This window comes from Pagrus major, chromosome 17 (assembly GCF_040436345.1).
Source record: "Pagrus major chromosome 17, Pma_NU_1.0".
NCBI lineage: Eukaryota > Metazoa > Chordata > Actinopteri > Spariformes > Sparidae > Pagrus > Pagrus major.
The window spans coordinates 117,128-182,918 of NC_133231.1; the positions used below are offsets into that span (position 1 = coordinate 117,128).

The 65,791-nt window shown below is 42.7% G+C and overlaps 1 protein-coding gene across 1 annotated transcript; it reads left to right on the top strand.

Annotated features, from left to right (window-relative positions):
* Positions 1 to 34,221: 34,221 nt before the first annotated feature.
* sacm1lb (SAC1 like phosphatidylinositide phosphatase b) lies at positions 34,222 to 59,253 on the top strand. The gene is made up of 20 exons (XM_073485216.1): positions 34,222 to 34,281; positions 36,564 to 36,661; positions 37,646 to 37,720; positions 40,126 to 40,253; positions 42,089 to 42,238; positions 42,476 to 42,535; positions 43,845 to 43,878; positions 44,347 to 44,448; positions 44,814 to 44,899; positions 47,173 to 47,259; positions 47,353 to 47,421; positions 47,646 to 47,725; positions 47,815 to 47,913; positions 48,000 to 48,138; positions 48,519 to 48,588; positions 48,712 to 48,784; positions 51,805 to 51,898; positions 54,681 to 54,773; positions 57,453 to 57,510; positions 57,688 to 59,253. Exons 1-20 carry the CDS (start codon positions 34,253 to 34,255, stop codon positions 57,822 to 57,824), a joined length of 1,761 nt encoding a protein of 586 aa, XP_073341317.1. The 5' UTR covers positions 34,222 to 34,252; the 3' UTR covers positions 57,825 to 59,253.
* Positions 59,254 to 65,791: the final 6,538 nt, after the last annotated feature.

Below are 65,791 nucleotides of genomic sequence, written 5' to 3' on the forward strand. Positions count from 1 at the left end.
GTGTGACATGTGATTATGTTGTAATGTTGCAGCCAGTGTTGAAGATCTGATGATAATCTTCAGTCACTTCACACTGAACATAACTGAACTACAGCAAAGCTGCTCAGGGGACAAAATGTAGTTCGGCTGAATAAAATACTTGGAGAAAGTAAAAGTAGATCATAGTAAGTCATAGTCATAGTAAGATCAAAATGATGATGAATGATAGAACACACAGAAATGATGTGACAGCAAATAAATACCACAATGGTCAAACATAACCCAAAGTCCAGGTGGGGCTTTTGCACCAGACAGGATCACTTTGGCTGGTTTACTTTCAAAACAGCATGCAACTACTTCTCCAAACATTTGTTAATAATTTGTGCAATAATCAATATTTATGACTGACACAAGATGTCCTCTCCTTTTTCGTCTGGAAACTGTGTAATTTCAGTAGTTAACTGCTCAAATAATGGCAAAAAATAATGGTTACGGAACTACTTCAGTCACTATGCACATGCTAATGCAGCTGAACCACCAGCAAGCAACTGTAAAATGTAGTTAAACTGCTAGTTTAATTATAAGTAGTTCACTGCTCCTCAACATGGCATGTTTCATCTCTGCATCCATCACAGTGAAGCTGCTGTAACCCCCCACTCTGTTTGTATTTAAGTCAGAAACATTTGGAAGACTGCAGAGAACACTTTGGGTCTTCTCTCCATGCTGCATGTATTAAAGAGCTCTGATTCACCACGCTGAGTCTAAAATTCTTCGGAGAATTAGAAACTCTCTACCTCACAAAGGAGAATTTCAACTACATTTGGCGACGAGGATGGGATGGACGCTCTGCTGATTGGTGCCTGAGCCTGGACTGAAGGTTGAACTGTCGGCAGGAGTCTCAAGGAGACTCAGGGAAAGTTCCGCTCCGACAAACGGAGGACTGGATCCCACCTGAAGTCGGGCACAGGTGACGGACAGTGGACGCTTCATCTAATAAGTGGGTACAGTGTTTTAAATCATTTGCTCTATTTTGAAACCTAGGCTGCTCACGTAATTCCTGTGTGGTAGTAAGTTCACATGTGTAAGGGTCTCTGGGGGTCGCCTTTTTGCCATGTAAGTCCCTGGGGGTATTGGCTATTTTTAGTGTTTTTTTTCCATGTAGGTCCCTGGGGGTATTGGACTTTGTGTAGAAAAAGAGAAAATCGTAGGGTGAAAGAAAAAAAAAGAAACTAAAGTATACCTAACAACACAGCAAGAGGCTGTTGTAACCTAACAAGTAAAGCTTGCAAAAGAACTGATTATTTTATATATACATTGTGATTTCAAGAGGCTGAAGGAGGCTGAAGAAATTGAATAGTGGAGTGTTTGGTGCAAACCTGGTAACAGGTAATATAATAATATAATATAATAATGATATGATCCTATATGAGATACTGTAATATAATGATATGATACAGTATTATATGATATGATGGGCCCCACTACAATAAAAAGGGCATATGAGTGAAAATATATGTGAAATAAGTATAAAGAATGAACTCTGTGGTAACATTCAGTGACTAGTATACAAGCCTGTATGCTACAAGGATGCGTTGCTCAGAACGAATGTGTCGTACAAACCACCTGGCTGAATGAGTTACCCAAAGTTAGTGTCTACTTGATGAGATCCAACCATACACTTGTATGGGGAGATCAGTGTGATTGTGAAGTTTGTGTGAATGATAAGCCCATTGGAAGTTTAAGCACATCTGTCCCAGTGAGTCAATTGAAAACAGGATCAACTACTGGGAAATCAAAAGCTCTAGCTGGCTCTAACAGGCCCTGCTGAAATAAGGGCAGACAAATAGGGAAATAATGTGGTTGAGGATGTTTAACTTTGGCACTATGTCACCCATGGGTTGTTTCCAGTGAAAGGCAAATTAAGCACAGAATGTTTAAGATGGTGTAGAGTATGTTAGAAGAAAAGGTAAAAGGAAAGTAGGGAAGAAAAAGATAGACTGATGATTTTTTTGCAAAATCAATAGCGGGATAACGGGAAAGTTTGAGTAAGAGGAAGAAGGAGAAACAAGAATGTAGGGCCAGAATTAGGAATGGACCTCCTCCGTATACTGTCTCCACACCTAGAGCCCTTCCTTCAACGACACCTTCTCCACATGAGGTCAAGCACCCCAGCAAGACTCTGCAAGAGAGGGGGTAGGGGAACCAATACACCCTGACCTGTCAGCCCTCTCCCTATCTTCTAAAGAGACACAAATTAACCCTTCTTCTCCAAGAAAGCCTTTTTCTCCACTAGCAGCTTCTGTTGACTACTGGTTGCGGAGTCAAGATCACAGAGGGGATGATGTTCCCTATGTCAGCCGAACAAATTCAAGGAGGTTGCAGGGAACTACCTGACACCCAAAAGACTGGAGATGGGTGGGCCACAGAGTCCCGGACAAAGATGGCAGTCTCAACAGAAACAGCAAGAGTAGAAGGAGACTGGGTTCACATCCAATGCGTCAAGGAGAGTGCAACAGAACTGACAAAAAGACCGATGCTGCAGATGGGAAGGCTATGGGCATACATCACATGATCGTGCTACCCCAGAGCTTAATTAGCAAGAGGGACAGGATCCAGAAGACTCTTGGCCACATGCACCACCTAAAGGTGTCTGTTCATTCTTCAGGATTCCCTTTGACACAGCCAAAGGAGACAGTGGAGGAAGGTCAGAGCATTGAGCAACACATAGAAAAGAACAATTAGACACAAATAATGATGAGACACACACACACACACACAGACAGAGAGACAGAGAGAAACACTGATTGACTGCTAAAGACTAAGCATTGCTTCTAACAGTATCTGATAGCTTGAGGGCTCTAAGCAAGTTTGATTTTTGCTGGTGAACTAATTGATAATTATAAAGAGAAAAATAGTTGGTACTCCTTTATCAGGTGGATGAAGTCTAGAATGTACAGTGCCAACATGACTGTTTTAGCCATTCAGAGTCCTCCAGCAAATTGGCATTCTCTTTTTCAACTTGAGGTGAGACAGTGTCCTTGCTTATGTAAGCAATGTACTGTAAAGACCATATCAGGATGTGAGAGGAGGAGGGGAGAATCCCCTTTTGGGGTGAGGGTCAGGAAGTCAGATGAAGGGCAATTATCTCTAGCCCCTTTTAGTTAGAAAATGCGCCACATTTGCAGCCAGGTAAAGGCTGCAATCTGCCGCCTTGTCTAAGTGAAACGGAGGTGTAATATTCCTCCTTTTCAAAAAAGCCGCCACTGGGGTAGGCGTAAATATGTGACGTGACGTGAAGCACAAAGTTGGGCGTGAACAGTGACGAGTGATCTGGTTATTGGCAATTCTCTCGGCTGTGATGGTTAGCATCTCCTGGATCTCAGCAGCTTTCCAGTTGCTCATCTTGACGTCTGCGGATTAAGTGATGAACTGACTGCTGTGATCAGCTGTTTCCTGCTTTTAAAACTCCCTGCTGTGGTTCAAACAACAGTGCACATCATCGACACCTCCGCCCATGTCACGCAATTGCCGGGACATCGACGACTTGGATTTACATAGCAATGGAGGTCACAAAAAGTGTACCCTCTTGGGCGTCATATTGGCAGACCAAAACAGACCCCCAATATACCGGTCCGTCTAAATTCGCAGACCTAGGGACAAAAAGGACAGCCAAATTGGCGGTTTGCTGTCCAGTATAAAAACGCTTTCTGTCTGAGGTGTTTACAGGAAGGTAGATGGTAGGATGACATTTACATTCTAATAAAGCATCAAAGGGTCACTGTCCTGGGAAAGAGATGATCAACCAAACATCAGGGGGTCATTGTTTTGGGAAGAAATGTTGTAACCCCCCACTCTGTTTGTATTTAAGTCAGAAACATTTGGAAAACTGCAGAGAACAATTCAGGTCTTCTCTCCATGCTGCATGCATTAAAGAGATCTGATTCGTCACGCTAAAATTCAGTCTAAAATTCTTAGCAACTTTCTACCTCACAAAGGAGAATTTCCACTACAGTGACTTTGTCTTTCTTTCTTCAATTATGTTTCAAATGTCCATTTGTGTCTTTCTAAATATAGGAATAGGTTTCACATTTACTGACTTTATACTAAACACTAGGTGATGAGTATGTATGGTACTTACCTCGTCTTCATTCAGTATTTGGAAAATATTTAGGCTGAAATATTTCATTCAAATTGTTTTCCAGGCAGGCTACACAGGCCGTAATTAGTTAGTGCTTAAGTTGGTTTTACCAAGCTCCTCTTTCTGTTGACACTACTCATATGTTTCAGAGAAACACTTTACAGGCAGTGGAAAGGTAATAATGGGTTCATTATTGTGACAGTTAAAACATGACACCACACAACTTGGTAGCCTTTTACTTGCTAACAACCTCTCTTTATACATATGGGATACAAATGCTGAATACTCAGTAACAACCAAACCTCTTTGTTATAGCCAGCAGCCCTTTTCACACAGAGACTCTGCATTATCGCCACAGCGAAGGCTCGCCTTTATGCCGCCTTTGTTTGTTCACACAGAACCAAGAGCAGCAACATAAAGCCGCTCCAGTGTGTCAATTCATACAGCAAGCTGGTGCTGTGGATCCAAAAGAGGCGTGGCGGTACACGTCATGATGATGACGTCTGTGTGTTTTTTTCAACGTGTTTCCTCCGGTGTCCTAATCTAACCATGTACCGCTGACTGTTTATAATCACATGGATGCTGTTATAATGTGTTGTGATTGAGATCCTGACCCACCATGCAACCTCAAAAGTGACAAAGTTATGTTTTTCCCTCTAAATTACATAATTACATAATCACCATCAGTAAACAGCGGACACTGGAAGGTGATAAAGACATGATGAGTTTTTTGCTCTAAATCTTGTCAGATAATCACCTCCAGTAACCAGCAGGGGCTGCCTGGCTTTCTCTGCTGGGGACAGACACTGTTTTTCGGGCAGAAATGTCGGTAGGACAGACAGGAGGACAGACAGGAGGACAGACAGGGGGACAGACAGGATGACAGAGGCTGTTCCACGTATAAATGTGGTATTTTTTCCTCATGTACATTGCCAAAGACATGACCAGTTACCACATTACTGTTGTTTGGTCCTGTAACATTGCTTTGTGGGACATTTCTCTTGATTTTGTTGAGTGAAGGATCTGTTTAGTTGTCAGACTGTGAACACCATCAGACCGACACACTCCTGATTTGCGCCTCGGGCTTTTCCATTCACACAGACGCCGGCTCTCCTCTACTGCAGCTCTGATTCTACCTCTGGAGGAGGATCAGAGCCGCAGCAAAACTGTCCCCTCTCTCCGCCTCTGTAACTTTCACACAGACGGCGAGGCGGAGTATTGATGCATGATTCCCGCACTGAAAGGACAGTGTGAACGGAGCGGTATGAACGGGGCTGGTGATTTTACTTTACAGTCATTCTCAGCAATTCTACAACTTGTCATTCTACAGATTTAACAGATTTTTATTTTGAAAAAAATGTTGGCAAAACGTTACTACCTAATTAACAGCTTGTAAATGAAAGGATTACCTTTAAAGATAAAATAAAATGAAAGCATTTGGGCTAAAATAAAATTCGGTATGCATGTTGAGAAAGTGGCCACACACAGTAGCAGCAGAATACTGTATGTTCATATCACAGAGAGAATCAGCAGAACAACATTAAAGTGCTAATTAGCTTCTTAAAATCTGCATTTTCTTTACAATTTCTTTCTTCCCATTTTTAAAATCATTTTAAGTCTAAATTGATTTATCAGATCCATTTCATGTATGACAAAAACTTTATTTTTTATGACTTTTCAATCATTTGTTCAGAGACTTTTCTTTTAATTTCTTTTGTGCAAAAAGCAGACCTTAGCTTTGACTCGAATTTGTAATATTTATTTTGAAGATATTTCTCTTAAATGTGTGCATTCATTTCATTTCACAGTAGTTTATCAAGCCATTCTTATGTTAAATGATATTTTATTCTTTAATATTATATTTATCATTAGCCTAGGTGAGATTATATTACCAATATTTCCACATAGCTAAGCTTTCTACATGTGTGGGCCTGTTAATACCAGAGCCTGTAGGTTTAAAGGCTTCTGACAGTCATATCCACAGAAAACACAGCAGACTTTCAAGTGCTTAAATCTCTCTGGACATGGGTTGTGTGTCACTTCTGTCAGTCTTTGTGAGACTTTGTGAGTCGTAAGGATGTTAAAAATCCTCATTAGAAGAGTTGGGGTTAGGGTTAGGGTTAGGGTTGAAGAGAAATCACCAACCCTTTTTTTGTGAACAAATATTTATTTATTTAATATATTTAAGCAAAATTCAAACATAAAGAAGACTGTAGATCACCTATAAGTAGCTGCAATCTCATACAAGTAATTACAGATTCCTAACAAACATAAAAAACATCAAAGACAACAGCAAAGAGAGAGAAAAAAATGACAAAAACATAAAGAACTGCTACGCAATTATATGTGAACAATGGACATATCCTGATCAGAGATATACAACTGGCTAATACACACAAATAAAATATAGATATTATAGACAGAATTCATGGCACTGGGGGACTTCCGGTAATGGCAGCAGAGTGATCACGCGCCTGGCGTTTGCTCCCTGACCATTTGTAACTTTAACATATCTATACTCTAACTTTTTGAATTATATTCTTTTCGGCATAACATTTTTGGAGCTGAAATGAGTAAATCCTACGGGAACCACGGCAAAAGCCAGCCTCAGCTGACTCAACACTTCAGCCTGCACGATAAAGACGCTAGCAAGGCAGACGCTAGCAGTGTAACAACAGGTGGAGCCCAACCGCTAACACTGGACATGCTCATCGGTGAACTCGAGAAACTCGTAAAAGATGTAACAGGTAAACTCACCTCCCTGAATACTGCTATGGCTCCTATCCCAGCATCTCTCCAAAAGATCGCTGATACCATCTCCGCAATGGAAAGAACCCTCACTTCCCACTCAGATGACCTGACGACTCTGCAGCGCGAAGTGGCCACACTAAAATCCAAGGTGGAGACCACCACTCAGATGAACAAAAAACTGCAGCTGGCTGTCGAGGACTTGGTTTCACGATCCAAACGGCAGAATGTCCGTGTGATTGGCATCCCTGAGGGAGCGGAGGGGACCGATGCTCGACTCTTCATGACTACGCTGTTCAGGGAGGTGACCGGAGACGCTTTTCTGGATGCTAGCTTTGAACTGGACCGAGCTCACCGTAGTCTGGGGCCGAAGCCAGCACAGGGTTCCCGGCCCATTCTTGTACGCTTTCACAGGTACACCCAGGAAAGAGCGAGTGCAGAAAACACGGAGCATCTCATACCAGGGTTATCCCATAAGGATCTTTGAGGATTTCAATGCCTCACTCGCCAAGAAACGGGCATCATTTAACAAAGTCTCTCCTTTATAAGGATGGGATACGCTTCGGGCTGATCTACCCGGCGCGGTTACGGGTCACTGTTAACGGACAGTCTCACATATTTGACTCCGCGGATGAAGCGGAGTGTTTCTACTGTGATCTCAGCAGTAAGTGAAAACATGACGTCTCTTTACACATCTCCTCTAACTTTTTGGTGCTCTATGAAAACTGGACTGAAGTTATAGGCAGACCGGTCTGCCTGGTAGGCCTACGGCGTCTCACTGTAATTTACCCTTGTAGAGAACGCAGCTGATTTTTGTTAAAGAGATGTCTGTGTGAAGTCAAATGATCATTAAAGGTACACAGGCCCGAAGACTCAGCCCCGTTCTTTCTGCTGAGATTACCTACAAACTTACAACTAAGCTCCTAATATCCTAATCTAATAAGATTCAATTATTATTATTACAGATTTGACTGCGCTGTTAAACATTAGTCCAAAGATTTCCTATGAAGAGCACAATTGTTTTTTGTTAAGTATGGAAAACTGGTACACTAAGGTTTTTACGCTGTCAAATGGTAAATATCAGAGGTGTACACATTTTCACAGTCGAAAAGGAAGCAAACTCCTATCAACTCAATCGGTTGCGTTAAGTAGTAGTTCCTGCATGCTCATTGGTGTTAAAGATTGTCACACCGCGGTGAGGGGTGTCTCGTCTTGGGAATTTTTTGTCTTGTGAATTTCATGTTTTATTTTGAAAAGTAACTCTCCTCTCGTTTCAGGTCACTTGCCCTTCCTCTTGTGTCACCGGTCTGACGTCTCCCCTGATCCCTGATTGTTTCCACCTGGTTCCCATTATCCTCTTGTGCTTATAGTCTGCGTCTTCCCGTTGTCTTGTGCCAGAGTATCTCGTTTGTTCGTGTGTCTCCAGCCCCATGGTCAAAGTTCATGTCTCGTTCTCGTCTGCAGTGTCTAAGTTGGTATTCTTGTTTTTCTTATCTACTCTTAAGTAGAGTGATTTTGAGTTGTAATTTTTCCAGAGCAGTGTTAAAGCTAGCCTTGATTTATAGCCTTTTGTTTCCCTCTGTTGGAGTGGTTTTTTGTTCATAGTTTTTTTTTTTTCTAGAAATAGTGTAGCCTAATTTTATAATCCTTGAACCTCCCTTTGAGTGGAGTGCCTTTTGTTATTAAATTTTCATAGCTAAGAATCCTCGTCAGAGTAGATCAGTTTTCAGCCCTTTTTGTTTCCTCCCTTTGGAGTGATTTTCTGTTGCTTTTTATTTATTTTTCTCCCTGTCCCTTTCCAGAAAAGCTTAGAGTTGATAGCCTATTTGTTTATCACTCTATCTTAAGAGCCGAAAAGTAAAAATCACAGAAATAAAGCCTGCTTGATCTGCGAATTCCTCTGCATCTGAGTCCTCCTTTTAGTCCAGGCCTGACAGTATACTCTGGCCAGTATGGACTCAGCAGAGGCAGAACAGCTGACAGGGATTTTGCAAGCTCAGGAAGCCCGCATCTCACGACAGGAAGAGTTCCAGACGGCGATGGCTGCGCATATGGGTCAACTCACTTCCCAACTACAGGAGTTGATTGCGCAGCTTCCTCGACCCACCACCCCGGCTCCCATAACCGCTCCGCCCACGCCCTATGCCGGAGCAGGAAGTAAGTTGGCTCCACCAGCACAGTATTCAGGTGAACCAGGACTATGTAAAACATTTCTCATAGACTGCTCAATTCATTTCGAATTAACCCCCCATGCTTTCCCTACTGATCGATCGAAGATCGCATTCATGATCTCGCACCCGACTGGGCGAGCCAAAGCCTGGGCGTCGGCAGAGTGGGGCAGACGTTCACCGATCTGCAGTTCCCTCACAGATTTCCAGGCGGCGTTAAAACGGACCTTTGATCCTGTGACGGACGACCGGGAGAAAGCACAGGAGCTGAGTGGGCTGAAACAAGGCAGCGACTCTGTGTGTGACTACGCCATCCGTTTCCGCACACTATCGGCAGAAAGCGGGTGGAACTCCACGGCTCTCTATGATGTGTTTTTAAAGGGACTGGCAGCCCCGATTCAAGATCTCCTTGTCCCTCTAGATTTACCCGCGGGCTTGGACGATCTTATCGCTCTCGCCATCCTGACGGACAACCGACTCGGACAGCTCAGACGACACCGGGGCGACAGGACTGTGATGACCGGAGGAGCTCCGCGCTCGCAAACACAGAGCTGGCCAGCTCTCCACCGCTCCCCGCCGGAGCTGCGTAATCACCCACCTGCGGAGGGAGAGGGGGACCCCATGCAGCTGGGCAGAGCAAGACTGACACAGGAGGAACGACGGAGACAACAGCTGGAAGGAAGGTGCTTCTACTGCGGAGAGGCTGGTCACCTCGTCATAACCTGTCCAGCCAAGCGATCTAAGACGGTGAGTCAAATCATGGCTTCAGGCCCCGTCACACGCACTCTCACCAAAGTCAAGTTATTGCACCACACTGTCACCAATCTTGGGGAACTCATAGACTCAGGAGCCGATGAGAGTTTGATGGACTGTGGTTTAGCAGAGGAATTGGACATAAAGTCTGAACTTTTAGCTAAGCCCATCAGGGCCCGAGCTCTAGATGGGAAAGAACTGTTTTGCATCACCCATATCACTGAACCACTCCACATGCAGATTAAGGACCACAAGGAGCGCATTCACTTCTATTTATTCACAGCATCCACTCACACTCTGATATTGGGACAACCATGGCTTTTTCGCCACAACCCCCAGGTAGACTGGAGATCTGGAGAAATCCAAGAATGGGGGGAAGATTGTATCAAAGACTGTCTTTTCAATCCAACCCAGAGCAGTGATGTAGCAGAAGTTAACCTGTTTTCTATCAGCCCTGCCACAGAATCTGAGTATCCAGACCTGAACTCGGTGCCTTCCTGCTACCACCAGCTCCGTGAGGTGTTTAATAAAACCAAGGCCATGTCTCTTCCCCCACACCGCCCATACGACTGCGCCATTGACCTCCTTCCAGGTTCCACCATACCTAAGGGCCGCCTGTACTCTGTCTCCGGACCGGAGAGAGAGGCTATGAGAGAGTATCTCACCACATCTATAAAAGCGGGTCTAATCCGTCCCTCGTCGTCGCCAGCAGGTACTGGGTTCTTTTTTGTGGACAAAAAGGATGGGTCCCTAAGACCGTGCATAGACTATAGTCCTCTAAATGACATCACAATAAAGAACCGTTACCCTCTCCCTCTCATGTCCTCTGTTTTTGACCAACTCCAGCAGGCCAAGGTGTTCACCAAGTTAGATCTTCGCAACACCTATCACCTGATTCGCATAAGAGAGGGGGACGAGTGGAAGACTGGATTTAACACCCCTAGTGGTCACTATGAGTATCTGGTCATGCCATTTGGACTCACCAACGCCCCCGCCGTTTTCCAAGCCATGATTAACGATGTATTGAGAGATTTCCTTGACCTTTTTGTCTATGTGTATTTAGACGACATTTTAATTTACTCCCCAGACATTGACACACACCAAGACCACGTGACCAGGGTTCTGAAAAGACTGTTAGAGAACCACCTGTATGTCAAAGCAGAGAAAAGTGTGTTTCATGCCGACACCGTCTCCTTCCTGGGCTTCATTGTAGCCCCTGGAAGAGTACAGATGGACCCGGCTAAAATTAGCGCTGTAGTTGAGTGGCCTACACCAGATAGCCGCAAGAAGGTTCAGCAGTTCTTGGGATTTGCTAACTTTTACAGGCGGTTTATCAGAGGCTTTAGCGCAATAGCTGCTCCCCTCCATGCTCTTACCTCCACTCAGGTGCAGTTCCGCTGGTCTCCAGAGGCGGAGAGGGCATTCCAGGATCTCAAGAAGCTTTTCACTTCTGCTCCCATCCTCACCATGCCAGATCCACAACGCCAGTTTGTGGTAGAAGTGGACGCCTCCAATGAAGGGGTCGGAGCCATCCTCTCTCAACGCTCGGAACAGGATGGTAAAATGCACCCCTGCGCTTTCCTGTCACGACGACTGTCCAAGGCTGAAAGGAACTATGATGTCGGTAATCGGGAGCTGTTGGCGGTTAAACTCGCCTTAGAGGAGTGGAGACATTGGCTGGAGGGGGCCAACCATCCATTCATAGTCTGGACTGACCATAAGAACCTAGAGTATATCAGAAAAGCTAAGAGGCTCAATTCTCGCCAGGCCAGGTGGGCGCTATTCTTTAACCGCTTTTCCTTTTCTCTCTCTTACAGGCCGGGGTCCCGGAACGTCAAGCCAGACATCCTCTCTCGACTATTCGACCCCGAGCCTGTTGCCAAGGAACCTGAGACCATCCTCCCACTAACCCGTGTGGTTGGAGCGGTAACTTGGCAGATAGAAGATGAGGTGAAGCAGGCTAATGGTGGAGACCCGTCACCTAGTGGGTGCCCAGATAATCGCTTGTTTGTCCCCGTTGAGTTGCGCCCACAGGTGATCCACTGGGCTCACACCTCGCTGCTTTCATGCCATCCGGGAGTTCGGAGGACGATGTTCGCCATCTCTCGGCGGTTCTGGTGGCCATCCATGGAGCCGGAGGTTCGGGAGTACGTGGAGGCATGTTCGGTCTGTGCTCGTAACAAGACGTCCTCCGGGTCCCGCATAGGCCTACTGCAGCCACTCCCTATCCCCTCCAGACCGTGGTCCGACATATCCATGGACTTCGTCACGGGGCTCCCGGTATCCCAAGGTAATACCACTGTCCTCACAGTGGTGGACCGGTTTTCCAAGAAGGTTAGATTCATTGCTCTGCCTAAGCTGCCCTCCACCAAGGAGATGGCAGAAATCATGATGACCAGTGTTTTCAGGGTTCACGGCTTCCCTAAGGACATCGTCTCTGACCGGGGGCCCCAGTTCGTGTCCCGGTTCTGGAGGGAGTTTTGCGGGCTCATCGGAGCTAAGGCCAGCATGACCTCGGGGTACCACCCGGAGGCCAACGGCCAGACCGAACGCCTAAACCAACAACTAGAAACCGGCCTCCGGTGCCTGGTCTCCCAGAACCCCTCAACATGGAGCAAACACCTGGTCTGGGTTGAGTATGCGCATAATTCATTGCCAACATCTGCCACAGGTTTCTCTCCCTTTAAGTGTGCTTATGGTTTTCAACCCCCAGTCTTTCCAGACAATGAGTTGGAGGTATCGGTCCCCTCTGCCCATGCCATGGTCCGACGTTGCCGCCGCATCTGGGCAGCGGCCCGCCAGGTGCTGATCCGACAGGGAGATCGGGTCAAGAAGGCGGCAGACCGAAAGAGACGGCCGGCTCCCGCATATCAGCTCGGACAGAGGGTGTGGCTCTCGGCCAAGGACTTGCACCTTAAAGTTCCCTCCAAGAAGCTGGCACCACGGTTCGTGGGTCCGTTTCCTGTCACCAGAGTCATCGGCCCCGCAGCAGTACGGCTCCGTCTGCCTCGGTCCCTCCGCGTACACCCATCTTTCCATGTCAGCCAGGTGAAACCATTCAAAGAGAGTCCTATGGTTCCATGGTTTTTGTCTTGTGAATTTCATGTTTTATTTTGAAAAGTAACTCTCCTCTCGTTTCAGGTCACTTGCCCTTCCTCTTGTGTCACCGGTCTGACGTCTCCCCTGATCCCTGATTGTTTCCACCTGGTTCCCATTATCCTCTTGTGCTTATAGTCTGCGTCTTCCCGTTGTCTTGTGCCAGAGTATCTCGTTTGTTCGTGTGTCTCCAGCCCCATGGTCAAAGTTCATGTCTCGTTCTCGTCTGCAGTGTCTAAGTTGGTATTCTTGTTTTTCTTATCTACTCTTAAGTAGAGTGATTTTGAGTTGTAATTTTTCCAGAGCAGTGTTAAAGCTAGCCTTGATTTATAGCCTTTTGTTTCCCTCTGTTGGAGTGGTTTTTTGTTCATAGTTTTTTTTTTTTTTCTAGAAAAAGTGTAGCCTAATTTTATAATCCTTGAACCTCCCTTTGAGTGGAGCGCCTTTTGTTATTAAATTTTCATAGCTAAGAATCCTCGTCAGAGTAGATCAGTTTTCAGCCCTTTTTGTTTCCTCCCTTTGGAGTGATTTTCTGTTGCTTTTTATTTATTTTTCTCCCTGTCCCTTTCCAGAAAAGTTTAGAGTTGATAGCCTATTTGTTTATCACTCTATCTTAAGAGCCGAAAAGTAAAAATCACATAAATAAAGCCTGCTTGATCTGCGAATTTCTCTGCATCTGAGTCCTCCTTTTAGTCCAGGCCTGACAAAGATGAGGTTAGGACAAATATGTAAGTATCTTTTGAACTTGAAGGTGTCTCTAAGGACATCTGCTGTTGTTGTGTTTGGAACTTTTTCTCTTTTTTTGTATATCTTTGGAGGAGTGTTCTTTTTTTCCTTAGACTCTCACGATGGCACTGTATATGTTGTTGCTACTTTGCTTTCTAGTACTAAGATGACCCTGCTAAGGCACCATATCTTCAGTGCACTTAGAGGATTGATATTTTGGCACTGATTCTATGACTGACATAAGCCAGAAAGACATGCTACAAACCATCAGGCTCACGAGCTGGAACGTCGGGGGACTTGGTGGACCTATTAAAAGGACAAAAGTACTTTCACACCTTAAGAGTGTGAAGACAGACATTGTGTCTTCGTCTATGCAACCACACCAGACTGTGAAAACCCTGGGTTGGACAGGTTTTCCACTCCAACTTCAATAGTCGCTCAAGAGGCACAGCTATTTTACTGCACAAGCGAGTACAGTTCTCATCAGAACAGGTCATATCTGATCCCAATGGCCGTTATATTATTGTCGTTGGTGTGCTGTTCCAAACTCCTGTTATTATGGTTTGTGTTTATGCCCCCAACTGGGACTGCCCTAATTGTATGACTTCCCTATTCTCATCCATTCCGTGCCTAGATACACATCACCTCATCTTTGGAGGGGATCTTAACTTATCTGTCAATCCCACACTTGACAGATCATGTTCAAGAAAATTAACTCAATCCAAGGCAGCTAAATGTGTGTCTGTATTCACAGATCAAATTGGCAATGTGGATGTGTGGCGTTTTTTCCACCCGACAGCAAAAGAGTTTTCATTTTATTCCCAGGTTCATCAAACATACTCTCAAATAGACTACTTTTTTCTTTATAAGATTTTATTACCCTCAGTGAAACAATGTGAATCCTCATCGATAGTTATTTCAGACCATGCCCCCCTCTTATTAGATTTGGAACTAGTCCCTAAAACCAAAAGCCACTCAACCTGGAGATTAAACACTAGGCTATTATCATCCGACAAATTTTGTGGATTTATCTCTGACAGGATTTCACGCTTTCTCGAAAATAACAAATCTGACTCTACATCACCTTCTCTCCTGTGGGAAACCTTCAGAGCGATAATACGTGGAGAGATTATCTCATATACCGCCAGGATACGAAAGGGTGAAAAACAAAGACAACTTGAACTAATGGAAGCAATTCTTCAAATTGACAGACAACACTCCACTTCAGCCAATCCCACTCTCCAGATGGAGAGACTTAAATTACAGACTGAATTTGACCTAATTTCCACAAACAAAGCGGAGTTTCTTTTAAAGGTGACATATTATGCTCATTTCTGCTTGTTGACATGGTTCCTTGATGTCTAAATGGAATGATAGTAACATGCTTTGGTCGAAAAAACCGAAGGATTGAGCACAGCAGGGGTGTTTACACACCAGTTTCACAGCCCTGTTTTAAGCGGCTGGTTTGAGTGCCTTTCCCTTTTATGCTAATGAGCTACTGCGTGCGCCGCCCACCTCTTCCTGCCGGGCGGAAGACGTGAGGACGGCATCGCGTGACCATGGCAACAAGCTATACACATTTGCGAAGCAACTTTTCTGTGTCCATGCCTGCATATAACTGATAGTAGCACAACAGACATGTAGCAGCTAACCCCTGTCTCCGGCTCCAAAACAAAGTAGTGATTGCTTTACTGCAGGTAACGTGCAGGTCACTGTCCTTTAGCATAACATGCTAATGAATTGTAGCTCACCGTCCGCGAACAACCGAGACATTTCACCCCGTCTCCTCTGCGTGTTCACGGAGGAACAGTAGCTCACCGTCTGCTAACAACCGAGACATTTCACCCCGTCTCCTCTGCTTGTTCACGACCGAGCAGTGGTTCACCGGCCGGTTAGAAGCGATAAAATCTCTATCCTAATTCATTTTCTCAATTCACTGTCATGTTTTAAAAGAGTGCTGATATGACAAATCGTGAATACTACGGCCAGTAAGCCCAACGTCGATAACTTCGCGTTAGTTCAGCCTCATATTTACATCGACGGTTAGCATTAGCGTTAGCATTAGCGTTAGCGTTAGCTCATGTGCTAAACGGCCAAAGTAACACAAACTACACTGTTTTTTAAATACTTACAGTTCCATCATTGACAGTGGGTATGGATCCATCTTTTAAGGGACAATCTTGTTGCCAGTCCAGCGTCCAGTCCTGACCCTGGTTGCTGAAGCAGTCCGACGTGAAGTGACTGGCACAGACGTAACACTTTTACTCACTGAAGCTGGGACGTTTCCCTGATAAATAAAATGTAGCCGCTTCGCTCTGATATCCTCTTTGGTAGGGAGGCCATGTAGCGAAACAGGAGGATCCGTGCATCCGACGACAGAGCAGCAGTGCTCGGCTTTCGGGTTGTACATGGTAGCGGTCAGGCTGTCACATACAAGTTAAGCGAGAACGAGAAAAATGGCGGATCCTCGTCCAGGTAGCTGGCCAAGTGTGGGAGGAGATACCCAGCGCCAGGACTGGAGTATGCAAAAGACCGGATTGTGACGTCACAATCCGGTCGAAATCCAAACGGCTCGTTTAGAGACCCAATCCCTGACTCCAGTAGTTTACGAAATATTGACTTAGTTGTCGAAAAATCATGCTTAAGGGGTGGGGAGGCACTCCGGATACGCAAATATACATACTAAAGCAAGGAAAAAGTGAGTTTTGCATAATATGTCCCCTTTAAGGCATACAAAGGGCACTTATTATGAATATGGAAACAAGGCTAGCCAGATAACTTAGTCTTCCCTTCAGCTGATACTAATTCCAGAAATACTCTAGATGCTCCTCTCAGCTTGGAAGAGGTGAAAGCCAGCCTTAAATTAATGCAAAACGGCAAGGCACCAGGCCCAGACGGCTTCCCATCTGAATTTTACCAGAAATTTTCTGATCAACTCACTCCCCTGTTATTGGATATATTTAATGACTCCTTTGAACTTGGCACCCTTCCTCTGTCCTCTCTCTCAAGGGTCAATATCACTCATCCCAAAGAAAAATAAAGACCTTGAAGATTGCAGCAGCTGGCGACCTGTCAGTTTGCTCAACAGTGACATTAAGCTGTTGGCTAAGACCCTTGCCGGCCGCCTCGACGCCTGCCTACTAAACATCATCTCTAAAGACCAGACTGGTTTTATAAGGGGCAGACAGCTATCCTTAAATATACGCCGTCTGCTCAACATAATACTGTCCAAACCAGAATCACAAGACCCTGAAATGGTAATTACTATGGATGCAGAAAAGGCTTTTGATAGAGTGGAGTGGAATAATATATTTTTAGTTCTAAATAGGTTTAGTTTTGATCAAGATTTTATCTCGTGGATTAAATTGCTATACAATGCCCCAACTGCTAGTGTAAGGACTAACTCAACACAGTCCAATTTTTTTCCTTTAACACGCAGCTGCCGCCAAGGTTGTCCGCTATCACCATTGCTGTTCGCTGTTGTGATTGAACTGCTCTCCATTGCCCTTAGGAGTTCACCGCTTTTTACCAGTGTCTATAGGAATGGGACTGAGCACAGAGCATCACTTAATGCAGATGACCGCTTACTCTATGTCTCAAGCCCCACTGTCTGCATTGACAAGATTCTGGACATCTTACACACATTTGGCTCCTTTTCTGGTTATAAATTAATAAAAGTGAATGCTTCCCTCTTAATAAGGCAGCAAAACAGATCCCGGCTGAAACACCACCGTTCCGCTTAGCCTCTTCTAGTTTTCAATATTTAGGCATTAATATCTTGAATAGTCTCCCTTTACTGTATAAACATAACATTATGGAACTGGTCAGAAAGGTTAAATCAGATCTACTGCGCTGGAATGCTCTCTCATTGTTGCTTCTAGGTAGAATCAATTCTATCAAAATGAATGTCCTACCAAAATTTTTATTTCTTTTTCAGTGTCTACTGATATACCTGCCCAAAACTTTTTTCAAAGAATTGGATAAGATTATTTCACATTTCATTTGGGTGGGAAAGACTCCAAGGGCAAATACTCAATTTTGCAAAGAACCAAGGATGAGGGTGGCCTTGCTCTGCCGGATTTCAGGGCATACTATTGGGCAGCCAATATTCAAAAAATCTATACCTGGTACAACTCCCCCAGCACAGACTGGTGTCAGATGGAAGCCTACTCATGTAACTCCACCTCTTTATCAGCTTTAATATGTGCCCCTCTAAATGCACACCCTACTAAAGTCACCTCCAACCCAATTGTCTTGACTACTCATTTATTTAGAAATTTTCAAGCCAGAGATTTTGTTCATTGTAATTTCCCCAACTCCCCCCACAAACCACTTTGTACTCTCATTGATGTAATTCTTTCTCTCCCTGCGGTCTGTGGATTCATTTCAATTGTGGTGAAATTAATCTTGTCATCATTGTCATCCCTACTGGCAACTAGGAATTCATGGGAAAAGGAGCTAGGTCGTACCTTGTCAGACGAATGGTGGCAAAGGGCCCTTGACAGGGTTAACTCCACCTCATCTTGTGACATTTTTCCAAAGCTAAACTTAAAAAAACTTTTTAATACAAGTGATACATGTGACAGATGCTCTCTGTCATCAGCCAGTCATACATACATGTTTTTTTCCTGTCCGAGATTAAGCTCATTCTGGTCCTCTTTCTACAATACTCTTTCAAAAGCTCTAAACAAACCGGTGCTTTGGAGTCCTTTAACCTCAATCTTTGGTGTTGTTACCAGCCAGCACTGCCTGTCTCTTTAAGACGGTTGCTTGGGCTCGGGGTGCGTGCGTGTGTGACGTACAGTGAGAGCGAGAGGTAAACGGTGCGTGAGAGAAGACTGTGTGAGTGTGACTATAAGCTGTGAAAGTAACAGACGAGACGAGATAGCACAAGTTATTAGCCAGCAGCAGTGTCCAGTCAGAGTTCACCAGGCCCGGTGTTGTATTCTGCTTCTGAAAGAGGAAATAAAACTGTGCGGTTATGCATGACTGGCCGACTTCGTCTTCATCCCTTCTCTAAGCTAACTTCGGACTCCTAGACGCTAGTTACCAGCAACGAGCCAAAACACAGAGAAAACCAGCTCCCAACTACGGTTCGGAGTGACAAGGTTGAGGAAGGTAACACTGGGGGCTCGCCCGGGATACTACTGAAATGCTGGAGCGCCTCAGCCAAGTGTTCACCAGACTACGTGAGGCCAACCTCAAGCTCAAGCCTTCCAAGTGCTGTCTTTTCCGGGAGCAAGTGGCTTATCTTGGGCACATCGTCTCTGCCAGAGGTGTCGCCACCGACCCCCAAAAGATCCAGCAAGTGGTTGAGTGGCCCACACCCCGAAACATCTCAGAGGTACGTCAGTTTGTCGGCTTGGCCTCATATTACAGACGTTTTGTGCAGGATTTTGCCACACTCGCCAGGCCGCTCCATGAGCTCACAAAGAAATACGCTCACTTCAACTGGACAGGTGAATGCCAGGAGGCGTTTGAGGCACTGAAAAGCCAGCTGACGTCTGCACCTGTGCTAGGCTACCCCCTTGACAGCGGAGAGCTCTTCCTCGACACCGACGCCAGTGACTGGGGAATTGGGGCAGTCCTCTCCCAAATACAAGGGGGCGAGGAGAGGGTTCTAGCCTATGGGAGCAGGCGGCTGTCAGCCACAGAGCAAAACTACTGCACCACCCGACGTGAGCTCCTGGCAGCTGTGGAGTTTACCTCCCACTTCAGGCAATATCTGCTAGGAAGGCCATTTACCCTGCGCACCGACCACAGCAGCCTGTGCTGGTTGACCAGACTGAGAGAGCTGGAGGGCCAGCTCGCCCGCTGGCTAGAGAAACTGGCAGAGTATGATTTCCATGTGGTTCATCGCCCTGGGAGACACCACCAAAATGCAGACGCACTCTCCAGGAGGCCGTGCCGTGAGTCATGCCCATGTACAGTGCCCGAGCCTTATGTCAGTGTGCAGTGTCAGCATAAAGCGGTGCAGTGCAGCCTGGACGACTTCACAACTGAAGAAGCCACCATGGAAACCCCTGCAGAGCAACCTCTAGTTGGGGGGTAGTGGAGCCTGATGACCGTGGTGCGGGGTGTGTAACATCGAAGCCAGAGTTTCCTCCAGTGGGGGTAGATCACACCTCCAGTGACGACAGCTGTGGCTATGCCCCCACCCATCCAAGCATCCACAGGGTGAGTGAGCCACTTCACAACAACCTGTTCTGCGGCTGGACCCAGGAACAGTTGAAAAATGCCCAACTAACTGACCCCGACATAGCGCCGGTGAGACAGTGGATGGACGCAGGAGACCGACCATCATGGGCCGATGTAGCACCATGCAGCCCAGCTACCAAAACTTACTGGGCGCAATGGAAACGACTTTATCAAAAGGATGGAGTCTTGCTGAGGAAATTCTACTGCAATGAAGGTCGAGTGTTCTACCCCCAGATTCTGCTGCCCCGCCTGTACCGCTCCTCTGTAATGGAACAAATGCATGAGGGCCCTGTGGGTGGTCACTTTGGTGCGGAAAGAACCCTCGCACGGCTAAAGACCAGGTTCTCCTGGTATAATATGAAAGAAGACGTCACACTGTGGTGCCGCACCTGCACCAGCTGTGCTGCAAAGGCCCGCCCGAGGAAAACCCCCCAGGCTGCTATGGGAACGGTGCGCGTCGGTGCCCCCATGGAGAGGGTCGCAGTTGATGTGATGGGGCCCCTAAATGAAACAGAGAGACACAACCGCTACATACTGGTGGTACAAGATTATTTCAGCAAGTGGGTGGAGGCTTACCCCGTCCCCAATGAGCAAGCAGAGACAGTGGCTGAAAAGATTGCCTCCGAGTGGGCGTGCAGATATGGAGCCCCACGGTGCCTGCACAGCAACCAGGGCACCAACTTTGAATCAGCTGTGTTCCAGGGGATGTGTGAACTGTTGGGGATTGACAAGACACGAACAACACCGTTTCATCCACAGTCTGACGGGCAGGTGGAGCGCTTTAATGCCACCCTGCAGAAAATACTGGCCACCACTGCTGAGCGTTGCCACTGGGACTGGGATGTCATGATCCCATATGCAGTGATGGCTTATCGGGCGACAAAACACAGCTCCACCGGCCTGACACCGAACATGATGCTTTTTGGAAGAGAGGTAACTGAGCCGATCGACCTGGTTGCGGGTCTGCCTCCGGATACTGACAACTCCATCACACATCCACAGTATGTTCAGCAGCTCAGGGAACGACTGGAGCTCTCACACCAGCTGGCACGTGAGGTGCTGGGGAAATCTGTGGAACGAGCGAAACTACAGTACGACAAAAACATCAGTCAGGTCCAGCACAAAGTCAGCGATGCAGTTTGGTACTTGATAAAGGGCACCAAGAGAGTAAAGAACAGAGTACGGAAGTTCTTACCTGCCTATGAGGGCCCCTACTTCGTCATGGGAGTACTGGATGACTTGGTTTACCGTATCAAAAAGAGCGCGAGAGCAAAGACCAAAGTAGTCCACCACGACAGGCTCAAGCCCTATCACTCCAGAGCCCCGCTTGACACTAGCTGGGTCCTCCAAGATGCGGACTCCTGGACACCAGTGGAGGTGTCGCCACCTTCACCAGACTCCAGCTCTCTTACTCCTGACGTCGACACCCATGACCTGGTCAACACTTCGTCAGACGCCGAGGATGCAGCTCTGGAGGCCCTTCAGGGTCTCTACTCCTCACCTCCAGACCAGCCTAGTGGCAGCCGACTTCCTGTTCCTCCTGCTCAGCCTCAACCAGCTGGGGATCAGACTCAGTCTCCTGCTGGGGGACAGGGTCGTCCTCCTCCTTTGGACTTCATGCCTCTTCAAAGACCCCAGAGGGGTCGCAGACCACCGGACAAGTTTGGTGACTGGGTCAGTCACTGACCCCCGTTTGAAGCTGCCCTGAGGTAGGGTGTAGGCGGATCGCTGCCCTCCTCAGAGAAAAAAAAAAAAAAAAAAAAAAAAGTTCCAGAAATGTTTGAAGCTGTAAATGTTCTGTAAAGTTTGTATATTTTTGTACTTATATGGGCCTATCTAGTTAGTTAGAGTAATTTGGACACTGCTTAGCTGCATATTTTGGTTTAACGTACTATACCTTTAAGTCAACTTGAGAATTCAAGAGGAATGTATGCACATCCTAAAGAGAATGTGATTTGTTTACATATATGTAACAGCGGCGTTGCTTTTATTTACTTCTCTTATGTGTAAGTGTTATGTCACAGAAGACTCAACTCAAGTAGTGTTATGGACAGCGTCACTCCCTTCGACTATGTATGGACTGTGAAATGTTATTTTGCTGTTTGGTTACATCCCAAAGAGGAAGATATGCTGTGTGCTTCCATGAACATTATATTAGCATTGTCCTTCACCTGAAATTGTTTGGCCACAAGAGGGAGCCTCATTCAAAGACTGTGGGGAACAAGGGTTGCTATGGAAAATGTTTAATTTATAATGTGTCATGTTGTCTTTACTTAGATGTAACATGCTGGAGGGATGTTAAGGGTTTAATCATCATCCAGAGTGGGGGTAGTGTTACCAGCCAGCACTGCCTGTCTCTTTAAGACGGTTGCTTGGGCTCGGGGTGTGTGCGTGTGTGACGTACAGTGAGAGCAAGAGGTAAACGGTGCGTGAGAGAAGACCGTGTGAGTGTGACTATAAGCTGTGAATGTAACAGACGAGACGAGATAGCACGAGTTATTAGCCAGCAGCAGTGTCCAGTCAGAGTTCACCAGGCCCGGTGTTGTGTTCTGCTTCTGAAAGAGGAAATAAAACTGTGCAGTTATGCACGACTGGCCGACTTCGTCTTCATCCCTTCTCTAAGCTAACTTCGGTCCGGACTCCTAGACGCTAGTTACCAGCAACGAGCCAAAACACAGAGAAAACAAGCTCCCAACTACGGTTCGGAGTGACAAGGTTGAGGAAGGTAACAGTGTGCCTGAAGAATTCACACACTTCCCCAACAGGGAAAGCAACTCTATCGCTGTCGCATCTCTGGTAGCCCGCAGACGTATTTTACTTCATTGGAAGGACAAGAATCCTCCCTCCCCTAACTCTTGGCTAAAGGATCTAATGTCATTTCTACACTTAGAAAAAATCAAGTACAGTATTAGGGGGTGCTCTGACAAATTTTATAAAACTTGGAATCCCATTCTTTCCTTAATCAATTCCATTCCCTCCTTAGATGATTAAGATAGATGGTTCTAATTCTAATGGTCTGTTGATGTTCTAAAAGGGGGAAAAATGGGTGAAATGTATCCTTACTGATTGAACATACATTAGCCGTGTCCAAATTCAGGGGCTGCATCCTTCGAAGGGCGCATTCGAGGGCCAATTATGTCACAACGCTACGTGAAGGCCGTCCAAATTCGAAGGCTCCTCCAAATGCAGCCCACAAATGCGGCCTTCTCTTCCCTCTTTTTGGAGGACGCACCGCTACTATACTTTGCGGCCTCCCATATCCCAAGATCCTTTGCGCGCCGCTGCTCAGTCCCGAAAAAGAAGAGGGAAAATTGAACAATGGCGACATCAAGGGCGCGGACATGACATATAAATGTAAGTATTGGGTTTATACTCGGTTTTTACTCATTTGAACATCCAACGCCAGATATGTTAAACTTCAGGGGACTTGGAAAACCTCCAAATTTTAACTTTCAGTTAAAATACGTGACGCTGGTAATGCATTATACGGCATAAATTAGCATTATGCCGTTGGAAGTAAAGCCTTAAAAGCCTTCACTTTCAAAATGTTAGACGTTCAGAGGTTGACTTATATCTTATTGTGACGAGACTATTTTTACTTCATGTACATAAATGGACCAAGATGAACAAATTTAGAATAGGCTGTGATCCCTGCTTTATTTCCAGACTGTATAACTGTAAAGTCTAGTTAAACGTTTGGATTGAATGAAGAGCTAAGTTTAGGATTATCGTCATCATCATCATCATTATTATTATTATTGTTGTTATTATTAATATATGTTTGCTATATCAGAACCCTTTTGTCTGTTGACATAACACAACACGTGTTTTACATTTCATTTTGTTTTAGGGAGCAAGGAGCAGACGGAGAAATTCATTGCCCTGAGAGGTCAGAACGACCACCTTTTTACAGGGGCAAAGCACATGGTGGCTGTTGGGTGGAGGCAATAATAAATAGCCCATTTGTCAGTGTCCTGATGTCACTTTTTGTAAATCTTTGCATCCCTGTGTTAATGTGATCCTGTGTTGACCTTTTCTCTTGCTTCTCTCTGTGTTTAGAACAATTATAGAAATAATGGGCCTGCAGGGCAAGGTCGAGCCCCTGCAGGCAAAAAAAAAATGGGACAACTTAAAGAAAAAATACAAGGTATGTGCAGGTGTGAATAATGATGTGGAAACTACATTTTATTTGTTTTACCCATACAATTTAATAAATACTTTGCTAGAAATTGCTGACGTGATTGATTTCCACTGCCTTAGGATTGCAAATATCCAGCTACTGGAGAGGGGGTCGGCGGGTGCCACTTGGCCCTGGTTTGTCCTCATGGACGAGGTATTAGGACAGAGGCCGTCCATTGCCCCCCCTGTCCTGATTGCCTCAATGCCTGAGGACACACCAGGGCCAAGTGCGGCGGTTGACCAGGAGGAGAACGAGGAGGAGGAGGAGGAGAGTCAGCCTGGGCGAAGCAGAAAGAGGAGGAGGGAGGATGACCTCGTTGACCTTATAAGAGAGGACATGAGGCTGCAGAGGGAGGCAGAGGAGAGGAGGGAGCGAGAGACGAGGGCCAGGATGGACAGATTGTTCTCTCTCCTCGAGCGGATGGTGGAGCGTTAATTTTCTTTTGTTTGCTGTTCATGTATTTTTGTTCATTTGTTAGTTAGTTCCAATTAATTCTATTTGTTGAGTTATATTTGTTCACTGTAATCATTGTTTATATGTTATTTATGTCATAAATTAAATATGTTCACTTTTCACATGTTGTCTATTCCATTTAGTATTCACAATGTTTTTAAAACATCAAACCTTTCTTCTTTCACTTTCTGTCCCATATTGCACCTTCAACATACTAAATATAGTTATTATTCACCAATGGGTCAATGTTTATTTTGTAATGTTGATACACAAATGAATGTACACCTTTGATAGATTTGAAACAAAATAGACTTTAATGTAGTTGTCGTGAACACTGTTCTGCTCAGACAGAGATTGTAGAAAGCAGCAGTAGGCGAGAACAAAACAATCTACAGACAAGTAAACACAAGCTGTATAGTAAAGCTAAAATGGGCACACCACAGCTGATCATAAAACAATGCTGATACGCTGCAGGGGCCGCAAACTTTGTTTACACTGGAACCTTCGACTACCATCAGAGACAATAACCTACTAGCAGATGTCTGAACTGAAATATCTGTAGCAGTGCTTGAGGTTGAACAATTGTTTGCCGACTGAGAAAGAAAAAAAAGGATGACAATTTAAAAAGTTCAATTAAAAATCTCCACTGAGCAGGAGTCCCTGGCAGTCCTGCTGGGCTGGATGGGATGCCACAATAAACCTTGGTGTCAGTGGGACATCATCTGGGGTGGTATTCAGGGTGTTTGGGGGTGTAGTCTCCACTGTCCACCACATCGTCCATCAACAGGGTTTGCAGGGCTGAGCGGATCGATGGCTGCCATGTCACTAAGAATTGTTTAAGAAAGAAGCAAGAATTATAATTTCATAATATAATAATAATAATAATAATAATAATAATAAATAATTACAACAAACAAAACTATCTACCAAACACTTTAAATGGGAATAATGCCTTTAAGATTATTTTACTTGCCAACTAAAGATAGTCGTGGTCGGGGATCACCTCCTCCAGGGCAGACACCTCCGCAGACAGCTGGTCCCGCCATGGAACACCACTGGCTGCCTCCAACATCCCCTCCCCCTCATCCTCTGGCATGACGTCCTGCAGCTCGTCCTCTGGGGGCATGATGTCACCTGCCCCCAGGCAGATGTTGTGCAGGACGGCACAAGCTGTTATGACCTGAAATGAAAAAAAATATTCATTAATTTTCATTTACTCTGCTTCAGTACTCAAAGAAACAAAAAATGAATCCTGTTGAGTTATAACGTATATGAGGCACAAAGGTGTGGTGCACCTCCAGCGCTTGCAGGAAGATGGACCTGAACCTGGTCTTCATCATTCCAAAGGCACGCTCAATGATAGAGCGTGCCCTGGAATGATGGACATTAAAGTGCTGGGGTCCCACATCTTGCACAGGCCGCTTGTAGGGAGTGATGAGGGGGAGGGGATGTTGGAGGCATGGGTACCCGCCGTCTGCGAGTTTGAAGTGCCCTGGAGGAGGGTAGATAGCCTGCCTGTACAGCGGGCTGTGCCGGAGTACTCTGGAGTCGTGCACCGACCCCGGCCAGCCCACGTACGTGTCTTCGAAGCGGCCCTGATGGTCACATACTGCCTGCAGTATGATGGAGGAGAACAATTTTCTGTTCTTGTAGCAGTGACCATCAGGGCCGCTTGGTGGCTTGATCCTCACATGGCAGCCATGGATCGCTCCAGCAGCTTTTAAAAAAGCTCTATGTCTTGCCAGCCCTGCAAACCCCTGAGTTACTGCAGCCAGGTCTTCAGCGGTCTTTGGGAGGTGGATGACCTTGTGGCGAATGGCCACCATGTCCCCAGTAACTCGGTGGACGATCCAGTGGACGGTGGAGCGAGGCATCCCAAACACCCTTGAGACCACCCTGTATGACGCCCCACTCGCCAGCCAGAAAAGGAACACCAAGGTCTCTATTGTGGCACCCCATCCGTGTCTCCAATCTTGTTTGAGAAGGTTCAGCAGCACTGCCAGGGACTCTCTGCTCAGCCGGAAATCCTGCCTGGTGTCCCCGTCCTCGAAAAACCCTTTCGAGGACGGGAACAGCCAGGTTGACCCTGCAGTACAGGGGTCTGGTCTGGATTGGGAAGGGAGAGGCAGAACAGGAGAAGATAAATGGTTAATTAGACAATAGCTACATAATTTTAGTTAATAAGATAATTCTAGTTCATTTTAGAGCTTTGGTAGATAATGCTAAATCTGTTTATCAATCCACTTATCAGTCTATCTGGGCTTCTCAATCTGGTTTTGATGATTCATGACAAAATATTTTAATATTAAATTAAGGTCAGGGTTCTTTAACTATTAATCAATTGTCAAGGTTATATGGCATTATGGCACCCGTTCTAAAGTTTATATGTCTAGCATTAACGTAATGTATTGGTATGTTAATGACCCCTAACTGTTAGCTAGCTAATAATGATAATAATGATAACATTACTGTGGGTTCAAATAACAGGTTTACCTCTCCACGTTCCTCTCTCAACCGGAGATACACCAGCCGCTGGCGGCGCCGACGGAGCTGCATCTCCTCTTCCTCCAAAATGAGGAAGATTAAAAAGAAAATCAAAACCTGTATTATGTCAGACATAACTGAAGAACTGAAGAAGCAGAAGTCTTTCTTCTTAAGTTTCGCGGTCCTGGGCGGCAGAAATCGTAACGTAAGGGTAAGGGCGGAACATCTGGTGACTCAAACAGGAAATACTCCGAAGGCTAGACCGTCCAATTTAACAACAGTTGACGCGGCCGTCGAAGGACTCTCCGAAGGACCCGGCCTTCGGAGTCCACAAAGGCTGGGTCCTTCGAAGGATGCAGCCCCTGAATTTGGACACAGCTATTGTGTCTCAATAACCCAATAAATATATGTATGTATGAAAAAAAAAAGAATTCATGGCACTGGAGATACAATGATACTACAGAAATAATGGTTGGTACATAATAAAATTCCTCCCCACAGCCATCTTAAATAACAATCCATAACAATCCAGTATATGCATAAAAAAAGAAAAACGTGAGTAAATAAATAAATGTGCTCTACTTTGAGAACTCCTGAATTAAACCAATAGCTTTGGACCAGTTAAGTACAGTATCAGCTCTAGCGTTGTTGATTCTGGCTGTTGACCTTTCAAGAAGGGAGACGTCGAGAAAAAAAAAGTAAGCCAGGTTCTCCTCATATCCACTACAGATTCAAACCAATTTTTAATGATAGTTTTTTTCGCAGCAGTAGAAGCTGCCAGTATGATTCGCTTCTGCTGAAATAACAGTGATATGCTTGGATTGTATCCAATAAGATATAAAACAGGACAAGTTGGAAGAGCTTTATCAATAATAATGCTAACAATGTTAATTTTATAAACCCAAAGAGGTGTAACAGCAGACCAGAACCAAAACATATGTAAAAAATCCCCTATTTAGTACACAAGTTACTGTCAATCATTTTTAATTTGCATCTACGTTCTGGAGTAAAGTAAAACTTATGTATAAACTTATAACGATTAATTTGATGACCCAGGTTTTTTGATGAAGAAAATACTGTGTTCCAAATGACTGACCAATTCCACTCTAACTTAGAAGCTTTAAAATCATTTTCCCAACTACTAGTTATTGGAAGCGTTTTGTAGTTATGTGAGGAGAGTTTACCATAAATTGAGGCTATCAATTTAGTACTGTTAGATAGAACTGCTACCAAGGGGTGATGAGGGAGAGGTGTATTCCAGGGAACACCATAGGTTTTAAGTGCTGTGCGAAGCTTAAGATAAAAAAAACAAGAAGAGCCTGGAAAAGAATAAGAATCCTTTAGATCTTAAAAGGAACGAAGGCCTTGATGATTAAAAACATCAACCAACACATGAATACCTTGTCTGGACCACTGCGCAAAACTAAAGGGTAATGATCCAGATAGCAGGGCATTATTATGCCAAATAGGTGATAATTTATGATATTTACAATCTATAGAAAGATATTTTTCTATAGATCGCCAGACAGATAAAGTGTTGGAGATAATAAGGCCTATGCGTGACTCCACATACTTTTGTTTAATGACAGAAAAAGGTAAGTCTTGAATTCTGATTGGACAGGACAAAGCATTTTCTAGAATATGCCATGATGCATCTGAAGAAGTGTCTAACCAAGTATCGATTGCTCTTAATTGAAATGACCAGTAATAATGTTTGAACTGAGGAAGGGAAGGGCCACCTAAGGCTTTTGGGCGAGAGAGGGTAGAGAGACTAATCCTGGGAGGTTTGTTATTCCAAATAAATTTCCTGCACATAGAATCAAGGGGTAACATAGCAAATCAAAAATTAATTTGTGGGAGTATATTCATCTTAATAGCTGAAACACGACCATGTAGGCCAGCCTTCAAAGCAGACCAGTTACCAAAATCTTTCTTAACTTTGGTGAGAATTAAACTGAAATTATCCTTAGTTAATTGTGAAATTGTTGATCTGATATGAATACCCAAATACGTGAAACCCTGAGGTTGTAAAGAAACTGGTATATGAGATAAATCGTAAGATATGCTGGATTTGCATAAGGCATGAGTATTGATTTCGACCAGTTTATTCTATAACCCGAAAAAGAGCCGAACTTGCAGAAAAGATTCAAGACATGAGGAACAGAACTAACGACATCAGACAGGTACAATAAAATATCATCAGCATACAAAGAAATGTGATGTGATAGTCCTTTAATGGTAATGGGTGATATATCAAGGCTTTCCCTGACTGCCTGAGCTAATGGTTCCAGACATAAAGCAAAGAGACTCGGTGAAAGAGGGGAGCCTTGCCTGGTTTCTCTTGATAGAACAAAGTCAGAGGAGCCAGGGTGACCAGTCTGAACACGCGCAGAGGGAGAGGAATAGAGGGTACCAACCATTTTTTATAAAGGAACAGCCAAAACCAAAATGTTGTAAAACAGCCCATAAAAAACTCCACTCTATGTGGTCAAATGCCTTCTCCGCGTCTAAGGACAAGACTGCCCAAGGATGATCTTCAGGTGCTGCCTCTATTATGTGTAATAAACGGCGAATATTATCAGAGGCCAAACAGCTCTTGACAAAACCAGTCTGGTCTGGATGATTCAGAGATGTAATGCAGGAATCTAACCTCCTTGAAAGTAATTTGGCAAATCACAATTAATAATGGATAAAGGACGGTAACTAGCGCACTCCATTGGATCTTTATCCTTTTTTAAAAGCAGAGAGATAAAAGCAATATTTTGATCCCTGTGGAGAGAGCCAATCATAAGAGAGTAATTTATAGAATCAAGAAGGATGGGACCAAGTATATGCCATAATTCAGAAATCAATTCAGGAGGGATTCCATCCAGGCCTGGCAATTTATTTTTTGGCATTGCATCAAGAGCATCCTTGAGCTCTTTTAAAGAGATAGGAGCATCTAATTGGGAAGACTGCAAAGATGAGAGGGATGGTAAACTTAAAGAGTCAAGAAACTCCACCATATCCTGCCTTTCACCAGATGCTTCGGATGAATATAAATTGGAGTAAAAGGATGTAAAGGCATGATTAATGTCTGATGGATTAGTACACAAAACACCATCCTTATCCTTAACACACTCCACGGAGGCCAAATGTTCTGACTGTTTCAATTTAGGAGCCAGAAGCCTACTAGGTTGTTCTGCAAATTCATAATTTTTTTGTTGGGTTTTCAAATAAAGAAATTCAGCCTGTGCAGTAGTAAGTGACCTATATGCTAGCCTAGCAGAGGACAGCAATGTCTGCCTGTCATCATTATAATTGGACTTTTGCTGAGATTCAAGAAGAGCTATCAGAAACAATTTTTTCAGTTTTTTCTTGGCGACTTTTATTAAGGTGTGAAGAAAAAGAAGTGCACACTCCTCTTTTATGACACTTAGTGACTTCCCACATAACATGAGGATTAACCTCAGGGTCAGTGTTGAAAGATATAAAGTCACTCACACTCTGAGAAATATATGATAAAAAATTCTTATTCAGCAAAAGATTTGCATTAAAATGCCATCGCTTAAATTTAGCCAACCCTATGATATGATCTAATGAAAGTATAATTGGAGAGTTATTGGAGAGTAGCATGGGAAGTATAGATATATAGGAGGTGCACTTTAATAATATTGGGGAAATAAAAAAGTAATCAATGCGAGAAAATGAGTGATGTTGTGAGGAAAAAAAGGTGTAATCCTTAACATCAGGGTTTAATAGACGCCATATATCCGCTACATTTAAGTCTTTTAAAAAAGATGTTAAATAAGTAGATGAGGTTCTTTGTGAATCCAGTATAGGACTAGAGGAATCAATATCAGGATCAGCTAACAAATTAAAGTCCCCACCCAGAATCAGGATAGCATCAGGAAATGACAGCAGGGTAGATTTAATAGAGTCAAAAAAAAATCAGAATTCAAGACATTAGGGGCGTAAATTGAAGCCCGGCATATCTTAGAATTATTAATAGTCACAATCACGTAGCAAAATCTTCCTTCACCATCAGAACCAGATAATTTTAAGCAGATATTTAATTTTCTTCTAACTAATATCAACACCCCCTTTGTCTTGTTTGGGGCAGAGGAAAAAGCTAACACTTTATACAATTTATTTTGAAATCTACTGGTATCAACAGACTTCAGATGCGTTTCTTGCATAAGAGCGATATCTACATTTTTCTGCTTTAAATAATGCAGGCACTTCAGTCTTTTTACCGGGGAGTTTAAGCCTCGCACATTCAGAGTTAGAAAATTAAGACCAACCATAGTTCTTTAAACGAAAGACAGTGCCAGTTCTGGACATGGACATGAGCACAGATAGAGCAAATAGACAGTACATATAACACCAGATGAAATTCCTAAGGTTGCAGCATAAGGTAATCTACAGTATAGCAGCATATGCGGAAATAGGTGATCTACTGGAAAATGATACAACTTAATACAGCCAGTGTGCCAGGGGATATATACAAAAACCCCTAAAAAATAACTGGCAAGAAAAATCTTATTAGTGCCCCTGGAGTAAACTGACATAAGGTGGGGATGTACAGCCGGAGCTTGCTTTGCATTATAACTTTTAAGAATGAAGACGGAGGGAAAAGGAGGGGGAAAAAACAACAACTCAGATTCTTACATTCTACCTTTATACGAAATCATCTATTTATGTCAAAAAAACAAAAACAAAAATTTACTCAATCTTTAGGCTAATTTAGATTTAACCCCCTTTCCCCTCCTTCCCCTTTTAGATAATAAAGGTGTTCCCTCAAACTAAATGTGACTGAACCACACAGGAAAAAAGAAAAAGAAAAAAAGGCCTCTATATCAGACCATGCCAGCCATTCAAGTCCTCCATCCACATATTAGTTCAGCAATTCAAATATGTAAAGGAATGTTCAACAAGCATAAGAACAAAGAAACAATCAAAGGCAGAGGGAAATGTCTATCCCTAAATGAGATGAGCCTGCATGCCTTCATTGTTGTGGATGACCTTCAACTTGGCAGGGTACATCAGAAAGTTCTGTACTCCCTTTCTCTGTAAGCCTTTCATTACAGGAGCAAAGGCCATCCTGCGTCTTGGAGTGTAAGGGGAGTAATCAGCGAACAACATCAGCTTTTTGTTACCGTGGGCGATAGCTGAGCCAGCGGCCCGGTATGCATCCAGAATGGCCTTTCTGTCGGCGTAGCGGAGCAATCTGAATATGACCGGCCTGGGTTTGTCACCAGAAGCTCTGGGGTAGATCCTGTGGGCCCGCTCCATCTCCATGGTATCTCTTGTGACCAGGGTGGGAAACCAGATGGGAATGTGATGCTGGAGAAAACCGATCATGTCACTGCCCTCCTCGCCCTCAGGGAGGAAGATTAGTCGGAGGTTTGATCTGCGAGAGTAATCCTCCTGTTCAGCAAGTCGGTCTTCTCTTTCCTTCGTTTCGCTGGGTCACATCCCGCTGTGCGCGTAGGTCGGACCGGATAATATCCGTTCTGGATGAGAGCGCAGAGAGCGAGTTGGAGAGCCCACGAAACTCTGTCTCTATTCTGGAGACAGTATCTTTTAAACCGCTCACTTCCACCGATTGAAATTTGAGAAAAATTTGTCTTGAGCATTGGAGGTTTTGTTTTTGTTTATAAATGATGCACCTGGAGACGAAACATACGGAATCAATTCACCTCTGTGCCTGACATCAAGTCCACATGGATTTATAGATCTGAATGCATATTCAGTCAAACTGTCTGCTATCAGATAAAGGAATAAAATGTGGGATTAGTTTTTATGTTACTGGAGGTGTCTATATTAATGCTTTTTTTTCTGCTTTAATGTATCTGCAATAATTACGCAGAAAATTAATTTCAATGTGTTTTAATGTGAATGTTTGTCTGAAGAATCATTAAATAAAATTATTTGTCATAATAATAACTTGCCTAGTAACCAGAACCCTCCTCCATGAACTGCATGTGCATGATGTGCCAGCTGTCAGTTTACAGACGTATTATTATTCCAGTTCAACCACTACTCTAGTTAAATAATGTACAGTGTTAGTTAATAACACAGAGCAGTGAAGCTGCTAAACGTTTGACACACTATATTTCAGCTGGTGCAAAGCAGCACAAAGCACAGCACAAGTGTCATTGCTAGTTTCAGACCAACACAGTTGTGATTTTCACGCCCAGCGCCCCGTCGTGTAACAAACAAACGTACGAGAGAGCGAGGCATTTTTTCACATTTTGCTTTTACTTCAATTTCTCGGTCTCAGTACATCACAGTCACGGACACTCAGTTTCCATTAAATTAATTAATAAATTCTTGTGCACAGTTGTATGATCTTTCAATTTTTACCTCTCATTTTAATATAGAGTTATAATACATTATATATATTTATATCATACATGAGTTATGTACAGAATGTGCATTTGTGGCAAGTTGCCCCATCACGTGGTAAGTTGTCACACTATATTTCTCAACAAATAACATGTATAAAAGTAGAAGCTTTCCACACTCATTGTTGCAGTTAAAAGTCTGATTTATTTAGACCAATGTTTTGAATATCAGGGCTTCTTCAGTGTCAGTGCATGAAAAACCAGGAACAACCCATGAACAGATAACAAATAAACTGAAAGAGAGTGTTGGTGGTAGTTGACCCGGGGCACAGGTGATTGTGACCTGGGTCCACCTTTCCTCAGAGGTAAGTGACCCAACTTGCTTGAAGCCACATCTAACAACAACTCTGTCCGGTCTGTGAACAGTTCTCACTCCAGGTTCATCTACATTCCAAATATCTGCTGGTCCAAACTGATGCCTTTCTAGCACCTCTGCTATGTTGTCAAAGAAGGCATTGACATTCACCCTGTTGAAACTAACTGCCCTGGCCTGGCTAGTGGACTCTGGCTTTCTCAGTGCCAGCACTGGATACATCTTCAAAAAGGCTGCGAACCACTCAGGGGTGGTTTGTTCTTTCTCTGCTCAGGTTGGTGTAATTTTTAATTGGCATGCCACAGCAAAACCGATAGGCCAGTTTCCTAATAGTAGTGTTGTTACAGGTTGGCCGTTGTTGTTACAGGAGGGACAGTGTTGTTACAGGTTGGCTCTTGTTGTTACAGGTGGGACAGTGTTGTTACAGGTTGGCCCTTGTTGTTACAGGAGGGACAGTGTTGACATTTCTCATTTCCTCACTCTGTACTGTATAATATAGGACAAACACAAACCCTGGTCTGTAGGGGGCAGTATGACGCGTTACAGTGTTCAGCCTGCCGAAATCTATGAGAAGAAGGAGTAGCCGGTGTGTCGGTGCCACGTCACTGAGGTCATACAGCAGGCAAGATGGCGAGCACCTACGAGAGTTTTAACTTGTAAGTGAAATGGCTTCACATCACAACACCACAAAGCTTAGTTTCATTTCCGTGTTGGCCGAAGAGGCGACGAGGCTCTGTGAGGTCTTCATACTGACATGGCGAACGATTATCAGCTTCACACGGACATTCTCTCCTGTCAGCACAGTCATCGTCCCGCAGCCACCGCTACATCTGATCCCACACAAAGTTTTCTTAACTAATGATCCGTTTACATCAGCATCTCGTTGATATCACTGATTTTAACAGGATTCCTGCCCTCCTGTGTGGAGCTAGAGCTAGATGAGACGATGAGGCCACATTCAGGCAGCTTGTTGTAACCAGCTGCTACAAGTTCGTTCAGTTTCTGCTGCTGCTGCTACACAGTAGACTGCATCTATTCGCATAGCAGAGGTTTACTGTCAGGGCTCCAACATCACTGATGGTGTTAGTGTAGGTGACGTCTTAATGTTAGTGACGGTGTTAGTGATAGTGACGTGTTAGTGACGGTGTTGGTGATAGTGAAGTGTTAGTGATGGTGTTAATGTTAGTGACATGTTAATGTTAGTGATGGTGTTAATGTTAGTGACATGTTAATGTTAGTGATGGTGTTAGTGATAGTGTTAGTAACTGTGTTAATGTTAGTGACGTGGTAATGTTAGTTATGGTGTTAGTGATGGTGTTAGTAACGGTGTTAATGTTAGTGACGTGGTAATGTTAGTTATGGTGTTAGTGATAGTGACGTGTTAGTGATAGTGACGTGTAAGTGTTAGTGACGGTGTTAATGATAGTGATAGTGTTAGTAACAGTGTTAATGTTAGTGACGTGTTAATGTTAGTGACAGTTTAATTAGTGATGTGTTAATGTTACTGACGTGTTAATGTTAGTGACGTGTTAATTAGTGACATGTTAATGTGACGTTAATTAGTGACGTGTTAAGGTTAGTGATGGTGTTAATGTTAGTGATGTGTTACTTAGTGACATGTAAATGTCAGTGATGGTGTTAATGTTAGTGATGTTAATGTTAGTGATGGTGTTAATGTTAGTGACGTGTTAATGTTAGTGACGTTAATGTTAGTGATGGTGTTAGTGATGGTGTTAATGTTAGTGACGTGTTAATTAGTGACTTGTTAATGTTAGTGGCGTGATGGTGTTAGTGATAGTGACGTGTTAATGTTAGTCACGGTGTTAATATTAATGATGTGTTAATGTTAGTCACGGTGTTAATGTTAGTGACGTGTTAATGTTAGTGATGGTGTTAGTGATAGTGACGTTTTAGTGATAGTGACGTTTTAGTGATAGTGACGTGTTAGTGTTAATGTTAGTGACATGTTAATGTTAGTGACGTGTTAATGTTAGTGACGGTGTTAATGTTAGTGACGGTGTTAGTGACGGTGTTAATGTTAGTGATGGTGTTAATGTTAGTGATGGTTTTAATGTTAGTGACGATGTTAATGTTAATGACGTGTTAATGTTAGTGATGGTGTTAGTGATAGTGACATGTTAGTGTTAGTGACGGTGTTAATGTTAGTAACGTGTTATTGTTAGTGACGTGTTAATGTTAGTGACGTGTTATTGTTAGTGACGTGTTAATGTTAGTGACGTGTTAATGTCAGTGACGTGTTATTGTCAGTGATGGTGTTAGTGATAGTGTTAGTAACAGTGTTAATGTTAGTGATAGTGTTAGTGACGTTGTTAATGTTAGTGATGGTGTTAGTGTTAACCAAAAAGAAAGCTGTCAACAATGGAGCTCTGATACTCACCATGGCAGATCCCCACTTTAATACAGTGGAGCTAGAAATATGAATGCATAGCATGAATCTCAATAAACAGATAGGAGAAAAAGGTGAAAGTGAGAGCATAAGTCTGATCATCGAGAAAGATGCAGAGTCAACTACAAACAAAAGGACATGCTATCAAAAAAGTAAAAGAGCAATAGTTTTATAATTATGCAAATAATTTGTTTCCAAGTTCAATGTTTTTACTGTTAGTGATGGTGTTAGTGACGGTGTTAGTGATGGTGTTAGGGACGGTGTTAATGTTTTTGATGTGTTAATGTTAGTGATGTGTTAATGTTGGTCACGGTGTTAGTGACAGTGTTAATGTTAGTGATGGTGATGGTGTTAGTGACGGTGTTAATGTTAGTGATGGTGTTAGTGTTAGTGACGGTGTTAATGTTAATGTTAGTGACGTGTTAGTGTCAGTGACGCTGTTAATGTTAGTGACGTGTTAATGTTAGTGATGGTGTTAATGTTAGTGACGGTGTTAGTGTCAGTGACGTTTTAATGTCTCTGCTCCACCAGGCGCACCACACCAGAGAGGTTCTACATCGAGGCCTGTGATGATGGCTGTGTAGACGTTCTGACTATCGACAGAGTGTCGACTGAGATGACTCTCACAGGTAAGCACAGGTTAGATGATTTGTGCTCCAGTGCACATATAGTTGAAGAAGGACACGCTGATCAGACAAGAGACTGCTCCGGGCTCACAGGTCTGACTCTAGCAGCAGTCAGCCCGTCAGCCTATAAACAAGTCATGGAGGAGCTTCTGTTCCTCTTGGTGCCAGTTTCAGATGGCAGCTTTAACAAACTCTAACCCTGAACTCTGAGTTGACTGAGCCTGAGTTGGGAAACTCAGAACTCAGAAACTCATTCTGATAAGAAGAACAGCTGATCAGAATGAGTGTTTGAACCAAAAAGAAAGCTGTCATCAATGGAGCTCTGATACTCACCATGGCAGATCCCCACTTTAATACAGTGGAGCTAGAAATATGAATGCATAACATGAATCTTAATAAACAGAAAGGAGAAAAAGGTGCAAGTGAGAGCATAAGTCTGATCATTGAGAAAGATGCCTAGTCAACTATAAACAAAAGGACATGCTATCAAAAAAGTAAAAGAGCAATAGTTTTATAATTGTGCAAATAATTTGTTTCCAAGTTCAACGTTTTTTCTTAAGAGATTACCTTTTTTTGCTTCTGTCAGATATATTTTCTCTCAAATTCTTATTTTTATTTGTTATTGAATAAGTTGTATTTGATTCTTATTGGCACATATTGTCTTCCATATGTAACAGCTGACTAAACCTTCACTGACATGGAAGAGCATACGTCGTCGACACGACCACCTGCTCACTCGTTTCATGTTATTTATGCCTATAATTAAAAAAGCAGATTAAGGGCATTAATTAGTTGTCAGATAACTTATGATCAGAGTTTGTCAGGAGAGTAAATTATTATACTCTATATTTCTAATAAATCAGAATAATAGAATGATTCAGAGAATCATAAACAAGAATCATTAGTTGCAGCCTAATTCATGATTCTACTGCTGTTTGTCTTCTGAACACACTGTCACTAATCAATGATGTGTGCTGTGGTCCTCAGTGAGGAGAGACATCCCTGCATCTGCTGAGACCAGGCCAATATGTGGACTCATGGGGACCATACGTTTGGTGGCAGGTGAGTTCAGTACATAATGCAGGAAATTATGTTCCAGCCAGACCTGAAAATATGGCAACTGTCCGCTATTAAGCCTTTTTCATACCAAGGAACTTTGGGTACTTGGGAGACAACAGGGGAGACTAGTCTCAACTCCAGAGAAGCTGCTCCATTTATTAACCAACACACTGTGACCTGTGATGAACATTAGTGCCAGAAAGTTTTCAGCCTACTCTTAAACATAGAGTGGGTGTCTGACTCTTGGATCGAGACCGAAGGATGGTTCCACAGGAGAGGAGCTTGATAGCTGAAGGCTCTGTCTCCTATTCTACGTTTGGAGAATCGAGGAACCACAAGTAACCCTGCATGCTGGGAGCGCAGTGTTCTAGTGTAGGTAATAGGGTAAAAGGTAAATGGACTGTATTTATATAGTGCTTTTCTAGTCTCAGCAATCACTCAAAGCGCTTCACAACACAAGATGTTGATGAAGGTTCTCAGTCATCCAGGTCATGGTAACTGTAGGTGCTGTATCGTAGGCAACTGGACTTAAGTTCCTTGAAGACGTTTAACCTCTAATCCAAGAGGCTTCTTCAGTTTAACTAACTGGAGGAGCTGCAGGCTTTTAAACTCTGTGTGGGAGTGTCCTTACTCGTTAAGGACACGTGTGAGCTCTGAGTTTCAGAGTCGTTAGGGCCACTTGTGGGTCATTGACCCAACCGGCCAGCCGTGGGTTGCTGTTAAGCTGTCTGGGGAGAGAACTCAGTACAGCATTGTAGGTGGATGATAAGTTATGTCTTAGGCCACCTCCTCTGTTCAGACAGTCGATCCAGTTTGACATAGATGGATTCTTTTTCATCCCCTCTTCAAACCATCATCACCATCATTTTTACATTGATGTCCTGATGACAGCAGAGTCTTGACCTGAGGAGTTGGCCCTCCTGTGTTGTGCCATTCATTTATGGAGAGGTTGTTTTGTCTCCCCAATGTACAGATCTATGCAGTCCTGGCTGCATTGAACAGCATAAATCACTCTGTTTATGCCTGGGTGTTTTGTCCTTAGGATGGACAAGTTTCTGCCTCAGTGTGTTGGTAGGTTTAAAGTGAACTGGGATATGATGTTTGTTAAAGATCCTCCTGAGTTTCTCAGATGTTCCTGTGACATAGGGAATGACGATGTTGTTACGTCTTCCCGTCTCCTCCTCTCTGTCTGCTCTGGATCTTTTAGAGGTTTTGAAAAAGGTCCAGTTTGGGTAGCCACAGGTTTTAAGTGCTCCCCTGATGTGCTTCTGTTCCTTTTCCTTCCCCTCTGACTTAGTGGGCATGGTCTCAGCCCGATGGTTTAGGGTTCTGATGACCCCCAGCTTGTGCTCCAGTGGGTGATGAGAGTCGAACAGCAAGTACTGATCTTCGTGTGTAGGTTTTCTGTACACCTCAATGTTGAGGCTGTCTTCTTCAATAAATACTGCACAGTCCAAGAAGGGCAGACTGTCTCCTCTGACATCTTCCTGTGTGAACTTGATGTTGTTGTCCACAGTATTTATATGTTCTGTAAAGGCTTCCACTTCCCTTCTTCTGATTTTGACAAACACCACAAGTGGCCCTAACGACTCTGAAACTCAGCAGAACAGAATGGTAGATAGAATGGTATGGTAATTGTAAGTGCTGTATCATAGGCAGCTGGACTTGTTTTAGTTTCTTGAAGACATTTCACCTCTCACCCAAGAGGCTTCTTCAGTTCTAACTAACTTGAGAGGAGTGGTAGTGATAGTGGTATATTATCTGGGTGTTAAAGGACATATTCTGATCAAGGATAACGGCCAGAGTTTTATGGTGGTCAGTGGTCTGCTGTCCTTAAAGAGTCGTTAGGGCCACCTGTGAGCACAAGTGGCCCTAATGACTCTGTAAGGACACTCCCACACAGAGTTTAAAAGCCTGCAACTCCTCTCCAGTTAGTTAGAACTGAAGAAGCCTCTTGGGAGAGAGGTGAAATGTCTTCAAGAAACTGAAACAAGTCCAGCTGCCTACGATACAGCACTTACAATTACCATGACCTGGATGACTGAGAACCCTCATCAACTTTTTGAGTCGGGGTTCCTCATACTTGCAATGTTAAGTAGATGAATGAAGGCAGTCCTTGAAATCTATATTATGTAGGAGTTAAAGGACATATTCTAATCAAGGATAACAGCCAGAGTTTTTATGGTGGTCATAGGTCTGCTGTGTTTTAACTTTGCCTTCAAGTATTGGACCAGTGTGCTAGGTACCTCAACAGAGGGTTAAACAAAACAGGATGGCATAAAGTGGTAACAACAAAATGTGATAATGGAAATGCAAACATAACCGTAGTAATGTGTAACGAACTGAACTGGACTGCAGTGTGTTGTGTTCTGCTGTGTATTCTCATTTCAACCACCCATTGGTTTCAGGCATGTACCTGGTTGTAATCACAAAGAAGAAGAAGGTGGGAGATTTGCTGGGCCATGCTGTTTGGAAGGCTCTTGACTTTGACATCATCTCCTATAAGAAGACAATACTACACCTGACAGACAGCCAGGTAGGATCTTATGTATGGAGGATTGAGATCACAATACTCTCACACGAGTCTTATTTTTATTTAATTCTTTTTCAACAAAAACATTTATCACACTCTTTAGCTCTATACACCTGAGGTGGATCTTGACAGTCTGGGCATTTTTCCACCTGCATGTACAATACATGAGGCAGCTTAAATAGATCTGTGCCTGTGACAACGAGCATTGTCTGCGTCTGCTTTAGTGAAGTTTATCCAGACTTTTGAGCACACTGACATCAGAGCAGGGTTCAGTCTGTGTGTGTGTGCTAGGGATGCAACTATACAGTTCGCCCATGGTTCACAACATACCTCGGATTTTGGATCATTGTTCAGTTTGGTTCGGTAAACATTTTTTGTGTGAGGAGGAAAAAAGCTACAATATTACTATCTGAAATTCTGTCTTTATTTTGCTTATTACCAACAACAAAACAAGTTGAACATTTCTGGTGTATTGTATAATGTCAAATAAATAAACATATCAAATGTAAAACCCTTTCAAAAGTGCCTCTTGACTTCTGGTATACTAAAAAGAAAAATAATTTCAGCTTGTAGCCCATATATAATCTGAGAGAAACAAAAATTCAAAAATAGCTAGTATTCAGCCTATTTTAAATAAACACAATTCACTATATTTCAGATGTGAAGTTAGGATCTAGTTATTTAGCTATTCCTGTATCTTCATTTTCATTTCCTTTCATACAGCACAAGGCTCTGTGTTTCAGCCAGTTTATCTTCTATGGCTCTGCGTGTCTTTTCATAGAGGTCAGGAATAACTTGGCTGCTGAAAAACGTACGAAGGGGCACAATGTATCGTGGATCATTAGGTGATGAAAACCCACATCTATCATCACCGAGAAGGGCTGCAAGTCTTTAGCAGTGAACTGCACTGGCAATTGTTTTGTGTTTTTCTGAACTGGTAGGATCGGTTTGTTTGAAGGCATCAGAGAGAGAGACTTCTGTTTCACTGATGGCGTTACCTGCTCGGCCATCCTGCTTCCACACAGCGATATTGCTCGGTGGTGGTGGTGGCGGAGGTGCGTGCTAAGGTTTGAAGTGTTTCCACTCGTGTAGGCGACACGAGTCGAGCAGTGCTTACAGACAGTAACTTTGAAAGAAGACTGTGCTTCCTCAAACTGTTGCCTCTTGGCTCCGTTCACCATGCTGTCTGCCATGTTCAGTGTGACTCCTATCCTACTCCATTGCCACCCCCAGTGTCATTACGCTATATGCATACTAACAGTGATTGGCCATTTACTCGTTGGGAGGGATATTCTTTGTTGACACAACAACCCGCTCTAACTGCAGGACACAGACACACACAAAGCCAATTTGGAGAGAAATGCATGGGAAGTAGTAACGCAAAATGTAACTGCAAAACTGAAAATCCGGGAACCTTAAGTGCGTATGAACCCTGGATGGTGAATGGTACAGTTCAGTATTATGTTGAGATGCAGGCTGAGGGAGCTGCTGAGGGAGATCTCTCCTCAGGAGTGAAAGTGGCACAAATACTGCAGCCTCCAATAAAAGCGTTGAATAGATGTTTTGAAATCAAATCAATTTTATTTATATAGCCCAATATCACAATCACATTGCCTCAGTGGGTTTTACAATCTGTACAGTGAACGACATCCTCTGTCCTCAGACCCTCAGAAAAAAAACAACCTTTTAACAAGGAGAAAAAAAAAGATGGAAGAAACCTCAGGAAGAGCCATAGAGGATGATCCCTCTCCTCGGCTGGCTAGATTCCACATTACCAACCTTCTGCCGTCAGTGTTTTTATCTCCCACCTCTGGTGCTGGATCTGTCTCTTGTTTCAGATGCAGGACAACAAGACTTTCCTGTCCATGATCAACAATGTGCTTCATACAGACGGCTTCTACTTTGCAACAGACTATGACCTGACACACACACTGCAGCGCTTGGCCAACACCAGCCCTGAGTTTCAGGAGATGAGCCTTCTGGAGAGGGTAAGATTACCTTATATAACACATACAGTCCAGCCTCTCTCTATCGGTCGGCTCGCAGTGATCACAACGAAATACCCAAACAATTATCCATTCCAATGTACAATTGTGTCATGTATTTCAGAATCTTTTCTTTTTTTGTGGGCATGGTCCTTAGAGTGTGCTTCATCTCCAGGCCACACCCATGACTACCTATGTGTGTGACGTTCTACTAACATGTGTTAACCGTCCTTGTTCCAGGCAGATCAGCGATTTGTCTGGAATGGCCACCTGTTGAGAGAATTTATTGCACAGCCAGAGGTAAGACAGAATTACTCTTCACTTTCATAGCTTTTGTTTTGACTTCTCACTACAGGATATATTCCCTTGAATATTCTCAGTTACACTTTTGATGATTATGAGATTAGGGTCTGGACCTACAGTACCTTCACATTCAGCTACCTTTTTGACATAAAAATGATCTGGTTATAGGTTGTGTTCAAAAAGCCAACTGCAGAAAAAGCAGTAGCAGTTTTGCTTCAAATCACCCATTTGTTTGGCTTCACCAGTGGGCTAGGTTGAACACACAGATGTATTGCTATTGTAACATGAGCAGGGCTTGTCCACCAGTCAAAAGGCTACTGAAGGTTCATCATCACCAGCCACTCAACAGTTTATTGTTGTTTTTTTTGGCTGGCAAGTCAAGCAGATCTACCAACTGCCTGCATATTTTACCTGCATTTGGCACTTAGCTGGTGCTGATTCTGAGCCCTAAACATTAGTTGAACACTGCACTGTCCCTCTCTGCTGTGAGTGCTGTTCATAATGACAACAGCAGACGATATACAATAAAAAAGTATAGTAAGTAACTATTCTCATGTTATGATAGCAAAACTATTCAATGTGTGCTGTCATTATTGTAGACTCTTGTCAGTAGAAGCCTCTGGAAACTGCCGGCACAGTTGCAACCTTGAAGTCATGTGATTTCTGACAAACAGCTCTGGTGTGAAACAGATGGTCTAAAAAAAATGTCAAAGCTGGGATCCTGAAGGCAGGGGCAGTTCTCTGTGCTGAAGTACAGTCCAATGAGATTTTCATTTCATGTCATTTTTATTGGGTTAAGTGGGATTGAAGGAGTGTTCCACCAATTACTGACGTGCATAGGAAGAAATAAATCGTTGCCTTATTGGACTACTGGCAAGACTAGCCTCATAAATCAATACATTTAAGTGGGGAGCTGCAGTTTTTCTGTATCAAAATCTCTGATTCAACAGATTTCAATGAGTCTATTCAAGGGTTCATGATCTAAGTGGAATGTAGACTCTAGGCCTCTTAGGCTATAATCCCTGCTAAATGTTCAGTAGAGGAGTGCGTTACAATGTTAGGCTTACATTAACTGAATTACTTACGTGGATGGAAATAATGTGGTCTTTGAATTGTAAAAACTCTGTGATGGAGACTGTGCTTTTGAGAAAACAGGGTGGGGGTCATGTGATTGTGAGATCTCCTTCTGTTCCATTCAGAGCACGAAGGTTTCAAAGCTAAACTTTCAGAATAAGTATACACAGAATGATAATCACCAGCATGAAATTAAAGCATTTCATTGCCTAACACTGCTCTTATCTTACAGTTACACAAGTTTGTGTATCCTGTTGTCCACGGCTGTATCCTTTCCTGTTGATGTCTGACTGCAGACATAGTTTATTCCTGCCCTCATGAAATGTACTGCTACTGTTGTGAATGAGTGAGAGACGTATCATGTTGGACCCATCTCACCTGAGTGAAGCTTTGAATGAGATATGTCGGTGGCGCCTATATGGATTTTAGATGTATGACTCCTGAAACTATTGCATGTACTTTATGCTGTTAGATATGTTGGTAGAAGAGTGTCGTCTTGTCCCTGACTAGCAGGACTTATTAACTGCCCATCAGATCGAGAAAAAACAACAACAATCAACAATCCAGTGCTTAAAAAGGGGCTATCATATCCAAGATATGATTTCCTACTGTAAATCAGTCAGCATCAGGGGCGCCACTTTATATCTGTTTATGTCATCTGTTAATGTGTAGAGCACTGACTCTTCACGGTTCTGTGTCAGTACTGTTGGTTTCTTACTACATACGTTCACTAGTCATCACCATGAAGTCGAGCTGCATCAATGGAAAGGTGTTTGACTGGAGTATTATCTCCAGGAGAAGCTGTTTCAGAGCCGGTGTCCGCTACTATGTCCGAGGTACTGTCCAGTCCACTGACCCCTCATATCCACTGGATGCGGCTGCATCGCATTTTGGTTGCTATACATCTCGTCCATGGTTTTGTGTTTTAAAAAGATATTGAAAACACTTTAGCGGCGCGTTTGTGACATGAAAAACTACTACTGTAAGTACGGACAGAACCAGTAACAAAGTAAATGTACCATTAAATATTAGTTTCATCTCAACTGTCAGTAAATACGTATAGGCATTTATATACATTCAAGTGAAATTAATTTTACCTGCTCCAGCATCCAGTCAGGCACATGCAGTGGACATTAAGTCAATGAGAAGCTAAATGTCTCTGCATTATTGGGATTAACTTGTTTCGTGTTTTTGTTCGTAGGCATTGATTCAGAGGGTCATCCTGCTAACTATGTGGAGACGGAGCAGATTGTGCAGCACAGCAGCTCCAAGGCTTCGTTTGTTCAGGTGAGCCAAAATAATTATGCTGCACGAGAGATTACAGGAGCTTTGTGTGGTTTTGGAGAAAAAATTCAAAGTCAGAATTTTAATATTTACAATATTAATGAGGTAATGATACAAACTTTTTCCATAAGTGAATAAACAAGCTGTTCTCAGAGGAAAATAAGGTCCCAGAACACTGTTTGAAGCTAGAAAGGTGGCAGGGTCCGCCACATATAAACCAAGTAAAACAGTATAAACTGTGTTGTCCTTTAAGATCAGTTTGTTTATTTAGTTTATTCAGTCATGAAAACAAAGAGAGTTTGATTATTTAGTTTGTTTAGGCAGAAAAAAATCAGCCAATGAACATCTTTCTCTGCTCATTAACATTTCTAAGACAGAACTACAGACTGCTCCTTTAGGGCCTTGTCCAAACGTAAGCAGCGTTTTTGATCCCCGTCCAGATGAATGTTTTAGCACCGTTTCAGAAATGATCTCTGTACATACTCACACACCTGAAAACACATCACATGACCATTCAGGTACACTGAGCATACGGCTGCCGGTTTAAACAGGAAGCAGATTGTCTACTGTGTGGTCGGTGGCTTCGTTACAGTAAATACTTTGAAAGATTCGTACTTATACTGACTCGTTAAGCTTGTCAGTAGTTAACCTTTTACTTTTAGTCTCTATTACATATGTTATAAGTACCAGGATGGTACCAAGGCACATTTTCAAGAAAACTGGAAAAAATGATGAGGCAGGGTAATGTGACAGTCATTCAAAAATGGATTATACTTTTTTAGGATAAAACATTGTCGACAGCTGTTTTCATCTCTTTTTTCCATCTGTGTTTACATGCACACAATGTTCTGGTTCTTCAGAAAAAGACTGTTAACATGGTAAATGAAAATAAATATTCCACTAATATTCCCATTTTCATGCAGCTGTGCACACTCTGATAAATGTAATGACTTCTTGAAAAGGTCAGCGTTGCAGTAATTACACATATGCAAAAGCCTGTTAATAACCAAGTGTACCTCAGCTTTACAAACTGTTGCCTGGTTAGTTTACAACACACAGAGCTGACAGTGAGCTGCAAACAGGAAGAGGCTGCATGTCACAAACTGCCGTACAAACACAGATTGAGGCACATATCCTGAGTCGTATACATGTACCAGTATTTTCCCACATCTTAATTGGAAAATGTTTGTTTGCTGTTTACATGACCTGTATCAGACTACTAAATATTTTCATATTCAGAATAATAGTGGGAAATTAGTGTGCATGTAAACATAGCCAATGTCCATTTGTGTCTCTAATATAGACAGTATAACATCCATTCCATCCATGTACAAACTCAAATACTCACAGTATCATTACACACAGTCTGAGTTCACATTTGTAAATAATGCTGTACAGTAACACTGATGAAGTGAACGTGTACGAAGGGCCAAAACACAAACATTATTTATTTGTTTACATTCTAATTATATCGTTCTTATTTTTGTCATTTCCTTAGAAAGCATTGGAAGCATGTCACTGAAAGCCAAACACCAGATCTGATTTATCTGGACAGCTGGAATATCATTTGTTTCACAGGGAGAAAAAAAGTGAATATAGATTATTATAGTGAGAATATAAATTGTATTTATGAGTGTTAACCACATGTAATGGTTAGAAATCTGACATTCAAACTTTAATGTGCTCTCACAAACAGTAGCCAAGAAGTGCTCAACAAGAAGCATTCTTATGAACTTTCCCAACATGTTTCTGGATGCTAGACGCTAAGTTGCTTTTACAGGACCACAGCAATAACACAGCATTCACAGTTTATCACCAGGAAAAATTCATTAAAAAATTCAAGCGTGAGAAACTTATAATAAAAACAATACCAGGGAAAAACTGACACGATAAAGTTCATGTTGATGAGCTTTTATAGATGATACTGTGACGTCCCGTTCCAGTGAAGGCAGCATGACACTGCGCTGCAGGAGGCCGACAGAAACTCTGAAGTAAAGAGTTGATTTGTTATGAAACGTTACACCGCCTTGTCTCATCGTGTTGGTGTAAACAGGTATTCTTTATGAATGTTGCAGACCACATCTTCAACTTGTCCTGTCGTGAATTTCTGGTGTAAACTTGCAAACATCCCCTGAGAACATCTCAGCGCCCCCCTTCAATAGTAAGGACGTAGCGCCCCCGACATGTTAGGGTCGTTAAGGAACACTGTAATAGAGGGATGAATTAATGAGAGCAGGATGATGACATTTGATCATTATGCCTGTTTTCTTTCACAGACGAGAGGCTCCATCCCCTTCTACTGGTCCCAAAGGCCCAATCTCAAGTATAAGCCAAAACCACAGATCAGCAAAACAATGAATCATGTAAGCTGTTGTTACACTTCCTTCAGATACAGCGAGTTATTCTATGTGTTTGTTATCATATTAATCTTTAATTCTCACTGGTTTTCTGCTTAGTTGGATGGATTCCAGAGACACTTCGACTCACAGATTATTCTCTATGGAAGACAAGTCATTTTGAACCTGGTAAGATAAAAAGATGTATAATTATCTGCTGATTCTATCATTAGTATTAATTTAATTTTATGATCTCAATGTGCAAGCTAGCTGTTGTTTCCTCACCCTAACCTATGATATGACCCAGCCTTGAAAGAATCAGTGATCCCATGGCAGTGATAAATACATGACTTGTGGTTGTTTGCATTGATTTTCAATAAGAACTCTCAGTTGATGTCTTCCTATTTTCACAGATCAACCAGAAGGGTTCAGAAAAGCCACTGGAGCTGGCATTTGACAAGATGGTGACCAGCTTGGGTAATGGCATGATCAAGTAAGTTCTGGTGGCAGGGTTTTTAGTACCTCATGTTTACTCCACATCAACTGTGAGTAACACTTTTGGTAAATGCTCACTTTTACCAGGTACATCGCCTTCGACTTCCATAAGGAGTGCAGTCGGATGAGGTGGCATCGCCTGCAGATCTTATTGGACATGGTTGCTGAAATGCAGGATGAATTTGGGTCAGTGTGCTTTTCATATTGTGTGTAGACCACGTAGATATCTATGGATTGCACCATCAGAACTAATGATGTGTCTGTGAATTCAGATACTTCCTGGTGGATGCAGATGGGAAGGTGCTAATGAACCAGGAGGGGACGTTTCGAAGCAACTGCATGGACTGTCTGGACCGCACCAATGTCATCCAGAGCCTGCTGGCCCGACGGTCGCTGCAGTCCCAGCTACGGGTAAGACCCCAATCACTACTCTAAATAAAACTGCACACTTCCTGCAGATGTTTCATATTAAAAGCCCACCAGATATGGGAGGAATTGTGCCCTTTTTGGAACACTCTTCATGTTTTTTGAAGTGGAAATTTGACAAAGACAGTCGGAGTACCAGAAAGGTGAGTGTGACATTACGTGGTTGTTGCACTGATGGCGTTAGTGGGATGGCAATGAACATTAGACTGAATTTATCAAGACAGAAGGTTTGCATAAACAGCAGATTGCAACAGGAACAAAACTTATTAAAGTATCATGAAATATACTTTTAGTTGTACCGCCTTTTCACAAATGAATCAAGGAAGGGCTCATACCTCTCAACTCAAATGTGTGTGTGTCTGCAGAGAATGGGAGTCCTTCATGCGGGCCAGCAGATTGAAGATCAGTCAGACTTTGAGAAGATGTTCAAGAACGGTGGGCTTTCTCTGACACAAAACTGCCTGTAGTAGTTTCCTTTGAACTGATCACCTGGCACGCCTACATTTAAGGTCATGTTTCCTCAATGTCTCTTTCTGTTTTGTGCTCCGTTGCATGCAGCCTGGGCAGACAACGCTGATGCCTGTGCCAAGCAGTATGCTGGGACAGGTGCCTTGAAGACCGATTTCACCAGGTTAGTTTTCACCCAGCAAACAGCTACTATACAGCTAAACACCTGAAAATAACAAGGGAACAGTCTAGGGATGAAGATATTGGCTTGCCTGCTTATATCTCTATTTTTTCCTCCTTTCGTACAGAGCAATATATTTTATAATTATTTCCAATGTGTGGAAGATATCCATGGTCACTAGAGGATGAATCCTGATATTTTGAGGTTTTCTTGACCTGTCCTCTAGTTTCACCATCAGGAAAAACAAAAGAAATACATAAAAATGGACCGCTGGGGCTTCGTTCGGTCCCTGTGTGAGCGTCACAGTATCAGTCACTCGGTCACTTTCACTGCAAAGAGACGCTTCCTTTCATTTGAAGTTAGAATACAACTTCAACACGTTTCCAGAGAGCAGAAGTCAATATTTAGAGTACATATCATTGCTATGAAACCTGTGTAAGATATTGGTTCTAAACCTGTGGTTCTGACCCCCATTGGGAGTCACCAAAGCAATAGAGAGGGGTCTCTAGGCCTTCTTGATTTAAGAGAGAAAGCTAAGAAGTGCACAGTTAGGAAGTAAACTAAGTTAATTATTATTTAATATTATTATTATCATTATTATCATTATTATTATTATTATTATTATTTACAATACAAACGTAAAAACTAACGTCAGAGGATCAGGACTTGATGAAGACCAAAACATAAACTGTATTCACTAGGGGTGTCACGACCTCGATTGCAAGTCAGATTTTGATCAGAATTAATTCTTGTCTTAATCCATGATATCTATGAGTCCTACAAATTTCATGAAGATCGGAGAAAGTGGTTGTTCACATGACCCGGCGTTAAGGGGCGCTATAGATATGACACAGTATTGATGCATAGACGTATTCAGGGCGAAACCCTGTACATGTGTGATGAATTTGGAGTAGATGGGAAATTGTATGTTTGAAAAATGAAAATGGCCGCACGCAATCCAAGATGGCCGACTTCCTGTTGGGGCAAGAAGTTCCACAAAATTAATTCCTGTCTAAATTGTTGAGACCTATGAGTCTAGCAAATTTTACGCAGATGGGAGAAAGTTGTTGTTCACATGACCCAGCGTTAGGGGGCGCTATAAATATGACACAGTATGGATGCATAGACGTTTTCAGGGTGAACCGCTCTACATGTGTGAGCAATTTGGTGTAGATGGGAATTTGTATGTTGAAGTTATAAGGACTTCCTGCTTATGGCGAAGCATCAAAATGGAGCGCACCGCCACGCCCACCAGCCATAACTGAGGCGAAAGTTTGTGATAAGTTTTCATCTTCAAGGTCTGAGGATGAGGCTGAGTGAATGTGAAGTCTGTGGTGTAAAATCTGCAGGAGGAGTTCGTTAAAGTACGTTAAGTAAGTTAAAAGTGTGAAAATGGCAGCGAAATCTGAACTTTGAATCAAAATGGCCGACTTCCTGTTGGTCTGAGGGTTTGGGTGTTGATTCTTGTTTTGTGCGTCTGGTGATGATACATATGCATACCGAATTTCGTTCATGTATGTGCATGTAGTTCAAGTTTGAAATATTCCAGGGGGCGCCATGGAGCCATCTTTTCAGTTAAAAGGGCCAGACCCATATCAGATATCAATGTTTGTGACTGGTGATGCATGTGCAAAATTTGGGGTTTGTAGGAGTTTGTCTGTACGTACCAAATGGGAAAAGCCATTAGGGGGCGCTACTGAGCTGTTGTGCTGCACCTGAGGGCAGTTGTGGCATCAAATTAAAGTATTCATGAGTTTGAACCTACGTGTCAAATGTGGTGAGTCTGCAAACATGCTAAAGTCCTCTAAACAGTGTCGGAAAAATGAAAATCGCTGCACGCCATTCAAGATGGCCAACTTCCTGTTGCGGCAAAAATTCCAACAAAACAAATTCCTGGCTAAATCCATGAGGCCTATGAGTCCTGTGAATTTCATGATGATCAAAAATGTTTTTCGCACAAATTTTCCGGTGTTAGGTGGCGCTATGGAGTCCCCTGGCCACACCCACCCCCAATCATGTCGAATTATCAAATTTTTCACCAGATGTGACTTATGTTCCGATAATATTTTGTGTCCCTGGTGAGTTATGTCTACAATTTTCACATTGTCGACAAGAAAACACAGTTTGTAAGCTATGCTATGCACGTGTAACATATGCGTCCACAGTCAACACGACAAATATGGCCGGACATCTCCGCAGGCATCATAAATAAGTAGACTTAACTGAGAAAACAACACCGTTAACACAGCCAACTCTTCTGTCCTCACTCCGTCCTCACTTAGAGCTAAACTTCCACAAAATTCAACTCGCGCTAAAGCAATAACCAGCACTATAGGGGTGTTTGTAGCATCAGACATGTGACGTTATTCGGTGGTGGAAAACCCTGGATGTAAGCATTTAATTAGCGTACTGGAACCACACTATGAAATGCCAAGCGGGTCGCATCTTACCACAAAGGTGTTGTCCTCCATGTGTGATAATGTGAAGGAAAAAGTTATTGGAGGTCTGAGCAGTGCAGATTTAGTGGCTTTAACGACAGATTGCTGGACCTCCAGAGCAACACACAGCTACACGAACATCACAGCACACCACATTAATGATGATTGGGAAATTGAAAATCCAGTCCTTCAAACTCGCTCCATCTATGAGTGTCAGAGAGAAGGAAACCCTGAATTTGGCAAAAAAGAAAGTTAATTAGGTAAGTCTGATTGTTAAAAAGTATTAACCATTTAAATCTACAGAGGGAGCCTGACATGGTGCACAACATGACTCTCTAGCAGCTCAGAACAGACAAACCGACTACTGGTCTGAGGTCATGAGCAGAACTGCAAACAGAACAAGAAGGTTTATTCTGTGGGCAGCAGTGATGTCCTCAGTACATGTAGTCAGTGAAATTCAGGTATTTTTGTCTGTTCAGGTGTAAGAGTGTAAATGTGGATGCTGAAGTAAAGCAGGTGCCATCAAATGGTTCAGATTGATTATCTGCTTTACTGTAACGTGTGAACTACATGCTGATCTTTCAGGACAGGGAAGAGGACTCAGTGGGGACTGCTGATGGATGGCTGGAACTCCATGATCCGATACTACAAGAACAATTTCTCTGATGGTTTTAGACAGGTGGGTCTGAACTTTTCTGGATTTGAGTGCAACAGTATGTGTTTTACAGTAATACAAAATATAGTTTGTATATAAAATAAGCATATAAAGTATTACATAACAAAATAACTCCACCGTTTTAACTAAACAACAATGTACTGTAAGTAAATATCAACATTTTTAGACGGGCTTAAAACAGTGTCAGTACTCAGTCTGTTGTAATAATCTGCAAAGTTACTTCCTGTTCCAACTTTGACCCACCATATTTATTGTAGTTGTACTCAATGATTAGGGGTGTCACAATTCTCCAAATCCTCGATTCAATTCAATTTTCGATTCTAAGGTCACGATTCGATTCTCGATTCTTGATTTTTACATTTATTTTTTTTAAAGCACAGGCTGCTATGCCATTTTTAGACTAGACTTTTATGCAATATAATATCTGACCTTTGTTAGCAATGTACCACACTACATTGTCAAATTTAAAACATTTATTAACAACATAATGTAACAATAACTTATATCTTCGGTCAATTGGAAACTTAAACAAAATAACCTGCCATCAAGTCTTTTGTAACTGCAGTCTTCTTCACAGAAGATGACATTCAAGTTCACAACAAAACAAAAAAATAAAACAGCCATGTCCATAGTCTTTTCTGAACAATTAAGTGTCTTAAACTATTTCCGAACAGTTGGACACAAGGGGTCTCATTCATGAAACGTTAGTAAAGTTGTGCGTAGATGTGCACATAAAAGCCTACGCTACTAAAAACCTACTCCGGATTCATGAACACCGCGGGAAACTCAGATCTGATCGTAAACACGTGTGTATGATCGTGAATGCCAATCCATCGTAAAGTGACAGCGCGCTCCCGGTAATCAGCTATTAGCATAAATCCCCGCCCATGAATTGCCAATGACCACCATATAAGGAGGTGTAGATGCATCCAGTCGACCTGTCAGTCATGGCGCAAACGAAGAAAGGGAGAGAAAGAAAAAAGAACTTTGCGGAAGCGGAGATAGAAATACTTTTGGGTGAAGTGGAATTAAGAAAAAAATTTATTTTCATCTGTTAGCAGTGGTGTGACAGGGACAGGCAAAGCGAAGGCCTGGAGGGAGGTGACAGATGCCGTCAATATTGTCTCTGTAGTCCAAAGAACCATGTCCGAGGTGAAGCGTAAATGATTTGACATGAAACTGGAGGCAAAGAAACGCATAACCTCACACAAAAGAAATATATCAGCCACAGGAGGAGGAGGCTCACAGTCGCAGCTATCACCTGCAGACGAGCGCATCGCGGGGATAACTGGGGAGACCTCTCTGTCAGGAATTATACCTGGCGGAGACAGCGACATGCCTCCACTGGAGCCTATATTTTTATTATCATCATTCAACATGTAGAAAGAACGTGTAATCTATTGAGTCGATTTACATAGATAATTCACAATCATGAACCTAATCTGGATCTTAAACCTGCCAATTGCCAACTACTTTAACTAAATGTGTTATATTTTTATCATATGTTTAGGCTATATCACGTGTTTCAAAGGCATCTGCGTATTGTGTACATAACAGAGCGCAATATGAATTTAAATTGTAATTTCCAATAGTGACAAGCATTATTTATGTGCATTCTTAAATTTACACAAGCACTACGTGTGGTCAGCAGCATGTGTAGATTTTGTTAGTAGCTACGAAAAGATCGGAGCTACTAAAATATTGATGAATGCGAGATGCACGTAAATTTCCGTCTGCGAACAGTTTACACACAAATTCGTTCTGCTCACATTTCATGAATGAGACCCAAGGTGCGTAAGGTGTGAGTGGGCGAGCGAGAGTGAGGGAACGTGCATACGTGCAGATAGTGAATGAATGGGAGAGGAAGGAGAAGTGAAAGGAGTAGCAGTAGTCGCGACAGCAATAAAGTGTACAATATAGGCTGCAGTTTGGCTGTGAATAAAGGCGACGGCTCCTCAAGATACAGCAAAGCTCCCTGGTATTATTTCCCGACCAGCTTAACAGGTGAAAGGGGGTTCACCCCGAAAGTAAACATAAACTTCGGCCCTTGAGGAAATCATCTCCCCTGTGCTTTCTGACCACGGTCCGGGAGCCGAACAGGAATGGTGTAACACCATGCTATCGTTTGACTGGCTGTAGCTAATAGCTACTGGCTTAGCTAGTAGCTAAGTTAGAGGAGGTTGACTCGCAGCACTTCAACACCTGTGTGTTTTTTTCCCCTTGGCAAGCCGACCGGACGTGACATGGGGGCGTGGCAGCATCGACGATTCTATTTTTTAATTCGAAGTTCGAGGTTGTGAATTAATTTTCGATCGATTTCGATTCACCCTTATCAATGATACAATTATTGTATGTTTAGCAGTTTTGCTGTGTCCTCCATGTACAGAGGCTGTGTCCTCCATGTACAGAGGCTGCGTCCTCCATGTACAGGGGCTGTATCCTCCCGAGTGAGTGGGCCTCTAAAATACATTAACATGGATTAATTTGGGGTGCTGTGATGCACTTCGTTGAAATGTAAATCTGTGAGTTATATTCAGTTACAGTATACTATAAAGATCATTGAGGTAGAATTGTCCATGAGTTATCACGTGTTGACACAATATAGAGATACAAAACAAAAATGAAATGTAAAAGATATGAATGACCCCTGCTGACAGTTTTGTTTGTTTGTAGCAGAACTTGATTATAGGAACTATCTATAGTCAGCGGAGGGGCAGTGGAGTAGTTAATACTGGGGATGTGGACTGTTGAGACAGTAGGAAACAGTTGGTCTATTTCATTGCAGGACTCCATTGATCTGTTCCTGGGGAACTACGCTGTAGAGGAAGCTGATTGGACCAACCCATTACGTGACCCCAAAGACTGGAAGTTCCTGACGGTAAGAAGGGCTCACAAAGATAGACCAATAAGTTGTTTTTCTTTCAAAGTCTTTTTTTTTTCCAAATATCTTCATTGAAAAAATAACAACTGAACATAAACATGTGAGATACAATTCTCTTTTTGAATGTATGCAAAACAAAACAAGACAAAACAAAACAAGTACAATACTGTGGAAGAGAAATCAAAGAAAAATAGAGAAACATAAAATAAACATACACCTACGTACATATACTCACACACCCGCACCCACCCCGGCTCAATACGAACAACACGCAGTTAAATTGTTACATAAATTGTTAAATTAAATTGTTAAATCGCAGAGAAGTATTCAATCGGGCAACACCTGAAGTTCTGTAAAATAAGAGATAAAAGGCTGCCACTTACACTGAACAAAAATATAAACGCAACACTTTTGTTTTTCCTCCCATTTTTCATGAGCTGAACTCAAAGATCTAAAACATTTTCTATATACACAAAAGAACCATTTCTGTCAAATATTGTTTACAAATCTGTCTAAATCTGTGTTAGTGAGCACTTCCCCTTTGCTGAGATAATCAATCCCACCTCACAGGTGTGGCATATCAAGCTGATTAGACAGCATGAATATTGCACAGGTGTGCCTTAGGGTTGCCACAATAAAAGGTCACCCTGAAATGTGGAGTTTTGCTTTATTGGGGGGGTCTGGGTGGGTCAGAAAACCAGTCAGTATCTAGTGTGACCACCATTTGCTGCATAGAGTTGATCAGGTTGTTGATTGTGGCCTGTGGAATGTTGGTCCACTCCTTTTCAATGGCTGTGTGAAGTTGCTGGATATTGGCAGGAACTGGAACACGCTGTCGTATACGCCAATCCAGAGCATCCCAAACATGCTCAATGGGTGACATGTCCGGTGAGTATGCTGGCCATGCAAGAACTGGGATGTTTTCAGCTTCCAGGAATTGTGTACAGATCCTTGCAAAATGGGGCCGTGCATTATCATGCATCACATGAGGTGATGGTCGTGGATGAATGGCACAACAATGGGCCTCAGGATCTCGTCATGGTATCTCTATGCATTCACAATGCCATCAATAAAATGCACCTGTGTTCGTTGTCCATAACATACGCCTGCCCATACCATAACCCCACCGCCACCATGGGCCACTCGATCCGCAACGTTCAGCAAACCGCTCACCCACACGACGCCACACACACTGTCTGCCATCTGCCCTGAATAGTGAAAACCGGGATTCATCCGTGAAGAGAACGCCTCTCCAACGTGCCAGACGCCATCGACTGTGAGCATTTGCCCACTCAAGTCGGTTATGACGACGAACTGCAGTCAGGTCGAGACCCCAATGAAGACGACGAGCATGCAGATGAGCTTCCCTGAGACGGTTTCTGACAGTTTGTGCAGAAATTCTTTGGTTATGCAAACCGATTGCTGCAACAGCTGTCCGGGTGGCTGGTCTCAGACGATCTTGGAGGTGAACATGCTGGATGTGGAGGTCCTGGGCTGGTCTGGTTACACGTGGTCTGCGGTTGTGAGGCCGGTTGGATGTACTGCCAAACTGTCTGAAACGCCTTTGGAGACGGCTTACGGTAGAGAAATTAACATTCAATTCACAGGCAACAGCTCTGGTGGGCAAATGGTGGTCACACCAGATACTGACGGGTTTTCAGACCCCCCCAGTAAAGCAAAACTGTACATTTCAGAGTTGCCTTTTATTGTGGCCAGCCTAAGGCACACCTGTGCAATAATCATGCTGTCTAATCAGCATCTTGATATGCCACACCTGTGAGGTGGGATGGATTATCTTGGCAAAGGAGAAGTGCTCACTAACAGATTTAGAGAGATTCGTGAACAATATTTGACAGAAATGGTTCTTTTGTGTATATAGAAAATGTTTTAGATCTTTGAGTTCAGCTCATGAAAAATGGGAGCAAAAACAAAAGTGTTGCGTTTATATTTTTGTTCAGTGTATGAAAGAACTTCTCAGTAGATCCTGTCAGAGTGTATTTGATTTTCTCCATTTTTTTGAAGAACATGGTTTCCTTAAGCCATTGAGAAGTAGAGGGGCACCCAACAGATTTCCAATGGAGTAAAATGGTACATCTTGCTATTAAAGATGTGAAGGCTATAATGTCTTTTTGTACAGAGCTTAATGCAACTGAGCTATCAGGGATCTCAAATATAGTCATCAGCAGGCAAGGATGTAAAGCTACTCCAAGAATATTAGACATAATGTTAAGAAACTAAACCAAGAATCATGTAGGTTTGGGCAAAGAAAATACATATGACTTAGATGGCAAGGAGAGCCATGACATCTATCACATTTGTCTTCCACTTCGGGATATATTTTCAGAGAAATGAACCCTATGTAAGACTTCAAATCAAGTCCAAGACGTGCACAAGAAGTGGTAAACCTTCCGCCTCCTATAGCTTTGTTAATTGCATATCCAATTCCTTTTGCCATGCTGAGTGTTTAATGATTAAATCAAATCATAAGACTTCAATCAGTTCTCTCTCAAGAGAGAGCAAACCCTCCCAAGAGTGTTTTGGGTGTATAGAAGGGAAATTCGAGAAGGTCTTGGAAACAATGCTACGAATTTGAAAATAATGAAACAAATGTGTTGCAGGACACCATCTTCTTTCAAAGTCTATAATGTGACTGTGGTTTTTCTTTTCCTTCTCCAGTTGCCTATCATCATGGTGGTAGCATTCTCCATGTGCATCATCTGCCTGCTAATGGCCGGTAAGACAATCAGCAACAAACACACAAACATAACAACACAACAGTTAAAAGTTCCTATCAGGCTGAAGAAATGTAAGCATGAATTACTTTATTAATTAAGTTCCCACAGTATTTTGGCAGAGGATGCAGTTTTTGTTTTCCATTTCCTGGCTGACTCCATACCTGCTGTTCCCTCAGGTGACACGTGGACTGAAACCCTTGCCTATGTTCTGTTCTGGGGAACAGCTAGTGTGGTGACGGGCGGCCTCATCCTCTTTAATGGACTGGACTTTGTAGATGCTCCCAAGCTGGTGCAGAAGGAGAAGCTGGACTGAATGTGTGTGTGTGGAAAGCAGCTTGGCCCTGGCGACCTCACTGCCTCATCCTCCAGCTCTTCATCACTTTACCCCCAGCATCAGCATCAGCAGGCCTGGAATCTTTACTAATACAGGGTGGAGTGGAGGAGGGTGGTGGGCACCGGTGCCGGCCTTGTGCACTACAGCAGTGGAAAGACAGAGACTTGGAGTGCACGGGTCTGCTGCTGTCCACACTGCAGCGTCTGTCACGTGGACAGAAGTGTATGTTCACAGGTTTTACTGGACAGTGAACCTCTGGAGTTTGTTCATACTGGATGTCATTGTTCCTGATTTCAGAGGAATGCTGTGGGACCGACTATACGTTAAAATGCCTGATGTCCCGCTGCATTCCCTCAATAGATGCATAGGGATCAGATTCAGAACAGCTGTAAATGAATTATTAGCGTTCAAGCCCCAGTGGGCCAGAACCTTTCTGTGTTTGTGCTGACTTCAACCAAAAACCATTGCAAGGGGCGGCTTAGCAGGAAAATTACTATAACCCATGAACCATTTGTCCAGTCATCATAAAAAGTGTTTGGGAACAGGCCTACTGCAGCATTGTCTAGCCTGACCCATAGGGGGCGCCACAAATACTGAAAATACGTAACTCAACAGATCAGAATTTCACCAGTTTTGGTGTGCATGCTCTGGAGCAGAGTATTCACCAGAATCCACAGTGCCTGATGTCTCTGATCAGACCAGATGAAACAATCCGGTGAAGGGTGGGCAGCTGTGAATGGGCACTTACCGCACACTTTGAGATGATGAAACAAGTGTATGGTTGGTCTCACTTCTTCCAACTGAATTAAAGTAGCTGAAAAGATGCCGCCCATCTTTGTGAAGCCTGTTTAAGCTGTTTAATTTTGGCCCACTGAGCTACAAAAGGGCTTGTACCTGGAGTCAGCACATGCATCCATACTGTATACCTATGTACTGTTGATTTGCCTGTTGCCTTGATCTTTTTGCCATTCCAATATATGTTGACCTATGTACAGATGCTCTGTCCCAGGTTAAAAGCTGCCTGTTTCAAGGTCTTCATTTCAAAACCAGTAACGGGTCCAAAAGGCAGCAAGAAATTTGGCCTTTTGTCACCGATATTTAAATTACACAGCCAGTGTATCACCAGAAGTCCTCGATATTCTCAGTGTCTATTGGCAACATGGTAAATGGTGCATTTGTATAGTCTTTATCACTTCATACAGTCGAGAAATCTATCAGTTATCTGCTGTATTTAACATGTTTGTGATGAGGTGGTCATCAGTCACTATTAAAATCATGATATGAAGCTGATGAATGGAAAAACCTCCGCAGAATGTAAGGAATACTTCTGTCATGAACTTGTTCCACACCACAGAAGCCTGAATGATTTGGATATATTGACCTATAACTAAATAACATTTCTCAGTCATCATGTGTTGAAGTGTGTCATCACAGCTGTCTGTAAGGGTCGGTGTCGTGGAACATCTGCAGTATTTATTTAAGACAAGTGGTCTGTGTGCACAAATGAGTATTTATGCTCTCTATTTGCTTAACTATTACTTTCAAATGAGTAAAGTTGTGAAGAGGAATAAACACAACAGTATTGTTTAGTATTAACAATATTATGGGATGTTGAAGACACTGTTTTAACACACTGCAGCTGCAGCAGTAGTGACTGAAGTTCCAGGTTGTTGTTGTGTGATCATCCTCAGTCTTTATTATACAACATTCATTTTCCTTTTTATTGGCAATCAGAGATGTTACAAAAGATTTTTATATATCATATAATTATAATAATAAAACCATTTTTATATATAAATTATATATCTCAACAACAAAAAAAACAGATTTATCAGTTTCCCTCCCCACCTGTTCTGCAGGCGTCACTTTCTGGTACCAAACGTAATTATGAACAGCACAACACAAAACTATTCAAGGTGTGCACATGTCTCACCTGAAGTCTTGTCTGGGGCCTGATGAAGTCCACCCACCTTGACCTTATACTGCTAAATGTACCCTGAGGGAATATATTAATTCATGCATCGTGTAGATTTGATTAACTGTGGGCCACTAATTAAAAGTGAGGACTCGTGTCTTTGATACATTAAGATTATAGCCAGACTTTAAGCCATATTTCTGAAGACAACACATTAATATGGGTGAAGATTGGGTTGGTTGTTCTAAATATATCAAATAGTCTTCTGTGAATAATGCCAGCTGTTGTTCCCCTGTGACGGTTGAAGTCTGTCATATTCTGGTTCTCATGAATCCATCTACTCAACAGCTCGATGAATTTGGTGAACAAGAGAAGAGAGGCGGCACGTTCTGGCTGTCGGTTTGTAAAGTGTGAATCATTTTTCTGAAGTCTTCATGAATCCCAAAATTATATAGAACTTTGTGTTAACATTCAGCTAAATGGATCAAACACCTTTTAGGCATCTGAGCCAATCAGGGCTGATTCTAATTCTAATTCTCTGTCCCCAGGCATATTTATTTATTTAATGTTTATTTAACAGGGACGATACATTCAACATTGCCACAGAAAATGGGAAAATGTGATGCATGGAAGACGTCTAGCTGAAGCTAATTTGCAGTCTTTGTCCCTGGTCAGGCTTTAGAATAGAATAAAATATACTGAATACAATAAATGCAATGATACAAATACAGTGGATAATACAGTGAATAGGTACCATGAATAAATAAACACAGCTGCAGTTATAAATTTCAGATTAAAACACAAGTTAAATTTAGCATTAAACATTAGTAAAGTGCTGTATTGACAATGACTTGAGAGAAGTTAATGTTCACATTTCTGCTGCTGCTTGAGCCAATGTTTAACTTTCACACTAAACCTCTTTAGTTCTGTTTGGGATTTAATTTCTGATGGTAAAGAATTTCATAGGTGTGTACCTTGCACTGAGAGAGATGATTGGGCAAATGTTGTCCTGCATCTTCCAATTTTACAGTTTTGCTTGGTTATGCTCCTTGTCATTGTCTTACAGTTATCTGTCTTTTTAAAGATCTGAGACATCGCTTGTGGGGCCAGTCCATTTATGCACTTAAAACAACTTTCAGAAAAGAGAATTTTATAAAACTGGAAAAAGTCAACAAATTGTATTTCTCAGTAATTTTGCAATGGTGCCATTTTTTGTGGCTTCTGGTCTAAAATTTTTAAAGCTTGTTTATAAAGTGAGAATAGAGGTCTAGTAGCTGAGTCAGTGGCCTGGCCCCAGGCAGCGATGCAATAGGACAAATGTGAAAGAACCATGGCATGCAGATGTAAATGAGATGCATGAAAAGAGAGACATGACCTGGTAAGTCTAAAACAGTTCAGACTAGTTTTTACAGTTTTAGATAGCGTCTTTATATGTGCGTCAAACTTAAGTTGAGGATCTAGAGTTATACCTAAATATTTAAACTCATTTACCACCTCAATTTCTTTGCTATCAATAGTGATGTAACATTTCTCTAGGACTTTCTTTCTTATTGAGAAGCACATTGATACTGTTTTTTTGTGATTAAGTGTTAAGTGATTCCTTTGTAGTCATTCTGAAACAGTAACCATCTGTCTGCTTAAGATCTCTGAAGCTTGACAGGGATTCTTTGCTGAAACATAAAACACTGTGTCATCAGCATACATCTGACACTCAGTGTCTGTACAAATGGTAGGCAAATCATTTATGTATAAGCAAAAAAGAATAGGATCTAAAACTGTGGCAGACCAGTCTTACTGTTCAGAGATGTTTTCACATTCTGTAGGCGAACACACTGTTGTCGATATTCCAAATATGAGCTAAGCCAACTAACAGCAAGAGCAGAAAAATTAAATTCATGTCTTAATTTACTGACCTATATATATGTATATATATATATATATATATATATATATATATATATATATATATATATATATATATATATATATATATGTGTGTGTATACATATATGTATGTATATCAAACTTGGACCTAAACAGTGGGACATTTTGCAAAATATTCTTCAGAAAGGACTCTAAAGAAGAGGTACCAACATTTATCAGCAAAACAGAAGAAAAAATATCATCTTTGGATATATTTTTCAAATAAAAACAACTAGCTAGCTGTCAACTGCTAACTAGGCTACTACCTGCCACTGTTACCAACATTTCCAAGGGGAAATGAGGGCCCAACAGAGAACCCCACCTTATCCATCTCTGCCCCTCCCACACCTGCCAGCTCCACCAACGAGCTAAAGGAGAGTATGGCCCTGCTGGAGCTGGACTTTAAATCCATGGACTTTGCTGAATTCAAAGAGCTGACCCAGGCCAGGCTGTCTGACCACCAAGACAACACTGTGCAACAGCTTCATGAGGAGCTCCAGCAGCTCAAGGGAGACAACCAAGCCTTGGCATCTGACCTCAGAGGAAGTGTAGAGGCACTAAAACAGGAGAACAGTGTGCTCCGTGCTCAGTTAGCCAAAGTGAAGGAAGATGCTGAAAATAGAGAAGGGAGCTTCACCAAGTAAGTACAACACCTGACTGACCAACTCTCAGCAGTCCCCACAATGGCAACTCCAGAGACACAGACTCTCCCTGCCAGTATCCCAAACTCCTGCCTTGTATCTGTCCCACCGTCTCTGCTCTGCACCCAGCCCAACAACACCCTGGCAACTCCTGATACACCCACACAGCCAGCTGCCAACAGCCAGCTCTGCCCATCCCAGCTTCCCTCCACTCAGCCAGAAGAACAAGCTCCACAAGTGGTCCTGCTGGCTGACTCAAATGGGAAATTCCTGGACACAAACAAGCTTTTTCCTGGTAAAAAAGTGCTGTTGAAACGCTGCAGCACCACAGGCCAGGCAATGAAGCTGTTAAAAAAGGAGACCTGCCCCTGGTCCGCCTCCCCACCCACAGCAGTGGAGCAATGCTGCAGCTGTAGCCCAGCCTACTGCCACAGTCCCTCCCCCTTCTACCTCTGAGCTGGGATACATCAGGGAGATGCTGCTAAGATAGACATACTCTGAACACTTTCCCATTTGAGTAACAGAACAACATGAAAATATATTGTTAGTTAGTAATAGTAATAATAGCAATAGTAGTATTCAATACAATGGTAATATTAATGAAAATAGGACATACCTCCATGGAATTCATATGAAAATATTATTTAGTATTATAAAGGTCGCACTTTATTTTACAGTACATTAATAAGACGTAACAAGCCGTACTTTGTGTCAAATTAGACAAAAACAATAGCCAATAAGACGTAACAAGCCGTACTTTGTGTCAAATTCGACAAAAACAATAGCCAATGAGACGTAACAAGCCGTATTTTGTATCAAATTAGACAAAAACAATACGCTTATAAGACGTAACAAGCCGTATTTTGTATCAAATTAGACAAAAACAATACGCTAATAAGACTTAACAAGCCGTACTTTGTATCAAATTAGACAAAAACAATAGCTAATAAGACTTAACAAGCCGTACTTTGTATCAAATTAGACAACTAGAAATAATGTTATGTTAATTAGACAGTAAACAAGAAAAGTTAAACTGTTATTAGACACCATATAGCCTACCCAAATTATGCTGTAATCAGAAACCGCATAAAGTCTTATTACTTAAAATATAGGCTACTATACTGAGACACTATTATAACAAATTATACTGTAATTACAAACCAAATCGGAGATCCTAATACACTACATGACACCATTTTACAAGATCTTAGTCTAATAAGAAATCACACACAATGCCAGATCAGATCCAAAATATGCTAGTTAGACTATTCTACCCTCACTATCAAATTATGCATTTAATGCTACCAACATCGGCCTACAGCTTAATTAGATGAATGTACTGCCATATTATATTGGGCATGGCCTTTATAATAGGCTATTCGGACAAAATACACAGAGTTCAGAGGAAAATACATTTATTTGAGCTTTATTTAACATAGTTTCACTTTCTTACAAAGTCATTTATAGATCATTAGAAGAAAACGGCACCTTAACTAAAGTCAAACCACATCGGTTAACATCTGGTCGCACACGTCCCTGGTAACCTGGATGTTTGTGGAGTTTGTAGGTGGCTCCCTCGACGCTCTACTCCCATAGTTAAGACATCAGACCATTTAAAGCCATGTCACTATCCAACCCCAGTAACATTAGACATTGCATCTTTATTTCCCATTGTTAGACACCTATTAGAGTCTTATTAGACGTACTTAGAGGATAATTTGTGGCACATTACAACAGAACTGCACTGTAAAATGAAGTGTTCCTTCTCACGGTTAGACACTTATTAGACTTTCGTAGAGTGTCGCTTTTCTGACCCTTGTTCACGGCCTCCAGTGCTCCAGAGCCCTGCCAGTACAGGGCTTATGGGCGCTGTGCGGCTCACGATGCGTCACTGTGGCCCTCTCTTCACACAGGGGCCTCCACAGCTGTTTGTAGTCGAGCTCCAGCTCAAACACACGCTGCTCGTGAGGAGCTGATGGTCGCTCTCTGGAAGTCCTTCTCTGGAGGTTTGCTGAGCTATCGAAGCTTTCAGAAAAACAACGTTATCTCCTAAATTAAGGAACAGATGTCAGTCAAATAACTTAACTGCTCAGTGACATTCACTGAACAGCTAACCAGTGCTGGCCGATGCTACAGCGGCGACTGAGGCGGCATTTGTGGTGGTGACAGACGAAGACAACCTGTAGCCTACTTTTTACACGCCTGAGTTCCGGAGTATCCGCTGTTCTGTTGATGAAGCACAGGAGGGCAAACTGTTGACGACTTTATTTACTCGTAGCAACCGCTAGCTGATTGCGTAGCTACCTGGTTTCATCTGCACTCTCGTGGCGCTAACGTTACCTGTCTACCTGTTACACGCTTCTTCTCTGTACATCATTCTGCAGTCTTTTCTACTCTACACAGTACGGAGACATCTACTGGTGGGGGAGCGTAGCGACACTGACAGTAGGCAGTATTAACTAGGCATAACTGATAGGGATCTATATCTCTGTGCAATTTATATACCCCCAGTAGATTCTCCTTATTGTGAAGAAGACATTTTTGACACTCTCCATTCAGAAATTGCCTACTTCCAGGCCCAGGGAAACGTGCTTCTAACTGGAGATCTGAATGGACGAACAGGAATCGAACCTGATGTCATGGACCCACAGGGCAACAACCATGTATTTGGTCAGGCCCCCCTGTTTACCACACCAACCATCACCCGTCGGAACAACCTTGACTCTGAGATAAATCAAAGTGGCAGGGAGTGTCAGGCCTTAGGCCTGTACATAGTTAATGGTAGGTTCAGAGGGGACTCTTTAGGGAGATTCACATACTCCTCAGCTAAATGTGTTCTTTAAACTCTCAGATCAAATGAGTGGCACAAAAAGGGAATCCAGCAAGCATTTCAATTAAATACTACTTACAGATGGGCCCCAGGCAGTGGAGACAAATTCATCATGGCCTTGAACTCACCTGATCTGATGAATGACATATCAATATATGACCAAAACCAATATGTCTCTACCAGAGATGGTGTAAACAAGACCATTGATGATATCAATATGATATTTCATAAGGCAGCTATTAAAGCTGACCTCATCAAACAAAAACAGAAGCCTGTTAAAAGGCAAAATGATGACAAATGGTTTGATCAAAAATGCAAGACCATCAGAAAAGACCTGAGAAAAATAGCAAATGAAAAACATCGCCAACCAAACAACCCAGCCCTACGCATTAGATACAATGAAATTTTAAAGAAATATAAATGTACAATTAGGAACAAAAAACAAAATTATACCCACATGAAACTTGAAGATATTGAGAATGCCATTAATCAATATCAATTCTGGGATATGTGGAACAAGCTCAACACAAAGCAACAGACATAACCCATACAAAATGGTGACATCTGGAGAGCACATTTTGAAAATCTGTACAAAGACATACCAATAAAATCAAATCAATTCAGATCAGTGTATTAT

Excerpts from the sequence above, each read along its gene's own strand:
- sacm1lb (XM_073485216.1), top strand. The coding sequence starts at position 34,253 with ATGGCGAGCACCTACGAGAGTTTTAACTT. Across the intron at positions 36,662-37,645 it reads GACTGAGATGACTCTCACAG|TGAGGAGAGACATCCCTGCA; the intron begins GTAAGCACAGGT and ends TGTGGTCCTCAG. Across the intron at positions 48,589-48,711 it reads TGAGAAGATGTTCAAGAACG|CCTGGGCAGACAACGCTGAT; the intron begins GTGGGCTTTCTC and ends CGTTGCATGCAG.